The following is a 72,089-nucleotide window of genomic DNA, read 5'->3' on the forward strand; positions in this document are numbered from 1 at the left end:
TTCACATGTTGTTTACTATGCTTATATATCGATGTTGATCATGCTTTACATACTCAGTACATTCTTCGTACTGACGTCCTTTTGTTTGTGGACGCTGCGTCATGCCCGCAGGTGCACAGGGAGATAGACTTGATCCATAGCTGCTTATTCAGAGATTGCATAGCAGAGCTCCTTTTCTTCCGGAGCCATAGCTTTTGGGTACTTATTCTTTTATGTATATAATTATGGGCATAGCGGGGTCCTGTCCCGCTCATATGTTCTGTTATACTCTTAGAGGCTCGTAGTCACGTGTATACGGTTAGATATGTCTGGCCTTGTCGGCCTATATTTTGTACACCTTATGGTAGCCTTGTCGGCTTATGTACATCTGATGTGGCATAAATGCCAATGATGATTTAAAGATGTGATTGTCCGATGGGACTAGTTTGATGAATGAAAGAAAATGCATGTCTAATTATGTGACTCACCTAGATGTAAGCATAAGTATGAGTCAAGGGGTGCCCGGGTGGGCTAGCACCGGGTGCTTGTCGCGGCCCCCTAGGCGGGTCGTGACAAGTCTTAAATAACATGAAAATACTAAGCTAAAATGGCTATACGACTCTGAATATCTGACATAACATAACTGACTAGTCTATAAAACCTCTAACATGAGTCTGACTGCTAAACTGATTATCGGGACAAGGCCCCTGGCATATCTTAACTGCATTACTGAAATAAATATAATAAGGATAACACCCCGAATAGAATGGGGCTCACCACAAGCTGATACGAGCGAGTCCTAACGTGCTGATCCGTCGTCCTGTAAATCTGCATCGTGAAATGCAGGCCCCTAGGCAAATAAAGGGGACATCAGTGCACTTGAATTGTACTGGTATGTAAAGCAACTGAATGAAGTAAAGCATGGCACATGAACTAATGGAACTGAAACTGAAATTGTAAACTGAACATGAATATCATTTGACATGAATATGTATAACATGAATAAAATATTTTAAGTGTCATATATATATGTGTGTGTGTGTGTGTGTGTGTGTGTGTGTGTGTGTATGGGAGAGCATTAGTATAACCGACATGTAACCACCTCGTAAACACGTGGCGTCTGATCTCTGCCCGATCAGCTAAGCCATCCTGTACCTTGCCGGGGTACAAGACATGAACATGAACATGAATGGATCCAATAACCACAATGGGTAAACATGAAGGTATCGTCCTAATTGGGCGGAGCGATCCTTATCCTACGCTGGCATACATAGTTTCAGGCTGTCTGAGCCTTCTCGGTAATCTATGCAACTCCCAAAATATGAACATGGATATAGTTGGCTTAGTAGCCCATGAATTATATAACTTGCTTGTAAACATGATTCGTGCTTATATTACAACGTGAAGATAATATATAATACAGCTTGTATGAAAACATGGGGAGATGTAGGATTTTCATGAAAATAAGCATAATGGTTCATATCTTGCATGTAAGAACCCATGGGATGCAAAGTATGGGTATTCATGGATTACGGACAGATTCTTAATAACAAAAAATGAATATTAAGAATACAATAACGAAATAATACTACAACATGATATAACATAGTACTTGTAACTTAGGGTTTTTTTCATGAACATGTCTAGAACCCTAGCTTTGGTAAACTTTTGTATAACTCCAAACTCGTAGTAAAGGTATGAACTTGAATAATTCCAAAAGCTTTAGTCTTAAATCCTTTAGATGGGTTTTCTTGCAAACCCTAGGCTAGGAAAAATGAATTCTCATTTAATATTCATGGATATTCGTTGGAATTCACTTGGAATGATTAGAATAGACTTACCTTGATGTATTCTAATGATAGGGAGAAAAGAACTTCATGCTAGGACTTTGGGATATGAAAAGTTTGAAATAAAAATGAAATCCTGTATTTATACATTTCACTGAGGCGGAAGAAGTACGGGCACAATGTACGACCCTTACATTATTGTACATCTCGTACATTGTGGACGTACATCATAAGTCAATTTCTAGAAAGTATGATTTTTGGTCTGTGAGGTACGTGATGAGAAGTACGTCCCGTATAAATTGTATGGCCAAGAAGTACGGCCCGTACATTCAAGCCGTACCTAGAATGTCAAATTCCAGTGGTTCTGTTTTCTCCCTTACAATGTACACCCTGAAAGTATGGCCCGTACATTTGTACAATTGACGTAACACGTACAATTACCGTTCCAAGGTAAATTTCCAACTCCAATGCTCCCCGTCTTGGTTTCTAAGTCTTGACTCATGAGCATAACTTAGTTAGGAGGTACGAGGTGTTACACTTGAACCTGACCATGCGTACCTTGGACCATCCCCTTCGTCTCCTGTTACACCTCAGAAATTTCTCCGTACTTGTATGATGAGTGGAATGATGAAAAGTTTGAGTGTATGGTGTTTTGTTAAGTCAGGAATGGCTAATTAAGAATTTTTGGAAATAAGAAAGTCGCGGAAAATTTTCTGTCCAGTGGTCGTATATGGCACTATACGGCCCGTAAAGTGATTTACGGACCGTATAGTGCAATCGTCCTCCAGCTTGTCAAAAATCTCAACTTTCTGTAAATTGTGAAAATGGTTAAATACGACTTGGAGGACGGCCCGTAAACTGATTTACGGACCGTAAACCTCAGTCGTAAATTGCCACGTTCCTCAGCCAAAACTTTCTATCTTTGAAATGATTAAATACGGCCACGGAGGATGGACCGTAAATCAAAATACGGTCCGTATATGGTGGTTTACGACCACTGTTCATCCCGACAAGAATTCATTAACGATCAGATTTTGTGATTTATTAAGAGGGACTTAAGCCAATTCACGTCATTTTCTTCCACACAACTCAAGAAACTTCTAGACCTCTCCACATACTTCATCTATAAAAATCCCAAAGAATCAAAATAACATCAAGACCAACAACACCAAATTCATGAAATCAAGTGTAAGAACACATCAAAGGATCTTCTAAGTCAAGAAATCCCACAAAGGGTGGAACTAGGGTTTTGGCTAATTGAAGTATTTCAACTTAAGGATTGTTCAACCATCATCCAAGGTAGGTTTCATGATTATTCCATGTTGTTTGAAGTATTGGAAAGCTTAGACACTTGAAATGTAGAAGAACATAAAAATGGGTCATTATTGAGTGAATCGTGACATAAATGAATGATAGTGGAATTGAACTATGAATATTGAAGTGTTGTGAGTACTAATACGTTATAAATGATGTTTATATCATGAAACAAGCATTAAATGCATGAAAACGCAAGGATGAGCTAGAAGTAGAAATAAGGGAAAATTGGAGGAAAATGGTGGATTTTGCCAAATGTACGTAAATGACGATTTTCGATTATGATATTGCGAATAATACTATGAATATTGGGAGTTGATATAGAACGTGGGAAAAGTGGTATGAGCGAAGGAAGCGTTGTCCGACTTTTCCTAGAATTAGCGACGCGTTCTTATAGTTAGTTTACTAATGTTGATACGAATTCTCTTATGAAGGTAACGACGTGATATCGACGGAGAACAAGTGAGCGATATCTTAGCTAAACGACCAAGGTATGTGAGGCTAGTCCTTCTTTCTAATGGCATGAATCTTTTAGCTTGAATCCCTATTCTTTCCATGAGTTCTTACATTCTAAGAAGTTAAAAGCTTATACCTATGAATGTCTATATGAGATAAGTTATACGATATGATGACACTAGAATGATGATGATGTTATTCCTTGCCTACACTCACCTTATGTACTAGTCCTTTCAAGGTGGGGCAGAATGTCCATGATGGTTCCATAATGTAATCGGGGGATCACAACCTTACGTCACCCCGATAGAGTAAAGTTGATCATGAGTCATATATATGCATTATGATAAGATAAGTATTTTATGATAAGAATATTACTATGAGTGTTTACGTTAAGCATGTCATGATTGCATTCACACCGGGCCTAGTTGGCCGGGCAGACACCGCTTCGGCGGGCGGCGATACGGATACACCACGACCTACGGGCGTGGGCAGACACCACTAGTGGGCGGCATGAGGCAAATGTATATAAAGTATTTATGTTTTAATTAAATATGATTTTCCTACAATTGGTATGTAAAATTGATAAAAGAGTATCAAATGAGCAAGACAAGCAGTAGAGTAAGCGGTGCTCGGTAATTGCTTCGGGTACCCGTCGCGGCCCCTAGCTGGGTCGTGACATCTCCGGAAGCTACGAACCCAACAACAGAGAAAATTACATAAATAGTCCCTTAACTATGAGGGTAGGTTACAAATACTTCTTAAGTATCCACTTAATATGTCACGACGCAACCAGAGGGCCATGACGGGCACCCGGAGCTAACACACCGAGTACCTCTAAACATACATCGCATAATCACTTCTGGGTGGACCATACAGATAGCTCACGGATATCATAATCTGTAAAGGTTCATACATCACAAAATAACGGCACAACTCTACACAATCGTCAACAATTATGCCTATCGTCACAAGCCGATAAGGCTACCATAATATTACACAACAACATGCACTGATAAGGCTATGAAACGTCTAACTCTACACATATGTCTACGAGCCTCTACATAGAATACAAGTGACCATAAGGACCAACACCAATAGACTGCAGCTCCGAAGCAAATGGAGCGCTTCTGAGATTCCGCTGATGAAGCTTCTATGGGTCAGATCCGTCTATATGTCTACCTGCGGGCATGAACGCAGCGTTCACAAGAAAGGACATCAGTACGAATAGTGTACTGAGTATGTAAGGCATGAATAGTAACATGATAAAAGCAGGAAGAACAGCGTAAGATACAAGAACCGTTTATATCTCATAATACTTTTCAAGACGTTCGTCATACTTACTTACCCTTTCTCTAGAAGAACATTTCATACATCCACGTGTCTACCTATACAATACCATACAATACAATACAACACAGTACCTGGCCATATAGGCTCGGTATTATCCGTACCCGATCATAGTAAGGTTCGGTAATTTCCGTACCCAGCCATAGTAAGGATCGGTAGTATCCATACCCGGCCCTTTCGGGACTCGGTGTATCGTTACCCGGCCCTTTCGGGACTGGGTATATCCGTACCTGGCCCTTTAGAGACTCGGTATATCCGTACCCGGCCCTTTCGGGACTCGGTATATCCGAACCCGACCCTTTCGGGACTCGGTATATCCTTACCCGACCCTTTCGGGACTCGGTATTACACATGACTACATATATACATATACAAGAGTACATAAATAAAAGCACATCATCATCTTCGTTATCATTATCACCACATCTTTCCTTAGAGGATCAACTATCGTAAGATGAGATCAATAGTGTCATGAGAGTATCAAGAACGATGAACTTAGATAGTATTGGAAATGGAATTATCATCATCGCTATATCTCACCTCGAAGGAACAAGTATTATGAGGTGAGATCAACAACAATGAATAAAATCAAGAAACACATGAAATAAGCTCAATATTCTCATAATAACATCAATTCCATAAGCTTTGGAATCTCTAGAAATAGGATCATCTTTATCCTTATTATCATCATAGAAAACATCTATCTTTAGCATCATAAGAACTTTGAGAATCATGGACTCCTAGCTTTTTGGGAATAAGGACGTTATGGAAAGCATATGTGGATTCATAAGAAAAGAATCATGCCTAAGAAAAGAATCATGCCTTTAGAAAGAAAGGGTTCAGCCTTAACATACCTTTTTGGTCTCCTACTACTTAACGCTTATTCTCCCGAGCTCGTAAATCTACATTCAAGAGAAATCATACTACTGTTAGGCTTATCATCATATGCCTCTCTTAAGCCTTCAAACTAAACTCTTGTAGAATCTGCCAAAATTCGGACAACATTTCCCCTGTTTATATCTCTAGCCCGAAATCACAATACCAAAACAACAACAACAATAGCAATTCTAATATCAACAAAATCATCATCAACACCAATATACTCCATAAAACATCCCGCACGATGTTTTTCCCAATTTCTGAACCAACCATAACAATATCCACAATACCGTAATCAAAGAATTATATTCAATTTAATCTCAAATTAATCCAAAATCTCTTTTAAATTCATTCCATAGTCATCATCTTCACTTTAATACTTTGCAACTTCTCTACTATGATTCTCTTCTTTTATAGGACTTGCTAAACCTTCAAATCAACTTAATCATGAGAAATAGGATGAAGAACATACCTTACACTAGAAGAACTTCACCCCACTCAACTTCTTCCAAGACCAAATTCATCACAACATTAAGTAAAGACAAGAACAATCCTTCTCCATGAATTAGCTTGAGGTTTTAGTGTTTAACCTCTTTTGTGATGGTATAGAATATTTTGGAATGGTGGAGAACCTTCAGGAACACTCTTATAATGGAGAAAAAAGTGTGGGAGATTCTAGAGAGGTGTAGAGAGGTTAGGAGATTTCTAGAGGGTTGTGGAGTTGTTAAGAGATTTCTAGAGGGTTGTGGAGTTGAAGAAAAATGAATAAAATGAAGTGTAGAGGCCGTTTTATAGGTGCCAAATTCGGATTGGGCTGGGTCACCTCATAAGTGGGCTTTTAAGTGAGCTTCCTGGATTTTCCGCCCAGGTTCGGATTCCTCTAACTGTTCGTTTTAAAACGCCCATAACTCCTTACTCTGATGTCGTATTGACGAACGGTTTGTTGCTTTGGAAACTAGACTCGACGAACTTCATTTTAGACTTTTGAAACACCTTAAAGCTCCTGATATACCCAGAGATATAGCCCTCCAAAGTTGACCCAAAATTTTGTCAACTTTGTTCCAAATTTTCGACAAACTTATTTTCTTCAATTTGCTTGGTCCCGGAATCTTCCGAAACTCTCCATACATGATATTTATCATTAATCCTACTTGATAATGGTCATGTACTTTTGGTTCCAAGGTTGTCCTTCCCGGTTACGACTTATGAGATCGTAATTCATCCTTTACTTCATTGTTACGTACTTCCCATGACTTGTACCTTCCAAAACATCATGGGACGTCTCTGACACTCCATTAATACGGTGAATTTCGTAGCATGCTTATGCTCTGAAAGTGCGAGGTGTAACATAACAACATTGGTCCTTTAAGTTCACCAAAAGTTAGTACTTTTAGTCTCCGGCAAAATATTCATCAAACTCTATTTGTTAGATTTGACGAGAGCTATGAAAAGAAATGGGAAATTAGCGAGAACTCACATTTAGAGGTACACATTACTAAAGAAAAGACTAAATACCTCGGGACAAAACCGACGCGATTATAGGGAAAAATCGAGGAAAAAACAATAGACTTGATATTGTCAGAAAATAGTGTCTCGGAACACAAAAACAGACGGACTCTGTCTGTTAAAATCAAGCGAGTCTGTCAGCTAAGTAAAATGCAATAGACTCGATTTTTATTGAAAACCCAGTATAAAAATAAATACTTCCATTGTAGAGATTTAAAAAAAATAATATATTTTCATTTTTACCCGAAAATAACTGACGGATGTCCGTCAATTTTCGTATCAAGTTTTCACTTGTTTTTAGTAGAGACAACTTTTGTAATTTCTGCTATTTCTAATTTATTTCTAAAGCCTCCTGTATTTTGTTCTGTTGCTACCGTCACGTGTCCCATTTGTCTTTTCAGAATTTTACCCAATACAACAACATTTTTTTGTGCGGATTGCCCTTTAAAGGCACTGGTTTTTAATTTTTGTCCTTCGCCTAAACCCCGAAGTTCTGGATTTGAACCCAACTCAGTAAAAAAAAAGAAGGAATTTCGCAAGACAGAGGTTTGGATTCGCAAGGCAAAACTCTGTAGGTAGAGTTTGAAGCTCTGCCTGAGGCCTAACTTTGCTACGATTTTTTTTAACTGAGCTGAGATTCAAACTCCAAATCTCATGGTATTAGATGAAGGGCAAAAGATACCACTAATTTGAGCGGCAAAAATTAAAGACCAAAGCCTTTCAAGGTAATCGTGCAAATGACCCATACAACAACTATGAGCCCGTTTGGATTGACTTATAAGTTGCTTATAAGCTGTTTTCAGCTCTTTTGAGTGTTTGACTAATCAGCTTAAAATCATTTTATGTTTAAAATAAGCCTAAAAAATTAATTGAGCCCGTTTAGCTTAGCTTATGTAAATCAGCTTATAACTTACTTCTTTTAAGCCAATGCAAACCGGCTCTATATGTCGAAGAGTTCCCCTCGCGACCCAAGCTGTAATGACTCAAAACTTAGTCCACTACTTCTGCAACTTGATCAATATCATGCGATTTTTGTTGACCAAAAATAGAAAAGGTTAGACTGTAGTCTCACCTACCTAATTACAGTACAAGACAAAAATTCAACAAATAATAGACGAGCCTCTGGTAAGGCCAAAGGACTCAATTCCTAGTTCCTTCCAAAATTGAAATGAAAGACTTGAGCTTTTTCTGCAATTCGTAAAAGTATGGCAGAATCAGGTAAGAATTGATTCTACTTTTCGATTAACAGTTAATTGCTTATGCTTTCGACTTTTCACATTTGTGGACTTGTTTACGCTTCTACTTGTTGCCTTTTAATCACTGATTTGATGGTTTAATTTGGTTTTCCTATTTCAGTGTTTATTTCTTGGGCTACTGTTTTCTGGTCAATTTGACTAATCTTGAAGCTAAATTAGATTAGATCAGTTCAATAATTTAAAGTTAAAACTTAGATATTAAAAAACTATACGAAAAGTATTATAAGTTGCCACTCTTCTCATGTCAACACGATTAAAAAAATTATTCTAAAATTTGGTCAAAGTTTACATAGTTTGAACCTGTCACATAAATTGGGACGAAGGGAGTAGTAGTTGCAAGATACAGATAGAGAGTTAGAGTCAGTGAGTCTAAATTGTGCTATTATATTTATAAACATTTGTTGATCGTTTTACATACATGGTTTGTGTGTGTGGAAGTGTGCAGGGGGTGAGGTGGGGGTGGGGCAAGGTCGAGCCGATAGCGGTTGAACATGTTACAAAGGGCTAGATCCGCCTTTGGTACTAGAGGCATTCCATGATTAGAAGAAGACCAATTACTATGTGTGAAATGACTGGACCGTGTGGCTGTTTTTTCATTCATACCATCACCTAGTCACTTGTATAGCTTACATTGTATCTTGTACTGGTTGAAAGACCAGTTAACCTCAACAATAACTTGTATGTGCTTGAGTTTTCTGAACAAAATTTGATCGAGATGCAGTTTTTTGATAATATATAGACAAAAAGAAAAACCTCACCTGAATCAGTTGATAAACCTACGCCGAAGCAGGGGCAGAAAAATAAAGAATGCCTTTCCAGACTTCTTTAATCCCAGTTGAGAGCTTTGTACTCCTTTCCCCTTGCTAACTTGGTCATGTGAAGATAGAAATAAATGAGAAATTATTGCCTGGATGGGATGCTAGGCCCTCTGAGGCACTTTGTATAGTTAGATGGTATCTTTCAGCTAATCAGTCAAATTGTTGAAGTAATCGTAGTTGTTAGTAGTTAAAAAGAGATAATTAATCCTATGGCCTAGGAATTTGAGATCATCCTCTTCTAATGGGTATCTATATGATAATGTCATGGTTGAGACGATCGTTATTGGCATTTTGTACTTGCAATCCAGTTGGATGTGTCGGATGCTTTTTAAAACCATACCCCTTGGTGCTTGTAAACAAAAGGATTGCCCATAATGCAAATTAGGCATGCTGAATTGGAGCGTCTAGGAAAGATGTTTGCTTGAATCCATCTTCTCGACTGAACCAACATAGTTCTTCCATTCCCATCTACCTTCTCTAAGTGAGCTGTTGCTATCACTCCTTTTCCCTATAACTTTCTCTTCTTTCTCTTCTCTATCAATCCATCATGCATTAGAATTGACCAGTTAACCGACCAACAAACTGACAAAGTGTGACAGAAATCATGAAAAGTCATTTCAGTTACCAGTTTCAAAAAAGAAAATCATGAAAAGTCATTTCACTTGACCATTTGTCACTTGCACATAAATTAAGCCGTTACTCAATAGGTATGCTAATGCCAGAACATGGATTTTTAAGCTGCCTTAAGAGGAAATACCTCTTGGCTAAGTAAGAATATGTAAATCATCGGTTCAAAACTTACATGCTGGCTTCTTGACCGGCTGGTTGTTCTCCTTGTAGGGAATTGGGCGCTCTAAGGACTATGTAGTAGCAGCATTAGTAGTAGTAGTAGTTGTTGTTGTTGTTTCCCCCCAATTTACTTACGGTGCAAATAAGGTTTCACTTTTGAGATCAGTCAATTAGGCTTGTTATTTTTCTGCTTTCAGGTGCCAGTGTTGGCCGAGAAAAAGACAAAAGCTTAGGTGCTCGCTAAAGAATCAATGCATATTGTAGTTAGCCCCATGGGTAGTACCATCTTGGATCAAATCTCCTTATCCAGTTGACACAGTACAACCAGAGGAGAGTCGCTCATTCCTACTAAAGTATATGGAGTAAGTGATGAATACTGAGAAAATTAGTTCGATTTGGCCTTAGCCTAGGAGCTTTAGTTCTCACCTTCACAAATTCGTCAGTGACTGAAACAAAATGTGGTTGTTGTGGAAGCATTATCTAGTAAATAACTTCTTACTACGGCTGCCCAAAGAGCAGTTGCATCCAAAGAGCTTTGTTTTGTTTGGAAAACTAAGGCATATGAGTGGCTTCAGTTGAAGCCCATTGATGACATAAGGGAGCACAATAGCACAAACTGGATGCAGTTTGTCCTAAGCTATTAATGGGCATCTAGTCCCACTTGCAAGAGAGTGAAACTATAGGGTTTGGAGGATAAATGAAGTGAGAGGAAGGAGCCTGGGTTATCACCATAAAAAACAGATCTTTTTCTCTTCAAATGGTCTGAAACAGTGCTGGAGAGCAATCCTCGAAGCTCTGTTTATCATTCCACTCTTTTGTCTGAATTTTCAACTGAGAAGAATGTCTTTAACACCTTGTGGCTCCAGCCATTTTAATCCAAATATGTCCAATTTGCTCTCCACAATTTGGAGGTGACTGGAGAAGGGAGTAATAAGTGTTAAGGACTAACTAATTTGTTCCTTGTTATCATAATTTGGCAGTTAATAGCTTTGCAAGCAGTATCTCAGTCTGTACAAAAAAATGCCACCTTCCTTGAGGCCTTGGGGATCCAAATGAGGGAGAGCCATGTTTTCCCTTTTCCATTATCCTTTATAAAAAGATTTAGCAGTGAATATCCGTGAACTATTGGCATCATGTATCAGGAGGAATAGGAGAGATACTGACACCTGAGAAACATGTAACTGTGAAAATTAAGCAGATAGATAACTAGATCTAATGGTAAGAACTAACTGCAATTTGACCAACTAATTACTTAGTAATATTTCTACCTCTAGCAGCTTATGTTTGACTCTTGAAGCATATCATTTGGAGCTAGGTATCGTTGGATAGTGAGGAATTACTTGAAAATGGCTTCTTTCGCTATGCTTCCATCTCTCTTCGGTTGAGCATATCTTCTTTTGGATCTTGTTAGAAGATAAGGGATGAAGAAAAAGGGAGATAAAAAAATAAAATACAGTACCATCACTCTTTTTTATACTTTCCGGAAAGGAAGCTAAAGGTGGAATGTGTTTCTTAACTTACTTACAGTTCATAAAATTTCCTAAATTTCTTACCATAATACATCAAAAAAGATTTCTTCTAACAAAATTTTGTAAGTTTGCCAACTAAGGATGTTTAATTATCAGTGAGAAACAATCTTCTTTTCCTCCGCAAGAACATGATACAAGTTCTTGGTTTTTCGCTTATAAGGTTTTACTTCGCAACACACAGAAAGCCCATATCCTGTTGCCGTTACTGTCATCCACACCCATTTTGTGAAAGTATGTCATAACATTTTAAACAGTTTCTTCCTGAAATAGTTGTTTATCCTGGGAAACAATTGATGAGTGCTTTTATGTTCTGCGCCGTTCGAAAATTGATTGTGAGGAGCCGTATTTGCTGCACTAGAAGATTTTTTAGCAACTGTTGCTATTTCATGTTTCAGGATACAACGTAAATGATTTGGTTCGAGAAGGCCGTTTTAGGTGGTTAAGACCTGCAGAAGTGCTCTTCATACTACAGAATCATGAGGACCGTCAACTTGCGCATCAACCACCTCAAAAGCCAGCTAGTAGTCTCCTCCCTCTTTATTTTTTTGCTCCCATTTCAGCAAGATGAATAATATCTATTCATAACAATGATCAATTTTTAATAATACATATCTAGTGGTAACCAGTGTTTTAAAAGGCGTTTTCGGGGCGAGCCCTGGGGCGGGGCGTACCAAAAATGCCCCGGGGCGATGGGTCGGGGCGAAAGTCTCCAAAGGCGTACGCCCGGGCGTTTGGGGCGAGTTTTTTTTGTTGAGGCGTGTTGGGGCGTAAGCCCAGAAAACTTCTTCAAACTAAAATGAAATTTGTTAAATAAGTCCTTAATATAATGCCCAAATTCTCAAAAGTCAACATGTAATTACTCAAATGTTTTAAAAAGGAACTGGAACATTAAATTTAAAAGTCAAGACCTTTTTTTATTGTTAGAATGCCTAATATATATTCTTTTCCAATTATTTATCTTGTCTTCTACTATCTCAAAAAAGTAACGAGTAGTCACTTGTACTTGTAAGTAGCATATAATAGATTGTTCTAATTAGTTTTTTTGTGGGGGTGGAGCATATATATATATATATATATATATATATATATAGTTTTCTTCAAATTTTTACGCTATTTCACCTATTTAAAAGTATTTATTATAATTATATCATTTTATAAAATACTAAAAATTAAAACCCCACGGGGCTTACGCCTCACTGAGGCAGACGTAAAACGCCCCGCCTTACGCCCTCGCCTTTTAAAACACTGGTGGTAACCCTCTTACATCAGAATCAGGCTATGTTATCCTCTTTTCCCACTGCCATCTTACAAAAGTGGTTGGAATCAACAGGTGGATCTATGTTTCTCTTTAACAAGAGGGTCCTCAGGTACTTCCGTAAAGATGGTCATAATTGGCGTAAAAAGAAGGATGGAAGAGCTGTAGGAGAGGCACATGAGCGGCTTAAGGTAACAATTGATGGGAAATGTCATGTTTATTGAACAATGCAAATGACAATCTTGTCTAAACATTTGTTGTATAGTTTACGTGGAGGGAGGTGTGTTCACCTGAGCTATGGACTTTTTTGTTGGTTGATTCTCTAAACGACCTCTTGAAAAACAAGAAAAGAAAAAGAAAATGCCTATGATGTTCATGTGTTAGTTTTCATGACACTTGTCATTAGGTGAGAAGTTTTCTATTTCTCTCTTCTGCTGCTAGGTTGGAAATGCTGAAGCGCTAAATTGTTATTATGCACATGGAGAGAAGAACCCTAACTTCCAGAGGCGAAGCTATTGGATGTTGGACCCGTGAGTTTACTTGCTATTGATCTGTAATCTAGTCCTTTGCTTCTAGATCTGGAGCAGTTTAAGAAAGAAGTTTTAAACTTCTTGGGAGTTTGGGACAGCTGAATGGATAAGGAGCACACATGAGCAAGTTAACTAAAATTTAAGGGCTCCCTTTCCTTTCATCTGTCTCTCTTTCTCTCTCTTTGATAAAGGTGGGACCTGAAACTGATTGTTTTTTCCTTTATTTGCTCTCAAATTTGCATGTTTGGCAGTGCGTATGAGCACATTGTTTTGGTACACTACAGAGATATAACTGAGGTCAGTCTTCAGGAACCCAATTGTACAAATATCCCATGTCATAGCATGACTCTTGCTACTAAGTTAACTCTATTTCATCAAGACATCAATGAAAGGCTTCCTTCTTTGTTAAGTTTTAGTATCTTAGTTTCAATCCTTGCTTCTTTTTTATTGTTTTTGTAATTTTCATGTAAAAGCTGCTAACAATTTGACACTAGACTGGAGAAGTTTTTGTAATTGCTTTCGGCATTGAAATTCTATATTAGGAAACTTATACTTGTTTGGTGAGCTAATACGTTTAGATCTAGTATGTTAATTAATTAAAGCAGTCTTTACAGTACTAGTTTCACTTATGACCCTAGGGGAAGCAGATTGCAGCATTCATGTCACAGTCATCTCCAGTTTCCTCTACTTTCTCTCTGAGTCCCAGCTTATCTTCTACTCAACATCCAGGCTTCACTGTTGTTGGTAGTGAATCTTGTCAACAATACCAGAATGAATCTAGCCCTGGATATGGGGAAATTTGTTCTGATGCAGTCATCAATAGTAATGGGATGAACGTCTCAGACATTACTGGGAGAACAGAGGGGGTGAGCAGCTTACCAAGGGTTGAGATAAGTCAAGCATTGCGAAGACTTGAGGAGCAGTTAAGTTTAAATGATGACAGCTCGGGAGAAATTTATCCCCTCTATAGTGAGATTGAGAACTCGAATGATGCTGAAAATCTTGTACATGACAAAAATTCACTTTTCCAGATCCAGGACAATTCAAATAATCTTCTGTTGCAGCCTCATTCAGGTTTTGTCATTTTTCATACCAGAAGATTATTATTAGATGCAGATATACATCCTTATTATATGTCACTGCATTGAATTCTTTTAAGCACGCAAACTCGAGATTCAGAGATTTCTTCTTTCCTTGTGCTTTGTTGCGAACAAGGTGGATATTTCGTCAATTTGGTTAGTCCACTAAGTTTTTGTTATTCTTAGACTTCATACTGTTATGACTCAATACCTGGTTGAGAGTCTTTTTGTTTGAATGCTAGTCCTTTTAATAGCTATTTGAGAAGAAGTACTCAAAAAGAATTCCCCCATTTTTTATTTTCCCTAGTTATCATACTTCTGATGAATGTCGATTGATAACATGACTTCTGCCAGCTCAGTCATGAGTTAGATAAACTGAGGCCGTTTTGGCGTTCCATAGCTTGTTCCCCCCTGGTTGCGAAAATGTTATGTTGAACACATAACTAGTTATACTTTTTATAAGATTGCAGATCAAGGAAGAGTACCTCATTTTTCTAAGTTTTGATTTGTGTAAGTTATCTACAAATAATTCTTTAAGTGAAGCCTTTTTGGTTTCTGATAGTATCCGCAGCGGTGACATGATGCTGGTGCTGGACATTGGCAATTACTGCCATGTCATAGACTTTCTATCTGCGTTTTCTTGAGCACTCATGCATTCTAATTTAATTACATGCCTCATTTCAGAGGGAACCTCAAAGTGGCTCTATTTCATTATATTCCATCCATATCCCAATTCCATTCATTTAATTTCCCTTTGGTGCCATTGACATAACAGATGTCGTTTCTAGCAGCAAGTACGAAGAACACATGCATTTCTAATTTAGGAGCAGAAAATACTAAGGAATACTGATAATAGTGTCATTTGTAGGTGAGAGCAGTGAATCTCAGGATCAACTTTTGAACCTGGATGATAACATGTGGAAAGAGATGCTGGATCACTGCAGGAGCTCTCCGGCTGCTGAGTCACAAGCCAAATGTTTTGGAAAGTGGGATGAGAATGTGAGGAAGTGTCTTTGAAATTAACTTTTATTTCATATGCCTGTTCTTTTATTGGCATGGTTATTTGCACCCGTGTCATTACGACTATGACTCCTTGTCACTGCGGCCGATGCTGTGTATAATTAGTAGAAAGTTCATGTGCTCAAAGTGGCACTCATTAAATATAAACCATATTTGATGTTATTTCTGGGCCTTTCCAAATAATTCTTCTGCCTCTGATAACCACTTATTTCATCTATTATTTCAATATTCGCTTCATTCTCTTTCTTCCAGCTAACATGTCTGCACTTGATCAGGGAATGTTACAAACTTCATCAGGAAGTGTACCAATAGAAGCAACCGAAAGCGATAGGTGGCCTAAATTTGGTGGAAAGGAAGCTCTGGAATGTAAGCTTTTTTTGGAAAATCCAGATGATAATTTTTATCTTCTACATCTAGTATCTTGCATAATATCTTAATCTAAAAAAAAATAAAAATACCCTGTTGCTTTGTAGCTTCTTTGACAAATCTAAAGCAAGTCGATGATTTCAAGTATCCTGCACGTGCACAAATAAGTACTTTTGGATCCTACCCTGACCAGTATACGACAATATTTGACCAAGATCAGATTGGAACTTCATTTGAAGCTGATATGAGCTTAACCATTGTCCAGAAGCAGAAATTTACTATTCATGATATATCTCCTGATTGGGGTTATTCATCTGAGACAACAAAGGTATATCTCATGATTTAGTGATTCTTTCTTTTTGTGGTGTTTGTGGATATTTCTTTTCAGCTTGTGCAAATAATGCCAACATCACAATTGCCTGCTTATGTACATTTTAAGCCATTTTTTAAAACTTAGTTCAGTTTTTATGCTCTAACAAAGCAACTCTTGAAGTCGTGAGTTGTTGTCCGGCAAGCTAATACCATTATCACTGCCAACAACCTTCTTTCTATGTATTGCTTACAAAAGCTTGAAATATTCTTGTGAACAAAACCAGTTATGTTGTGACTTGGGTTTTTCACAGTCATGGCTGATAAAACATAGTACCCCCTCCCCCTGTAACACCCCACCCACTAGTGATATTGTCTGCTTTGGCCTAGGCCCGCACGACTTTAAAACATCTGAGGCTTGCTTCCTAATACCCAGTATCTCTCCCGTGTGTTGTCAATGTGGGATTTGCTTAGGGTGTTACATACAATCCCCCCCCCCCCCCCCCCACACACACACACACACCCCCCCCTCCCTTAGGGACTCGGCGTTATCGTTCAAGGTTGCACGCGGAGTGGCTCTGATACCATATGTAACAGCCTAGCCCACTAGTGATATTGTCCGCTTTGGGCCTAGGCCGACACGGCTTTAAAACATGTCACTAGGATCTAAGGCTTGCTTCCTTATATACCCAACATCTCTCCCGTGTTTTGTTGATGTGGGATTTGCCTCGGGTGTGACCCCCCGCCCCCTAACCCAACCACAAAAAAAAAAAAAAAAAAAAAGGGAAAAGAGAAAAAGATTTAACCAGATTTAGTAACTAATTCACGATGACTAAGTCAAGTATCATTTCTCAACCTTAGAGATGTGCAATCTCAAGCTCTGTGGTCTTTGACTTCATATATAGAGTTGAAACTTGTAAATGAATTGTCTCCATTGTCAAATAGTCTGGCACGTTTGAAGTTTGCTTTTTGATGAAGGCTCTTTAAAGTCAACTTCTGGGTACCTTATTCTTCTGAATATCCTGAAAATCCTGGGAAATCAGATGTTCCATGTAGGATGTCGTGAAAGTTTATTTCGTCAAGATGTTTCATTATCCAGTTATTTGAACTTCAAGCTATTTGGTGCAGGTAGTTATAGTTGGATCGTATCTCTGCAATCCATCAGATTACACATGGACTTGTATGTTCGGTGATATTGAAGTTCCTGTTCAGATCATCAAGGAAGGTGCCATCCGCTGCCAGGCGCCTCCTCACTTGCCAGGTAAAGTTGCACTCTGTATCACTACTGGCAATAGGGTGTCATGCAGTGAAGTGAGAGAGTTTGAATACCGTGTTAAGCTTGATGATCGTGGTCAAAGTATTCTACCTGAAGTAGGAGGAGCTTCTAAGAGTTCAGAGGAACTGTTGCTACTTGTCAGATTTGTGCAGATGCTTTTATCTGACTCATCAGTGCAGAAAGGAGATGGTTCTGAGTCAAACAATGATATCTTGGAGAAATCCAAAGCCAGCGAAGATTCATGGAGCCAAGTTATTGAATCTCTTTTCTTTGGTACTTCAGCATCAATGATAACTGTTGATTGGCTTCTTCAAGAGCTTTTAAAAGACAAGTTGCAACAGTGGCTTTCATCCAAATTGCAAGAAAAAGATAACCAAATTGGCTATTCCTTGTCCAGGAAAGAACAAGGGATAATACACATGATTGCTGGCCTGGGGTTTGAGTGGGCATTGCACCCAATTCTAAATGCTGGAGTTAGTGTTAACTTCCGTGACATAAGTGGCTGGACTGCCCTGCACTGGGCTGCACGCTTTGGGAGGTAACTAAGTAGTATCTGTTGTTTGACGAACTGTCACTGTCCTTGACTCGTTCGGTACTCAATTAACAACATAAACTACATTAAGAATATTTAGGAAGTCAAATATGTGAGTTAAATATAAATAGAATAATTGTTTATAACTTTAAATGAGAACCAATCCCCCGGAAAAAGCCAGTATAATTGGATTTGGAAGTAAGACCTCTGCTATACACCCAAATATAAGGGCTAATCCTAGAAAGGCTAGGTGAAAAACATGTAATTGGTTCACGTAAATCCGTTAACGTTGCAAATTAAGAATTTCATGACTTTATTGACCCAGAGAAAAAGCTATGTGTTTTCGTATGATACTTCTTACAATATTTATTGATGAAATTAGTTTTTTCGACAACTTTTAGTACGTAGGTGTCACACTTCGAACCATGGCTTGGGCGTAACACGACACTCGGTGCCTGACTGCATGTGACCGAGCGAACCACATGGTTTGCTGAATCAACATGGGGCATGAACTGAATGCGGAGTATAACTTTAAAACATGGATAGTCTGATAATAACATGAGTTATCATAATACTAATGAAAATACTGTTTAAACATGATGCGGAAATAATCTGAAAATATAATAAATGTTGAGCCATTACTGGCTATACGACTCTGAACATCTGACATGACATAACTGACTAGTTTATGAAACCTTTGACATGAGTCCGACTGCTAAACTGTTTACGGGGACAAGGCCCCTGGCATACCTTAACTGCAAAACTAACATGAAATATAAATACTAACTAAACCTTGAATGAGATAGGGCTCACCAAAAAGCTGCTACGAGCAGTGTCCTAACCAGCTGATCCGTCGTCCTGCAAATCTGCATCGTGAAATGTAGGCCCTCAAGAAAATAAAAGGAGACGTCAGTACATTCGAATTGTACTGGTATGTGAAGCAACTGAATGAAATAAGCATGGCACATGGAAATAACTGAAACTGAAACTGTATCTGTATCTGTAAGCTGAACATGAACATGAGTATCATCTGACATGAGTATATATATATATATATATATATATAACATGAGTTAAAAGCATTTTTAGTTGGGAGAACATTAATATAACCGACAACATGAATCACCACGTGGGTATGTGGAGTCTGGTACCTGGCCCGACCAGCAGAGCAATCTCATACCTTGCCAGGGGTATGAGACATAAACATGACATGAAAGGATCCAATCAATAAAACATGAAGGAATCGTCCTAACTGGGCGGAGTGATCCTTATCCTACGGTGGCAAGCGTAGTTTCAGGCTATCTGAGCCTTCTCGGTAATCTGTGCAACTCCCAGAAACATGAACATGAAAATAGGTGGCATCTGAGCCCATGGTTTTCTTAAACACGATATGTAGACATGAATTGTAAGTATAATATAACATGAATATATAATTACACAATATACTTGTATGAAAACATGGAGACATGTAAGATTTTCATGAAAATAAGCACAATAGTTCATATCTTGCATGTAAGAACCCATGGAATGCAAAGTATGGGTTTTCATGGATTACGGACAGATTCTCAATAACCAAAATGGAATATCAAGAATACAATAACGAATTATCAATACAAATTGATGTAGATTAAACTAATTAAACAAGAAATTAATAGAATTAAGCTAAGAGAAGGAAATACTGATTCTCATTTCATAACCTTCCATGGAAGAACCTCCATTCTTACATATACTCAGCTGACTTAGCTGAGGGACTAAAGTGCAAAATAACCGAGGACTAATGTGTAATATACGTAAGCTCTTATTTAATAACATAAAGGACTTAAGTGTAAATGGATAAACATAGTAACTAACTCATAACTAACAGCTTGGTATCACTCTGCAAGCACAGTGTACACCTCGCAACAGCCGCAATCTTCCCAGGTATGCAGGGGCATATCAATACCACCCCCTCAAAAACATCCTTGTCCTCAAGGATGAAATGTAGGAAAATGAACTCGAACAGCATTCGCATCCTCCCAAGAAGCTTGATCTTCAGGCAACTGATCCCACTGAATAAGAAGCTGTGCTACAGCTTTACTGCCCTTTTGAATTAGCCTCCTATCCAACACCTTAACTGGTTTGAGGACAAAAAGGACTTGACAAGCTGACCACAGGAGGATGAGAAATGACCTCAGGAATAGCATGACAAGGTTTAAGCAGTGACACATGAAAGGTAGGATAAATAAGCAATTCTTGTGGTAAAGCCAATCTATAAGCAACAGACCCAATCTTCTGTAGAATCATATAAGGACCATAGTACTTGAAGGATAGTTTGCTGAATTGTTGATGGGACATGGTAACTTGCCTATGAGGTTGCAGCTTTAAAAATACCCAATCCCCTATCTGAAAATGTCTATCAGACCTCTTCTTATTAGCCTGAGACTCCATTCTCTGCTGGGCTCTCGTTAAGTGAAACTGAAGATTTTTAGCAAGAAGAAAGGACTTCTTGTATTTCTGAATGAATATACAATCCATAAGAATGGGTACTTATACATGAGTTCTAAGACTAAATAAGGAAAGACAATATTACACAATCAATTCCTAATCATTCACATCAATACAATATATTCCTAAAATTAAGCTATCAATCTTAATCATCAATATCAAATCAACATCTCAATCTTAGTCATTAATACCAAATCAACACTCCCCCTCAAGTTGGTGCAAAGATGTCGCACATGCCCAACTTGCAAACCAGTGTATGAAAAGTCCGTTTGTTGAGGCCTTTAGTAAACACATCAGCTAGTTGTTTTTCTGATGACACGTGGAATAAACTCAAGACACCACCTGTGACTTTTTCTTCGATGAAGTGTCGATCAATTTCAACGTGCTTTGTTCGGTCATGCTGGACTGAATTTTGAGCTATACTGATTGCAGCCTTGTTGTCACAATACAAGGTAAGTTTCCTTTTTTCAGACAATCTCAATTCTTCTAGTAACTTTTGTAACCACCAAAGTTCGCAAACACCCTGGGCCATAGCTCTATATTCTGCCTCCGCACTTGATCTAGCAACTACACTTTGCTTCTTGCTTCTCCAAGTGACCAAGTTTCCTCCTACGAGTGTACAGTAACCGGATGTAGACCTTCTGTCATCTAAAGACCCAGCCCAATCTGCATCGGTAAAGGCTTCTATTTGGAGGTGACCATGTCTGGAGTAAAGTAGACCTTTTCCTGGAGCAGACTTCAGATACCGCAAGATGTGAAAGACAGTTTGCATATGAGGATCTCGAGGATCATGCATAAATTGACTCACTAGGCTGACTGAATAGGCTATGTCTGGTCTAGTGTGAGAGAGATAAATGAGTCTTCCAACTAGCCTCTGATATCTCTCTTTATCAACTGACTTTCCAACTCCGCTTTGTAGTTTGTGATTGCTTTCAATGGGTGATTCTGCTGGTTTGCAACCTGTCATACCTGTTTCTTTCAAGAGATCCAGAATATACTTTCTTTGAGAAATAAAGATTCCTCTTTTTGATCTAGCAACTTCAATTCCCAAGAAGTACTACAATTTTCCTAGATCCTTGATCTCAAATTCCTGTGCCAACAACTTCTTCAATCGGGTCATCTCCTCTTTGTCATCTCCTGTCATTACTATGTCATCAACATAAACTATGAGAAGAGTGAGTTTACCCTTTAAATGTCGTATAAAAAGGGTGTAATCCGCATTGCTTTGTTGGTAACCAAAGGAGATCATTGCTTTATAGAATCTGTCAAACCAAGCTCTAGGAGATTGCTTCAATCCATACAAGGCTTTCTTCAGTCTGCATACCTTTTCTTGACTTTGTTTAGTACCAAAACCAGGAGGAATCTCCATGTACACCTCTTCTTCTAAGTCTCCATGAAGAAATGCATTCTTCACATCAAACTGTTGCAAGTCCCAGTCAAGATTAGCTGCACAAGATAGAAGAATTCTAATAGTATTCATTTTTGCAACAGGAGCAAATGTCTCTTGATAATCCACTCCAAAAGTCTGAGTGAATCCTTTAGCCACCAATCTTGCTTTGAACCTTTCAATGGAACCATCAACTTTATGTTTTACAGTGAAGACCCATTTGCAACCAACCAACTTCTTGTCTGGTGGTGATGCGACAAGTTCCCAAGTCTCATTCTTTGATAAGGCCTTCATTTCTTCCATCATAGCTTGCTTCCACTTAGAATCTGCAAAAGCTTCCCTCCAATTCTGGGGAATAGACACAGAAGAAATAGACAAGGAAAAGGCTCTATAGGAAGGCGATAAAGAATTATAGGAAACAAAGTTAGATAAAGGGTGTTGAGTGCAAGATCTGACTCCTTTCCTGTGAGCAATAGGCAAATCTAACTCATTAGGAAGTATAGATAATTCACCAGAAGAAGAAGGTTCGGCTTCGGCAGGTTGCATGATGGCTTCTTCTGCTCTATTTCTCCTTGAGTAAGTAATCAAATCAGGCCTATCCAAACGCCCAACAGTCTCCCCCTGAATTCTTTCACTTTCTCTTATGGCAGTAGTTTCAATAGTCTCCCCCTGAATTCTTTCTCCAATTTCACTTTCCCTTGTGGCAGTAGTTTCAACAATAGAACTAGGAAAAACCATCTCTTCTTCCTTATAATTCTCCCCCTGAAGAGGTGATGGTGTAATACTAAAATAGGGCTCAGATTCCCGAAAGGTAACATCCATACTGACAAAGAATCTCCTAGAAGGAGGGTGATAACATTTGTACCCTTTCTGTGTTGGAGAATACCCAATAAAAACACATTTAAGAGCTCTAGGTTCAAGTTTCCCAGAGTTCCTAGCGTGAACAAAGCAAACACACCCAAATATCTTTGGAGGAACAGTATAGTCATTTTTACCCTTTAAAGCTTCTAAAGGACTCCGGAAATTAAGAGTTTTAAGTGGCATTCTATTGATAAGGTAGGCAGCTACTAGAATGGCATCCCCCCAGTAAGGCTTCGGCAGATTCATAGTAAACAAAAGGGATCTTGCTACTTCTAACAAATGCCTATTTTTTCTTTCAGCAACCCCATTTTGTGCACTAGTATAAGGACAACTAGTTTGATGCATTATCCCAAAAGACTCCAAGTAAGCTCCAAAAGTTTTATCCATGTATTCTGTGCCATTGTCAGTTCAAAATATCTTTATCTTAGCCTCAAACTGAGTACAAATCATCTTATGAAATGACTTAAAACAGGAGAAAACTTCACTTTTGGCTTTTAACAGATATACCCATGTCATTCTAGTGCAACAATCGATAAAAGTAACAAACCATCGACTACCAGACAAAGAAAGTGTTTGAGTAGGACCCCAGACATCAGAATGAATAGTCGAAAAGGGAATTGTGCTTTTATTGTCACTCAGAGGATAAGAGTTTTTAGTGTGCTTGGCATATTCACATGCATCACAAGACAAAGATTCAAACTCAGTTCTAGAAAATAAACCAGGGTATAACTTTTTTAAAGCAAAAAAAGATGGGTGTCCCAACCGTCTATGCCACTGTATTATTTCTCGGTTGACATCCTTATTTCCTACAAAAAAGGCCTAACCAGAGTCTCGAGTTCCATCGATCAAATATAAGCCATCATGCAATCTACCACTGCCAATCTTCTTCCCTGTATGAAGGTCTTCAAAAACACAATAATCAGGAAAGAATCTGACACTACAGTTTAGTTCTTTGGTGATAGCGCTAACAGATAATAGGTTAATAGGAAAATCAGGCACATGAAGAATGGATGATAAGGTAATATCAGGAGTACAAAAGATTGAACCTGTTCCAGAGACAGGGGTTAGGGAGCCATTGGCTATTCTGACATAATTTCCTTTGGGACTAGGAGAGTAATTTTGAAGGCCTTTAGAAGAGCCCGTCATGTGTCTATTCGCACGAGAATCAATAATCCAACAATTAAGCTGAGCATTAAAAGCAATACCTGACTGCACATAATTGGGGCTAGCAACATTAGAAGAGCCAAGTTTGTTCAGAAGACGGCGAAGATATTGAACTTCATCTTGAGACAAAGTCTCTCCAGAAGTAGTGTCACCCATATTATCTGGATGGGAAGGGTTAGAATAGGCCTATGACCCGAGAACTGAAAAAAAAAAATCCAGAAAAAAATCGCCGGAAAGTTGGCTGCCATGCCGGAATCCTAATTCCGGTGATCGGAAAAAAAATCAAAACTGATAGGGATAGGCTCAGAATGTTCCAGCGACCCAACAGAGAAAAATAATCCAGAAACGAACTGAACGGGAGGAGTTTTTTGTGCGGACAGCCACAAAGAGAGAGAAAAACTCGACCTCTTTGATAAAACACGGAACCCTAGTGCTGCGAGGGAGAAAACTCACCTCAAAAAGGCAGCAATGGCTCTGATACCATGAAGATTTTTAGCAAGAAGAAAGGGCTTCTTGTATTTCTGAATGAATATACAATCCATAAGAATGGGTACTTATACATGAGTTCTAAGACTAAATAAGGAAAGACAATATTACACAATCAATTCTTAATCATTCACATCAATACAATATATTCCTAAAATTAAGCTATCAATCTTAATCATCAATATCAAATCAACATCTCAATCTTAGTCATTAATACCAAATCAACAGAAACTTTAAGAGTTGAAGTTTAAATTCCCTAGTGATCATACTCCTGTCCACCTCAGGTAAATCAGAGTCACCAGCTAGATAAGGCAAATGCAGTGGAGGTGGCTATCAACTATTACCCAGATAACAGACTTGCCCTTGGACTTAGGTAAGCCCTCAATGAAGTCCATGCTGATGCTACTCCAAGCAAGAGGAGGTATAGCCAAAGGTTGCAGCAACCCCGGGTAGGCTGCAGAATCAGCCTTGCTCTTTTGACAAATGGCACACTTTTTAACATAATCTTCAACTTCCTTTTTCAGGCCTCTCCAATAAAATAAAGCGGCAACCCTCCTATATGTGTGATCCATACCAGAATGCCCTCCCATCATAGAATCATGCCATAATTTAAGTATTTCAGTTCTTCAAGGAAAAATCTGGACCTACTACCAGCTTCCCTTTCCTCCTCAACTGTTGGTTAAGATAAGTGTATCCTTTGATTTCCTCTTTAGAGTGTTCCATCTGTTGTATCAAGGCGAACAGGTGTTCATCTAACTTCCAACTATCCATGATGGATTGAAGCAAATCAGTTCTTACAGAAGAGAGTGAGATTGCGGCCAAAAGGACAGCTGGCAGCCTAGATAAGGCATCAGCTGCCTTATTTTCCTTACCCTTTTTGTACTCAATGTCAAAGTTAAATTGCATCAATTTAGTGATCCATTTGAGTTGGGACCCTGTATGCAACTTCTGCTCCAATAGGAACTTTAGTGCTTTCTGATCAGACCTCACAGTAAAATGAGTGCCCATCAAGTACTGTTCCCATTTTGTAACTGCCATCACCAATGCAAGTAGTTCCTTGTCATACACAGACAGAGCCAAATGTTGTCCTGATAAACCCTTACTTAGATAAGCTATTGGTCTTCCCTGCTGCATCAAAACTGCACCAAGCCCCAAGTCACAGTCATCAGTTTCTACAATGAAGGGTATAGAAAAATCTGGTAAGGCAAGAACTGGTGCAGTAGTCAAGGCTTCTTGTAATGCTATGAAGGCTGCAATAGCTTGGTCTGACCATTTAAATCCTTCCTTCTTCAATAAATCAGTCAAGGGCTTGCTAATCTTCCCATAGCCCTTAATAAACCTTCTATAATATCCTGATAATCCTAAGAAACCTCTCAAGTGTTTGAGATTTCTTGGCATTGGCCAAGATTTAACAGCAACAATCTTTTTGGGGTCTGTTTCCACCCCATGAGCAGAAATCAGGTGTCCCAAATACTCTATCTTAGATGCAGCAAAAACACACTTAGATCTTCTAGCATAAAGATGGTTTTGTCTAAGCAATGCAAAGATTGTCCTCAAATGCTCAACATGAGCTTGCAAACTCTGACTGAATACTAGAATATCATCAAAGAAGACCATGATGAACTTCCTCAAGTGATTCTTAAAAATGTGGTTCATCAAACCTTGGAAACTAGATGGAGCATTGGTCAGCCCAAAAGGCATAACCAAATACTCAAAATGGCTAGAATGAGTCCTAAAAGCTGTTTTATGGATATCAGCAGGTGTCATTCTAATTTGGTGGTAACCGGACCTTAAGTCAATCTTAGAATAAATTTGTGAGCCCCCCAACTCCCCTAACAACTCTTCAATCAGGGGTAAGGGGTATAGGGAATTTATCTTTGATTGTAATTTGGTTAAGTGTTCTGTAGTCTACACACATCCTCCAGCTCCCATCTTTTTTACCTATTAGTATTACTGGAGAGGCAAAAGGACTGCAACTATGTTGAATCAACCCCTGAGTTAATAATTCAGACACTTATCTTTTCAATTATGTCTGTCACGACCCAACCGGAGGGCCATGACGGGCACCCGGTGCTAACCCACCCGGGTACCTCTTATCATACTCTCATATTCACATCTAGGTGAGCCACATGGCTTACTCATAATTTATATGCATCAATAGTGCTAATCTCGTTGGGCAACAACACATTCATAACATCATTAACAACTATGCCCATATCAATGTACATAAGCCGACGAGGCTATCAAAATGATATACAAAATATAAGCCGACAAGGCTAAGGACATCTAATCATACACAACTGTCTACGAGCCTCTAAGAAGAGTATGTCACATCATATAGGCGGGACAGGACCCGACCATGCCCATAGGTATGTACACAAAAAAATAATACCAAAAGCTGTAGCTCCGGATGAAATGGAGCTCCTCTATGTAGTCCCTGAATAAGAAATCTACGGATCAAGCTTGTCTCCCTGTCCACCTGCAGGCATGACGCAGCGTCCACAAACAAAAGGACGTCAGTACGAATAATGTACTAAGTATGTAAAGCATAATCAACATCATAATAGGAGCATAAGAGACAATATAAGAAATAGCATAAGATGGGAAAATCAGGAGATAGTAGCCATCATCGTAATTACTTGTCTTTCATAGGGGCCTTCCATTTCTAATGCGTGCTCGTGTACATACATATATACATATACCTATGTCCATATCCGTATTCATATACATATTCATAACCATAACATACCCGAATAAAGGTTCGGTGGTTTCACATACCCGGCCATGACAAGGCTCGGTGTCATACATACCTGGCCCTACCAAGGCTCAGTGTTATCTGTACCCAACTGCAGTGGTGTGCGCGCAATAGGTATCATACCCGGCCATATAAGCTCGGTGTTACTTAATAGTCATACATACTTAAACCTGTATATGTAGGAGCAAGGTTTTGGAGAGCGAGAAGCAGAAAAAAGCGACGAGGCCTCGCTTCACCGAAGCGAGAAGCGTGAAGCGAAGCACGCGCTTTTTTCATGTGAAGCACAGTTTAATACAAAAATAAAAAATATTAAATAGGCATAGATAAATAACTTAAATTAAGAAGTAAATAATAGATAGATACTAGAACTAGATATTCAATAATCCTCATAAGTCATAACATATTAAGCAAATGCAAAACCAAATCACAAAGTGAGCAACATCCTATTGAAGAACAGAGACAAAAACAGGGCAGAACAGTGAAAGAAATTACAAAACAGAGATAAAAAATTGCAGCCCAGTTGAAGAACTGAAAAATAATAGAAAAGAAGAAGAGAAAAAAGAGCAACCCAATGAAGAATTGAAAAAATAAAAAAATAAAAAAGAAACTGGCAGTCGTAGCAGCATAGCAGCAGGTAAAAGAGAGAAAATAAGAAGAGGAAGAGAAGAGAAGAGAAGGAAGAGAAGAAGAGAAGAAGAGAAGAGAAAACTAACCTTGAGACTTGAAAGAGGCGTAAAGAGTTGAGGAGCAGCACCCGTAAGAGTCCCAATAAAAGCGGGAAGGGTGTTTTAAGTTAAAACACTTAAAAAAATTTATTTAAAAAACCCTAGGGGCTGAAGCGCACGCTTCTGCGCTTTTCTCGCTTTCCTCGCTTCACGCTTCTGGGGCTAAAGCGCGCGCTTATTTACCAATGCCTCGCTTCAGAGCAGAAAAGCGCAAGGGTTGCGCTGCGCCTCGCTTCTCGCTTTAAGCGCAGAAGCGCTCGCTTTTCACAACCCTGTGTAGGAGTTCATTAGTATCATCGTCATCATTGACATCATCATTTTCGTTGTGTCTATCCTTAGAGGATCAACTATCATATAAAAGAGGCAATAAAATAGTGAACGTATCGAGAATCGTAAGCTTGGTAATCTTAGAGATAGAGTCATTTGGAAGACATTATGGAACTCATGAAAGAATACATATAGCAAGGGAACCATGCCTTAATGAAAGAAGGGTTAGCCTTACATACCTCTTTGTCTCCTTAAATATTTAACGTTCCCCGTTGAAGCTTGAATAATCTACATTTGGAAGGATTCATAACATGGTTAAGCCTTAATGATACTCCTAAATTCAAACTAGAATAATTCATGATCTAATGAAAATTGGGCAGCATTTCCCCTATTTCGTCAACTTCCACCATATCAGAAAACAACTCCCAACAACCACAATAACATCCACAATATCATAATCAAGTATTCACATTCGATTTAGCCTTCAAAATTCATCCTTATGTTCAACTTATGCTAGCAACTTCATACCCATTTTAGCACATTTTCATATAATGCTTCTTCATCACCATTATTACTTTCCGTAGCAATATTATACCCATATTATACTAAGAATCATAACTCAAGTTAGCTTACTACTCAAAAACCTCATAAAAACTACATTTAGAACTCATCTTCCACTTTTTCCTTCTACCCAAGTTGTTCAACAAATAAACATTCTTGATAATATGTAATAAGTATGAAAACTAACCTTTTTATCACATAAGAATGAGCTTTGGAGCAAGCTATCAACTTATATGAAAACCCTAGCTTTAATATCCAAAGAATTCTTGGAATCTACTAACCCTAGCAAGACTTGTAACACATGGGTTTCTTGATTCTTGCCTCTTGATATTTAATCTCTCTTGAATTTTGGCTTGGATTAGATTATGGAGTGGAAGAGAGGTTTTTTTTTAGAGAGCTTTTGGATCTGATTTGGTAAGATGAAATGTCCAAATGAAGTGGAGTAAATTATATAAAGCGGAACTTAAAATCCCGTCGGGCAATTCGACGCCAATTTTGACGGGCCGTCAAAATTCCTACGGACCGTCAAAATGGTCCGTAGAACTGCCTAGCCAAATATGGTTCACTATGACCATTTGACGCTGGGCTGGTGCAATTTGACGGACCGCAGAATTTTCTGCGGGGCGTCAAAATTCCTGCGGGCCGTCAAATGGTCCGCAGAAATTTTCTGCTCAGACAGTCTATTGCATAACTTTTTACTCAGACGTCACATTGACGAACGGTTTGTTGCGTTGGAAACTAGACTCAATGAACTTCAATTTGGACAAAAGAAACACACCAAAACTCCTCATATTCTAGGAGATATGCCTCCCCCAATTTGGACCAAAATCCTGTCCGAAAATTTTGTCAACTTTTACCAAAGTTCCCACAAACTCCATTCCTTTATTTGCTTGTTCTTAAATCCTTCCATAGCTCATTTCATGGGCTTAAACCCCCATAACCATAATAAGGAACATGTAATCTCATATATCCTAAGGTAACTCCCGTTTTCACGATTAGGACAACTAACGCCTAACGAATCTCAACGGACGAAACTACGAGGTGTAACAATATCCTTCTGCCTGGGGGAATACCTATAGGGTCTGTTGTTTACTGGTTTATGTCCATCCTGAAGTGGGATATGATGGTCAAAAGAACCACTGAAAGGAGGAAGAGTTTTTGGCTCTTCAAACAATTCCACATTTTCTTCCAATACAGCTTGGATCTCAGAGGGGTTTTGAGTCAATTCTGATCCTTCCCTCAACTGCCCCTTCTGCTCTTCCTTGTGAACCACTCGGATCATAAACACCTGAGCCTGTTCACCTTGAAGCTTATGCAAGGAATCAGAGTTTAGTAACTGCAACTTCTGTTGCATACCTTGCAAAAATACCTTCTGCCCTTGGTATTCAAATTGCATAGTCAACTTGCTAAGTTAAACAAGATATCCCCTAGCTCACTAAGCCATTGACAACCCAGTACCACATCACAAGTTCCCAAGGGCAATATCAAGAAACCAGCCTTGAAAACTGTACTCTTCAACAACCACTCTAGCCCCTTACACATGCCAGTAATGGGAACTGAGTTTCCATCAGCCAAACTGGCATCCAACAACCTGCAAGGTTCTACCCTCCACCCCATTTTGGCAGCTAGAGTGCTATCAATGAAATTATGAGTAGACCCTGTGTCCACAAGAATATTTAAAGCCTTCTTGTGACTGTATCCAGTGAGCCTAAGTGTTCTAAATCCCTTAGTACCACTCAAAGCATGGATAGATATCTCACAAGTCTCTGCTATGTCTTCCACATTCATCACCTCATCCTCCATAATGTTCTCCACCTCTCCCTCCTCTAATTCAAGTAAATACAACTGTGCTCTAGACTTGCACACATGACCAGGCAAGTACTTCTCATCACACAAATAACAAAGTCCTTTAGCTCTCTTCTCACTTAGCTCAGCAGGACTAAGCCTTCTCCTTCTAGATTTGTCATTAAATCCTGCTGTGGTCGGTTTAGGGAGGTGAGTAGCTGGTGTTGTTGTTGGTTTAAGGGCAGTGTAAGCTGAAGTAGGAAGACCAGATTTAGTGAAAGAGTGTTGAGGGTGAGAAGATTGTTTCATAGCTTTGAGTTGTTTTAAGAAGTTGGGACTCTTGGATTCTGGCTATTTGATATGCTTGGGGTAGTGAATAAGGTCTGTGCAACTTAACTGCATCCCCTAATTCCGGTTTCAATCCATTCAAAAATAAACTAATTGCATAACCAGTATCCAAGTTTAATTTAGTCATAGCTTTATCAAACACATCCTGAAATTCTGTTACAGTTCCAGTCTGACTAAGCTTTAGTAACTCACTCATTGGGTCATCATACTCAGCTCCAAACCGATCCGATAGGGGAAGGATATATTCCTCCCAACTAGGAAGGGGAAGATGTTGTCTACTCCTCATATATGCTTGGTGCCACTGAATTGCCATATCATCAAAGTGGAGTGTTGCCACTGATACTCTCTGATGGGGTTGAACTTCATCCAAGGAGGAGAACTGCTCCACCTTATACCACCAATCCTGAAAATTCTGCCCATTGAATCTAGGAAATTCGATTTTGGAATACTTCAAAAGTGACATGAGACAGGGGATGGTTCTGAGGTGGGTAAGTTTGTTGATAATGTTAAGGATTCTGAGAATTCATCCATGGGGAAGGTGGAATTTGGGTGGTAAGGTAGGGTTGATGAGGAAATGGATTTGTAGGAGTGGGATAAGGAAGGTATGGAATTGATGGTGCAGGATTAGGGATATGCATCAAGGGTGAATTAGGAATTTGGGAGTTTATATTGGGCCTAGAATAATTGGGATTTTGAATTTGGGGTGAAGTGAAATGAGGTGAGATGTTAGGTGGGGAAGACACCATCATCTGAGACCCAAAACCTCGAAACTACGATGGGTTAGCTGACTAAGAGTAATTTTGATCGTGCGGTGGTTTACTAGAGGAAGAAGATACTAGAATTCGAGTTCCCATACCACTGCTAGATGGAGAAGATGTTAAAGTGTGAATTCCGATACCTTTAAATTGATCTGGACCTCCAGTCGGAGAGTACAATTCAACCTCTCGTTCCTCCATAATCGCCGACAATTTGTCCTTGTCGTCTAGCATCGATCGACTCCTTGAGTTCCTTATACGATTTCTCGTGGATGGATTCTAGGTGATTTTGTCGTGCCGCGAACTGCACCATTTCTACTGCTAATTTGTCCAACCGATCAATCACCGCCTTGATATCGGATGCCATTATCGTTCACCCACAGTGCGAGGACGAAGCTCTGATACCACTGATGTAGATTAAACTAATTAAACAAGAAATTAACAGAATTAAGCTAAGGGAAGGAAATACTGATTCTCATTTCATAACCTTCCATAGAAGAGCCTCCATTCTTACATATACTCAGCTGACTTAGCTGAGGGACTAAAGTGCAAAATAATCGAGGACTAATGTGTAATATATGTAAGCTCTTATTTAATAACATAAAGGACTTAAGTGTAAATGGATAAACATAGTAACTAACTCATAGCTAACAGCTTGGTATCATTCTGCAAGCACAGTGTACACCTCACAACAGCCGCAATCTTCCCCGGTATGCAGGGGCATATCACAAACATGGTATATCATGGTACATGAGCTTAGGGTTATCATAAACATGTCTAGAACCCTAGTTTTGGGTGAACTTTGTATAATCATGGAAGAATGCGGTGTGGGAAAGAACAATGATATTTCACACGTAGAAAGAAACCCTACATAGGTGTAAATGCTCCAAAACTCGTAATAGAATTCCAAAAGCTTAAACCTTGAGCCTTGAGATGGGTTTTCTTGAAAACCCTAGGTTAGGAACAATGATTTCCTAATTAGATTACATGAATACATGTTAAAATTGACTTGGAAGGGCTTGGAATGGCTTACCTTAATGTCTTGGATTGATGGGAGAAGAGGAACTTCGTTCTAGGGCTTGAAGGAATGAAAAATAGAATTAGAAGACTGAACTGGTGTATTTATACTTAACAGCGTCGGGAGAAATACGGTTCGTATTTTGAGGTATGGTCAGTTTTTATGGACCGCATTTTATCATGGCACAAAACAGAATGTCGAGGCTGAATTTTTCACAAAATACAGACCGTATCTCAAAATACGGACCGTATTTCATTAGACAGTTCTGCGACCCTTTAGTAAAATGGCCATAACTTTTTGTAAGGATGTGCGTTTGACCTCCATAATATATCATTGGAAAGGTATTTCAAAGGGCTACAACTTTCATCAAGGAAGTTTTCCCAAATTCTCAATTAATAAAGGGGTTATAGTCGCTTGAAGTAAGACCTTCCGCAAACTCACTTGAAAACATGCTCCGTAGAGTGGCTTCCAACTTTTCTTTGTCCAAAGACTCTTCGTATGACTTGATTAGTTTTCAAAACACTTCCTATACTCCTCATATTGGTTCCATTATACCCCTGTCTTACGAGTCGAACTCTAGCCCGAATGCACGAGGTGTTACATCAAGAAATAAACATGAATTGTGAGTTATGATACTTCTTGAAGTGTCAACAAAGAAAATTGGTCAATTCTGCAAATTTTATTTTATAGGAAAAATAAACATGAAGGTTGTTGATCAATCTCACAGTTATAGCATTTTATGTGAAGAATGATTACTATATTTATCTCTGGATGTCCAGAAAATGTATGCAGTCATGAAGAATTTGCACTTTCCAAATTCGTTGTGATATATTGATAACCTGAAAAGATTAGATTTGAAGTACTTTATTACACTGACTCTGAGGAGAAACACTGGTCTGGCAAAACAGTTGTTAGTGTCTACCATGTTCTGCTTGGGGTTTCTCTCTTTACTGCTTTCAGAGACAGCGGTGAACTCTTCTGAATGGTCTGGGGGCAGAATTAGGTTATTGTGCATATGAATTGCTGAACCGTGTAGCTTTCTTGCAATGATTCGGAGAAGGGCAAAGAGAAGCCTGCCTGATGGGATTACTTGTTCTTATATTCCTTTTGTTCTTCACTGCCGTAGCTTAGAAATTAGAATATTTGTTGGTCTATTAGAACAGTCTCTGTTAGATCTCTATCTTCTTGTCTCTGTGTGTGTCTGTTCGCACGTGCAGTGCAGTTGCTACGATTATTCCTTACAGTGTCTCATGCATTAATACATAAGCCGGTTCCTTTTTTTTTTTTTTTCCCTATTCTAACAGCTTACTTGTGTTAGGGAAAAAATGGTTGCATCACTCATAGCATCTGGTGCATTTGCTGGAGCTGTTACTGATCCCTCTTCGAAAGATCCATTTGGTAAAACTGCTGCATCAATTGCTTCTAGCTGCGGTCACAAGGGAGTTGCAGGTTATCTCTCAGAGGTGGCTCTCACCAGTCATCTTAAGTCCCTCACATTAGAAGAAAGTGAGCTCTCAAAGGGGACTGCTGACGTCGAAGCAGAAAAAACGATTAGTAGTGTATCAACCACGAGTCCTGTCACACACGAAGATCAGCTTTCTCTTAAGGACACTTTAGATGCAGTCCGCAATGCAGCTCAGGCTGCTGCTCGTATACAATCTGCATTCCGAGCACATTCATTCCGGAAGAGACGACTTAGAGAAGCTGCATGTGCTGCTACTACTTGCGGAGATGAATATTGGATCCTCTCAAACGATGCTCTTGGGCTTTCAGCTGCCTCAAAGTTGGCATTCCGTAACACTCGGGACTATAACTCAGCAGCTTTATCTATTCAGAAGAAATATCGGGGATGGAAATGCAGGAAAGACTTCCTTGCATTTCGCCAGAAAGTAGTGAAGATACAGGTGCTTTATTTGTTTGAAAGTAGAATAGACATTTCAAACCTCATAAATAACAACCTATCTTTGAGAAACTAAGAAGACGAGACTTTTAAAGAAAATATGTCACCACTCTAGATGTTACATCTTTAGCTGCTCTCATTCTTATTGAGTGGGGTTGGGGAGGGGAGAGGTGATATTGCAGGTTAGATAATAATTTGTTAAGCAGAAAGAGGTTGTGACCTTTGTAATTGCCATGGCAGGCTCATGTACGAGGATATCAGGTTAGAAAGGAATACAAGGTATGCTGGGCTGTGGGTATTTTAGAGAAGGTGGTGCTAAGGTGGCGTCGACGGGGTGTTGGTCTTCGGGGATTCCGACTGGAAGAAGAACCCATCGAGGACGGCGAGGACGAAGACATTCTCAAGTTGTTCCGCAAAAAGAAAGTGGATGCTGCTATAAATGAGGCTGTCTCTAGAGTGCTATCGATGGTTGACTCTCCAGAAGCACGCCGGCAATATCATCGCATTCTTGAAAAGTATCGACAAGCTAAGGTTACTGAAGCATCCATCTAGTATCATAGTAATGAAATAGTTAAATCTACTTGATCCGCTGATTTCAACAACTTGAACGTAAACAACAAGCTCACTTGGTATATTTTACATGTGGAAACGCTCACCTACACTGTTTGGAAATCCTTCCTCTATCCACATGTGAAATTCGGGAGAGAGGGAGCATGTAGTGAAGTTTATCTACCATTCTGTATCTTTTTTTTTTTGAAACTGGTAACTATCATTCTGTATCTTATTTTTCCTTTTAACTTTTTAAAGTTCCCTATTTTCTAGTCGAATGATTAAAAAAAAATTAGCGTGAAAAGGTTATGTTTTGCATTGGCTAGCATAAAATAAAATGTATAACATATCATTGCATCGGTTTTCTGTCCCAGTAAAAACTGTCGTAAATGGATTTGATGAAGCATGACTTCAATAAATAGAAAAAGTACAGCTTCAAATCTTAATGTGGCCAATACATTGGATATGGGATTAACTTAATTTATTTCGTGTTGTTAAACTGAATCCATCTATGTTCTTGTATATCCGACTTTTACTTTCTCCCCCTTTGTGAGACATCTGATCTTATGCTTCATGATCCATCCATTTTGTACATATCAAATCCATTCTCTACTGATGATAACTGTGATACATTGCATTAGCTCCTGTTAGATTGGCTGGTTTTGCATTACCCGAGCAGAGCAGAAATTTATTTTCAATTAGAATTGACTAAGGCTTAAACCGCAGACATGGTAAAGCAGTTTAATTCCTCGAAAACCTGTTCTTTAAAGAAAAAAAAAAAAACAGATTCAGTTAGCTTCTTGGTTCCTTTCGAAATCAGGAAATCATGTCAAGTAATCTTCTTAGGCAGGTTGAGCTTGGAGGAGTGAAGAGTGATACAATATCTACTGCACATAGTGACATCTCCAATGCAGAAAACAATGATGTGTATACCGTTCGCAGAGATGCTAATAAAACAACTCTGCGATCCCCTCCGCTTGTGGATGAATTTCTCAATGTCTTCAACGCTTCAGTTTGGTTTTGAACGTTATCTGTTGTTACGAGTGAAGTATTTTGTAGGTAATATGTATTAAGGTTGAAAGTTGAAACAACCTTTTTCTTCATTTAGTGCCTGCAGGCAGATCAGTTTGAAATTTCTTTTGCTATTGTACATATTCTTGCGTCTTTTCTTAATATATCATCATGGAAGCTCAGATATATTATGAGTGTTGTATCGAACCTTTAACTTTTGTTTTACCTTGTCACCTCAATCCATGTTGTAGACGTTTCCATTGAAATCTTCGAGAATTTGTTACATCGTGTAAAATACAACTAGTAATGACCACCTCTGTAAAAAAATTCCTTTTCCACACATAACAGTTGTTCGGACTAGTTTAGTACTACAAGAAATTTATCAGATGGCAGAAGTTTGATTATTCCATTTGCAGATCTCGAGTTCACGAAGATGGTTTATCAACTGCTTTATCAAACAGTTCAATTTAGTTTTCCAAGAAGTTGCACCGGAGATTCTAGCTAAACATTACGATCGACATGTAATTGATTATCAATTTAATTAATTAAACTTCTTAATTTAATGGAGTAAAATATTCATCAATTAATGTTAAAGGAAAATTAAGTATTTATTTTGGATTTTAATTTTTAGGTAGGTCGGTTCGGCCGGACGGGTTAAAAGAGTTTAAATGAGTGAGTAGCTTTAGTTGGAAAAAAAAAAGTGTCATGTAGGCGCTACTTAGGAAAATTTAGGTGGAAACACTGGATTTAACCATTTAGGGGTAAATATGGCCCTCTCGCTTTAACCATTACAGGTACTCCCAATTAATATTGTTGGCCAGTGATCCCCCCTTCTCGAATTGCTGATGTGATTTGAGCAATAGAGGCTCCACACTCACAACAAGATAAAAGAGGAAAAGAATCAACAAACAAGCAAAGGGAGGTAAACAAAACAAAAAGCAAGTTTTATGCACTGTCAGTGTACAAAAAAAATTATACCAACAGTTAATTTTGAAGGTAATGCAGTAACTTTCTTAAGTAAATATTTTTACCTTTTTTTTAATGTTTATTGTCTCGATAGCTTAAGTAAAATCATGGGATTCGTTTTTTTATATAGTTCAAATCATGACAATGTACAATTGACACAAGCTCAATTAACTTGGAAATGTATCTTCTTACAAATATTGAAGATCCGTTTATCATTAATTCAAATCAAATAGTATACATTCGACAGACATTCATTATAAATTATTTTCTTTTTTAACGGACTCAAAAAAGTATGTGAACAAAAAGTTCGAAGGAAAAACTTCATGACACGATCACCCTATTTAGTTCGGCTATGATACGATATGTATTTTACTCAAAGTTTTATCCCTTATAGTTTAATCCTAATTTTCCGTTCTATTTCTTTGGCACCCTAATTGTAGAGGATACTATTGTCATTTCCATAGGAATAGGGTTCTTGATTTTGAAGTGTATAAATGTCTTGCTTTGTATTCATTTGAGGACTATGAATGAAAAACCTATATTATTTTCTTTAGTTTCTTCTCTTCTTAGTTTTAGTTAGCTTCTTCTTCCTCTAAAATTCAGTATTTGTATCGGTGGTATTAGAGCATCCATCCTCGGACCTCTATTTCAATGGATATCGGTAGATTTCTATCACTATACGGTGTTTATAATGATCCACGAGCAAGGCATCCATGGATGAACACTATATCAAACGTTCTAGCTAGTGCACCAGATTTCGGACCTGCAAATATTCCACAGAGTTTCGGTAATACACCATATTAAGGTACTAATCCTTATAGTTATTATAATACCGGATATGGGGCCTACTATGTTGGGCATCAGCAACAATTCCATCAAAACCCTTTATACACCTCTAATTTCAGTCCACACTACTCACAAGCCACCAATTTTCGGCCTTCTCATCATCTCTATCACTCATTGGAGTTCACCCATTGTTAGACCGCTAGGGAACTTCCAGATAGAGGCTATGCGATGGGTTCCCAATCAGGTAATTGATAGTCATCTTCGCCGTTTCCAACTAAACAACTTCCCAAAAACACTACTGTTGCTGGTTCTATTCGAATCGAACTTCTGATTGTTGAGAGTATTCCAACTGTTATCGACAATAGCTCCTATAATTCCACCAATGCTACCATATATGAGTTTTCTCTAGAGCGGACAGGAATGGTCGAAGCTGACCATGGCTTGGGTCATCCAACAAAGAACCTTGAATCGTCGTTCTCCCATATCGTCGAAGCTCAGCAGCATCAAACCTTATCTTCTCTTTCCTCAGGGCTTGTAACTAATTTGGACTCTTTTCAAGAGGTTAGCGTTTCTGAAACTCTTGATTTTGGCATCAATATTGTATGCAACGAAGATAATGGTCCCACAAATTTGGAGTTGGTGATTGATGCAGATGGACTAGAGGATAACGGAGTAAACAATAATGAGATTGAGTTGTTTGTGCAACCTTCGTCCCTTACTATGTATAGCCAAATAGGTTTTGGAAGCCATGAGCAACATGTGTTTGATGAAATGCCAACTAGAGAGATAAATGACTCTTTTTAAAAATTAGTTTTTGTCTTTGAAGGATAACTAGATTGAAGACACAATTTGATAACCAAAATTCTATAATAACTAAGACCTTCAAATTGCATACAACTAAAACACCAAACTCCTAGGATGACCTCAAGGGACTTTTAATCCCAAGCAATCAATCCTCTCAATAATGTTCACCATCAAAAGCTTCACAAGCTCTCTACTCTCAATGAGTTCAACAATATCAATATTCATAAACGTTTAACTGGGAAAATGTTTAAGTCTACTACTTATACTAGGGAAATAAGGAAGAAAAGCTATCTATTATAGTTATACTTTTAATGAAGTAAGAGCCTTGTTTGGTTGGTCTTCCTTGTAAATGAAATTTGAAAAAGGCTTGCATTTAAGTATTAGCCTATTTGCAATGCATATCCACCTTCGTCACTCTTCTCCATATCGTCCTCCGATGCAATCATCAACACTTGGAATCCCCGGGAAGGCTCTAGAGTGTACTCAAGTACGTCCCTCTTCATGAACAATCCATGCAATGCTTGAAGCTCACGGGCTTGGCTCTTTGTAAAAGGCCTTGATGCAACTCGAGTTGTATCATGCTCCCCTTCTTGAAAAGAATTTTTCCTCAAATTTAAGAAGTCACCATCATCCACATCCATAGGTGAGAGATCACACACATTGAAGGTGTTATGAACTTGATATTCTGGATGAAGATCAATCTTGTATGCATTCTCATTGAGCCGCTCAAGCTCCTCAAATGGACCATCTCATCCAGGCATCAACTTGGTCTTCCTTTTGTTGGGAAACCTTTCTTTGCCAAAATCTACCCAAACCCAATCACCCGGTTCAAGTACAACTCTCTTGCAACCTTTATTTGCTTTATTGGCCGCCTCTTGATTCTTCTTCTCAAAGTGAAGCCTCACCTTCTCATGCAACTTCTTCATATTATCTGCCCTTTTGTTTCCATCTAAACTCAAAACAACATCTTGAGACAAAGGGATGAGATATAGAGGGGCTAGTGGGTTTAAACCTTAAACAATCTCAAAAGGAGACATGCCAATAGTACTATGAATGACTCTATTATATGCAAACTCAACTAAAGGCAATTGATCTTCCCAAGATGATAGTTTTCCCTTAACCATGACCTTAAGCATAGAACACAAAGTCCTATTCAGAACCTCGGTTTGGCCATCGGTTTGTGGGTGATACGAAGTAGAAACAACAATCTAGTCCCAAGTCGTCCCCACAATTCCTTCCAAAAGTGGCTAAGGAACTTAGAGTCCCTATCACTCACTATAGTTTTGGGAATACCATGCAATTTGACCACATGTTAAACAAACAATGATGCAACATGAGACGCTTCATTAATCTTATGACATACGATAAAATGAGGGATTTTTGAAAAGCGGTCAACAATAACAAAAATGCTATCTTTGCCCCTTTTAGTCCATGGCAAGCCCAGCACAATCCATATAAATTTCAAGACAAGGTCTTTGAGGGGTAGGAAGAGGGGTATACAATCCATGGGGAAGAAGCCTATACTTAGCACCACAACACTCAATGCATTGACCACAAATTTTAGCAACATCCCGACGTATATTAGGCCAATAAAATTGCTCCTGAAGAATCCCCAAGGTTTTATCAATCCCAAAATGTCCCATTAATCCCCCATCATATGCCTCCCTCACAAATAGTTCCCTCCAAGAGCTCATGGGCACACATAGTCACTCGTTCTAGAACAAGAAACCATCAAATTTCGAATAGGGAGTAGAAGAGCTATCCATCTTTCCCTTTCCCATTCTTTGCGATCTTGAAAGATTTTTCAAAAAATGGGGTCCTCGGGTACAATGTCTTCAAGCTTTCAAAACCCATCAATTTGGAAGACAAAGTTTTTATCAAAACATGTTTTCTAGAGAAGGCATCCGCCATTACATTGTCCTTCCCCTTTTTGTATTGTATTTGTATTACATAAGGGAAAGTTTCAAGAAATTCAACCCATTTGGCATGCCGTTTGTTCAACTTACCTTGGACCTTAAGATGTTTCAAGGACTCATGGTCGGTCCTAATAATAAACTCTTTAGGCCACAAGTAGTCTTGCCAATTACCCAAAGCTCTAATCAAAGCATACAATTCAAGATCATAGGTGGAGTCATTCAACGTCGCACCTTTAAGATTTTCACTAAAAAAGGCAATGGGCTTTTGGTCTTGCATCAAAACGGCACCGATACCTACTTTACTAGCATCACATTCAATTTCAAAGATTTTGTCAAAATAGGGTAATTGCAACAACAGTGCAGAGCTAAACATTTGTTTTAAGGTTGCAAAAGACCTTGCTTGCTCCTCACCCCAAGAAAAAGGCTTATCCTTTCATATTACCTCAGTCAAGGGAGCGGCTATGGTATTAAACCCTTTAACAAACCGCCTATAGAAACTAGCCAATCCATGAAAACTTCTCACATCACCAATGGATTTAGGAGTTGGCCGATTCTTAATAGCGTCTATTTTGGATTCATCAACCTCAACGCCCCTTGAACTCACAACATATCCCAAGAAAATAACTTTATCAACACAAAAAGAGCATTTAGCCATATTTCAAATGATCAACATGCTCATCCATGGTTTTATTATACACCAAGATATCATCAAAGTAAACAATCACAGATTTTCCAATAAAAGGTTTCATCACATGATTCATTAAGCGCATGAATGTACTAGGAGCGTTAGTGAGACCAAAATGCATCACCAGCCATTCATATAGACCAAATTTGGTCTTGAATGCCGTTTTCCACTCATCTCCAGGTTGCATCCAAATTTGACAGTATCCGCTCCTAAGATCAATCTTAGAGAATATGCATGAACTATTCAATTCATCAAGCATGTCATCAAGACGAGGGATAAGATGATGATACTTTACCGTTATTTTGTTGATGGCTCGGCAATCAAGACACATACGCCATGATCCATCTTTCGTTGGTACCAAGATCGCTGGCATGACACATAGACTTATACTTTCTCGCATAACTCCCTTTTCAAGGATTTCATCCACTTGTCTTTAAAGTTCCTTGGTATTCTCCGGTTTGGATCTATAAGCCAGTTTGTTTGGCAATTGTGATCCCGGGACAAAGTCAATTTGGTGCTCAGTTCCCTTAAGAGTGGAAATCCCTTTGGGAGTTCCATGGGGAACACATCATCATAGTCCTGCACAAGAGAAGAAATAGAACTAGGCAAAGAAGAGGTTAGTTCGTTAGTGTGCAAAGCATAATTCCTATGTGTGAGGAGGATCATCGATTGTCGCTCCTCCAACTTCTCCCTAATCTCCCCTAGATTTTCCAAGAGGGCCACCTTAGACTTTTCCTTTTGACTCCTTCTCCTTCAACTCCCCTCTTGTGGATTATTTCCCTCACTATTTCCTTATAGACCCTTGCCCTTCTCCTTCAACTCCCTCATTTTGTGATAAACTTCACCAACTTGCAAAGGTGTCATAGAACATAACACATGTTTTAGCCTATTATGTACAAGTGTGTACCGATTGGTTCTTCCATGCTTGGTCGACCTATCATATTGCCTAGGTCTTCCAAGTAAACGTTGAAAGGCTTCCACGGGAACAACATCACAAATGATTTCATCTTGGTGCTTTCCAACTTTGAACTTGATAGAAGCTTGTCGAGTCACCTTCAACTCTCCACATTGATTGACCCATTAGAGTTTATAAGGATGTCCATGATTAGTGTTGGGGAGTTTCAAGAAGTCAACCAACATAGTGCTTGCAACATTAGCATAACTCCCACTATTAATGATTATGACACAAACATTTGGTTGATGACACACTTGGAATGGAAAAGATTATCTCTTTGGCTAGGATCATCCATGGCTTTGCTTATCATTGTTCATCTTACCACATAGTTCGGGATGGTGACCTCCCCTTCTTGAGGCTTGGCCATACATAACTATTACACCTCGGAAAATTTTCCGTTGGTATGAAAGTGAATGAACTAGTGATGAGTATGAGTGTATGATGTCCATGAGTAAGAAACGACGTTTGATGACCTTAGGCGAGATTTCAAAGGTATCCGATGTGAGATGAGAAAGTTGGCTAAGTTAAGACGAGATACAAGGTGAGCAATGCATGCAAATGGATGTGGGTGATTAGAATGAGAAGTCTAAGAAATATGAGAAGTTGCAAATTTGCAACTGCCCATTGGTCGTAAAGTGCTAGGACGGACCGTAAAATGGTATACGGTCCGTAAACTGGCAGTCGTAAATTGCCATGCAAGACTTCAAGTTTCTGCCAGTCGAGGAAATGGTATAATACGACCTGGAATACGGACCGTAAAGTGATTTACGGCCCGTAAACCATGGTCGTAAATCACCATACAAGCAGTCCAAGTTTCTGGTTTCGGAAATCGTTAAATACGCCCATGATGGACGGTCCGTAAACTGAAGGACGGGTCGTAAACTCAGTTTACGACCACTGTTCACTTCAACACAGATTTGTAATTCATTAGATAAAGGGACCAACACTTGTTTCATTTCATTACAACATTACACCCTCTCTCTCTACAACTTCTCTCTACTATTATTATACAAGTTTTCAAGGATATTTGAGGATCAACAACATAAAGCAAGTGAATCAAGAGTAAGAACATCATCAAAGATCATCCAAGTCAAGAAATTCAAATGGAGAAAAACTAGGGTTTTGCTCAAAGTGGAGTATTATCAACCAAAGCTTGTTCCTACAACTTCTAAGGTAAGATTCATGATTTTTACATGATGTTTAAGGTATTGGAGAGTTAAAATACATGGATTGTAGAAAAATATGGTCAAGTAGGTCATGAATGATGAATAGTGACATTTTGAGAAATAGTTTGAATTGAATTATGAATGTTGTGTGTTGAGATATGAATGTTATATAAATGATGTTAAGATCATGAACTAGACACTTTAGACGAATTGACGAAGTTGGGTGTTATGACCATGAATATGGGTGAATTAGGAGTAAATTGAGGAATGTGGATAATGTGAATGACTAATGGCCATTGTTATGATATTGATGAAGGTAGAAACGCTAACATTGGAAGGGAACGCGCAAGGGTAGAATAATCCGACGAAAAGGTATGTAAGGCTAACCCTTCTTTCATAAGGCATGGTTCTTGGCCAATTTCCTAAAATCCTCTATATGAGTACGTTGTCTTCAAATGATTGATATTCCGAGCTCATAAGCTCACGATCCTTGATATGTACTACGATTGTACTACGCACTTCATATGACGAGTAAGCCTAGGACATAGATGTAGCGATAATGATGATAATAGTGATGACGATGATAATAATAATGATGCTAAAGGTGCCTACGGGACATTATACTTATATGTGCCTATGAAGGGCTATAATGAAACCCCGAGCTTATAACGCCAGGTAGAATATATGTATATGAATATGTATAAAGTATGTATACGATTACGAAACGCGCGCACACCTCTGCAGATGGTACGGATAACCCTGAAGCCTTGGTAGGGCCAGGTATGAGCAACCTTGAGCCTTGGTTGGCCAAGTATGTATATGAAACACCGATCCTACGAGGTCGGGTATGTTATGTAAATACTATGTATATGAAATGACTATGTATATAATATGAATATGAATGTGATAAAACTATGTATATGAATACGAATAAGGACATGTATACGAATATGAGCACAAGTATGGTACGAGTACTATTATGAAATACGGATGACGATGTATGTGTATAAGTGCGTATGAGAAATGGAAAGTCCTATGAAATGCAAGTAAGTGCTATGACGATGATATTATTATCTCCCCTCCTATGCTACTTCACATGTTGTTTACTATGCTTATACATATATCGATGTTGATCATGTTTTGCATACTCAGTACATTCTTCGTACTGACGTCTTTTTGTTTGTGGACGCTGCGCCATGCCCGCAGGTGCACAGGGAGATAGACTTGATCCATAGTTGCTTATTCAGAGACTGCATAGCAGAGCTTCTTTTCTTCCGGAGCCATAGCTTTTGGGTACTTATTCTTTTGTGTATATGATTATGGGCATAGCGGGGTCCTGTCCCGCTCATATGTTTTGTCATACTCTCCTTAGAGGCTCGTAGTCACGTGTTGTGGTTAGATATGTCTGGCCTTGTTTGCCCATGTTTTGTATATCATTTTGTCGGCCATGTTGGCCCACGTACATCGATGTGGCATAAATGCCTATGATGATATGAAGAGGTGTTTGTCCAATGGGACTAGTTCGATAAACGAAAGGAATGTATGTCTAATTATGTGGCTCACCTAGATGTAAGTAATAAAGTAAGCTAAGGGGTGCCCGGGTGGGCTAGCACCGGGTGCTCGTCGCGGCCCCCTAGTCGGGTCGTGATAATAACCCTCCTTGCCAAACTAATTGGAACGGTAATTGTTACACCTCGGATGTTTCGTGTCGTTGTGTTGTGAATAGAATAACTCAAGCTTAAGGTAAACATAAAGTCCATATGACGTTAAAGGGAGTATTTGGTGGCTTTAAAGTGAATACGATAAGATTTTGAAGTTATATGAATCGGTGAAACTAAGTCCGTCGAAGGAAGTGAAGTATAAGTTGTGCTTGGGAAGATTTAGCAATTATCGAGTTAACGATTATTTAGAAATGTCTTGGGAAGGAGTTATAGGAATCCTTAGATGGTTAATAAAGTGTTAAACAAGTTCCAAGAAGACTCCATAAGGATTTGAGATCAAACGAATCGACGAAAATAATTTTGGAAAAAGGTGAGTTATACGACCACTTATACGGTTCGTATAATGGTCCATATAACAGTCACAGAGAAGGGAAATCTCTAATGGAATTATACGGTAACTTATACGGACCGTATAAAATTATACGAACCGTATAAGTGTCCATATAACTCAATAGGGTCAGATTTTTCCCTACTTATAAATAGATGACCCAAGTTCTTAATTCTCATTTCCCATAATCTCCACACTTCTTGAGAGCTCTAGAAAGTTCCTCACACCATAGCAACACAAACCCAAGGGAAAGCGAAGATTATTTACCAAGAATCAAGAGAATCAAGTGAAGAGAGGCCCTCTAGGGTTTGTAGAATTCAAGAAATCATTTGGTATTGAAGTTGGGGTTTCTCTCAAGTGAAGCATATGCATCCAAAGTTCATCCTTATGTGATCAAAGGTGAGTTTCACGTCTATTTCATGTTATTAGGAGTATTTGAGTGGTTGAATGACTTGGATGAGAGAAGAAAGTAGAATATGAAGCTCAAATATGGATTTAATGACATTCTTGAGTAGTAAATTAGCTTGAGTTATGATTCTTAGTATATCATGAGTATAAATTTGTTGTGGATGATACTACTGACGTTGAGGGGGTATTATGTGAAAATGAATATGGTATTATGTTGTAATTATGGTGATGAATGACTTTGAAAAGGAGTTTTGAGGATTGAACAATGTTTAACTTGAAAAGTCTATTGATTATGATATTATGGGTGTTGCTATTGATGTTTTGGAGTTGTTTAATTTATGGAGAAAGTTGTTGAAACAAAGGAAGTGCTGCCCAATTTTTGTTATCCCTTAGTCATTTTAGTTTGGACTTAAGCATGTTTTAAATGATCTAATTTAGTACGAATTCTCTTGAACGTAGAGTTGCGAGCTTGGAAGGAGAACGTTTAATGGTCAAGAAGACGTAAAGGTATGTTAAGGCTAGTCCCTTTCTTTCAAAGGCATAACTCTTATATTACGATTTCCTCTCTACATTTCCATGACCTTCTTACATCCCAAAAGTTGAAAGTTAAAGATTCTTAAGAGCTTCTTATGAGAAAGAGACAAGATGTGTTCTATGATAATGATAACGATGATGATTCTATTTCGAGAGATTCCAAAGCTTATGAATTGGTGCTATTACAAAAATAATGATCTTATTTTGATGATTTCCTTGATGTTGTCCATTGTTGATGATCTCACCTCATGATACTAGTTCCTTCAAGGTGAGACATAGTGATGATGAATGTTCCATAATATAATTGGAGGCCACCAACCTTACATCACTCCAATATGATTGTAGCTTTGATTGGGCTCACATGCATGCTTATTTTTATATATGATTATACCGGGCCTAGTTGGCCAGGCAGACACCACTACGCTGGGCGTAAGTGGGCGGCTTATGGATGATAGTTACATCGGGCCTAATTGGCCGAGCAGTCACCACTAGTGGGCGGCGTGAGATGACTATCCCAGACGCGGGTTACCTGGACGCGGGCTAGTGATGTTATATGACTCAGACAGTTTACTTATATATGTGTGTGTTATGATATGGTTTTAAAAGTAAAAGTTAGCAAGCATGGTATCCGCCTTAAGAGGCAATCATATGTGCAGGTTATCTCTTTATCTCATGTTCCTTATCTCTTTATTAAGTCATTATTCATGCCTTACATACTCAGTACATTATTCGTACTGACGTCCTTTTTTTGTGGACGCTGCGTTCATGCCCGCAGGCAGACAGGGAGACGGCCCAGATTCCTAAGAGCTTATTTAGCAGATTTGCAGGAGCACTTCACTTCTCCGGAATTGTCGTTTATTGGTATATTCTTTTGTGTTTATATTTGGGGCATGGCGGGGTCCTATCCCGTCCTTATGATTTCAGTACTCCAGTTAGAGGCTCGTAGATACATAGGTGGGTAGTAGATATCTCATGATCTTTTTAGTGCATGTCTTGTATATCATTTTATAGCCTCGTGGGCTTATACATTGTACATATATGTATATTTTGAGGAGTAATTGAGGACCATTTCACGGTAAGCTTTGTTTGAGAATTGTGTTAATCTAAGTTGAATATGATAATGAGTATGATGAGTGGTGCTCAGTAGGCTAGCTCCGGGTACCCGTCATGGCCCTCTAGATGGGTCGTGACAGTAATAACTCCATCCCCCTCTATATCATCATCACTCCCAAGTTCATTATTCCCATGATTACCCACATCATCCTCTTCCTCACACTCCCTCACATCATCATCGCTACAATCTTCTTAATACTTCAGAACAAAGGCTCTCCGATTGGGACACTCACTCACCCTATGGTCATAGCCTTGACACTTAAAGCATTGGATTAGTTTCGATTTCATACCTCCGTCTTTTGGAGCAAATTTTGGAGGTTGTTTCTCAACTTGAATTTCTTCATAAAGGGCTTCTTGGTTTGTTGCATGGTGCCCTTATTGTTTTGCCAATCTGAGGAAGAAGTTCCTCCTTATTTGTTGTTGCTGGACGAACTTATGTAACCCCTCGACTTATTAGTATTATAACACCTCATACCTTTAACTTAAGCTTTGACCATGATTCCAGACTTAGAAAATTAGATAAAGAATGTAGGAATTGGAAATTCCTTTTCAGTTGTCAGATAGGGATTTACGCCCCAGAATACGGACCGTAAATCAGTATACGACCCGTATTTCAAGTCGTAAAGTGACACCCAAAACCACTATGCATTTTGGAATTTGGCATGTGGAATTTTATATTGTTAAATACGGACTGTATTTTGAAATACGACGCGTAAAGTGTGATCGTACTTAAGAAGGAAACATAAATCAGTGATTCTGTTTGAAATCTGTTGAATTACGATCCAGGTTTACGGACCGTAAAACAATATACGGACAGTATTTTGGTCCGCATTTCCCAACCCGCACCAGAACCTATAAATACCAGCCTGCAGTTAGTTATTTCGTTTTTTTTTTCATAATTCCACGCCCTAGAAACGAAGTGTTCTTCTCCCAACAATCCAAAATAGCAAGGTAAGTCATTCCAAGCTCTTCCAAATCAATTCTATCATATCTGCCCTTAATCTAATCATGAAACCATGTTCTTAAAATAGGGTTTTCAAGAAAACCCAATTAAAGAGCATAAAGAGCAAAACCTTGGAACTCTTTTTTCAAAGCCAGATTATTATTCAAGTTTGGGAGCAATTCCAGGTATGTTAAGCATACTATCTACACGAGGAACATTGTTTAATCATCCTCATACCTCAATAATCATAATTCCCAGTAATCCGGCATGTTCATGATTTTGCCCTAGTTCTTGATTTTCATAACTTAGGGTTAGAGTTCAGTTTTCTGATTATGTTCATATTTGTTTATGCATGCTATGGACCCTAGATTAATCTAAAAGACCTGTAATTCAATCTACGAGTCTCAGGATGCAGTCTAAGTTTTCAGTCATGATAAAGAGTCAGTAGTCAGTTTTACCCCTGTTGCTTCATGTTTGATTGGGTCCAAGGCCATAGTTATGATTCATATGGATATGAAATTATTTTGGGCCTGAGGCCATAGCTTTGAGATCTCATTATTTATTGGGCCTGAGGCCATAGTTACATGATATTTGCACAGGTGGTTTCTATACAGATCCGCTCATGATATGAGCATTCAGTTTGATGATGCTTTACTGTTCATATATCCCGTATGATTGCTTCAGTTGTTTATCATACTTGTACAATTCAAATGTACTAACGTCCTTATGTATGGGCCTTCACTTCACGGTGCAGAGTCTGACTTTCAGGAGGATACAACAACCGCTTAGCTTCCAGCACCTTAGGTACATCAGCTAGTTGGTGAGCCCCCCTCATTCAGGGCTTCCTGTCTATTTCCATCTTTCGAGGATTAGTTAGTTCATTAGCATTTGAGGCATGTCAGGGTCTTGTCCTGACCTAGTTATTCTTACAGGATTTTGATCATAGAGGTTTCATAGACACAATCTTTAGTCAGTTATGTTGGTTTTGCCTCACAACATTTATTTCCGCACCCTCCATTATATTTGAGTTAGAGTACTCTCTTGGTTCGTTTTATATCTTGCATGCTTTCATGATACAACTTTTAGACTCAATAGCCATGGGTTCGCTCGGTCACAAATAGTCAGGCACCGAGTGCCGTGTCGCGCCCAGGCCATGGTTCGGGGCGTGATAGGTATTGTCTTCCTTAACCTCCTTGTTACACCTCAAAAATTTCCCCGTGAACGTACCGTGAATAGACTAACGAAGAATACGAGTATACGATGTTTTAATTAGAAGGGAATGACATTTGACGACCCTAAGTAAGATTTCAAAGGCAATTGCAATAAGAGATAGGTTATGCTCCACAATGACTATTTATAGGCTCTAAAAATATGAAAGCTGCAGATTTGCACTTTGGTCTCGTCGATGAAATACGGACCGTAAAGTGGTTTACGGCCCATAAACTGCCCTGTCATCTTTCGACTTCCAAAACTTCAACTTTCTGCCAAATGCTCGAATGGTTAAATACGACTTGAAATGCGGACCGTAAACTGAAATACGGCCCGTAAACTGAGTTCGTAAATCACCATGTCCTCAGACTGCCTTTCTGGTTCTGCTATGCTTTAATACGCCCATGAAATACAACCCGTATTTTAGAATACAGACTGTAAACTGAGTTTACGACCACTGTGCACTTTCAACTACTGTTCATTTCGAATAAGATTTTAAGTCATTAAAAAGGAGACCCACGCTCATTAATTCATTTCATTTCCACACCACTTCTCTCTAGAAACCTCTAGAGTATTCTCCACTCTTCATCTATAAGAAAACAAAGGAAATCAAAGATCAATATCAAGAATTCAAGTGAATCAAGTGTATGAAACTCATCAAAGTTCATCCAAGTTAAGAAATTTCAAGAGAAGTGAACTAGGGTTTTGGTGCAAGAAGAGTAATACCACTCAAGGCTTGTTCCTACAACATCTATGGTAAGTTTTATGGTATTTACATGTTACTTAGGGTATGGAAGAGTTGGAACACTTGGATGATAGGAAGATATAACAAAGGGGTCATGGAAGTGTGAATAGTAGCATTGTTGAGTAAAGGTTTGAATTGAGCCATGATCATTGATAACTTGTGATTATGAATATGTTATAAATGACGTTTAGACCATGAAATAAGTATATGAGAAAACGCGATAATGAGCCATAACCATAATTGTGGAGAAATTGAAGAAAATTGGTGGATTGTGGTAAATGTATACATATGATGATTGTTATTTGCAATATTGTGAATGTTGTTGTAAACGAATGGGAGCTAATATAGAACATGGGAAAAGTAGTATAAACAAAGGAAATGCTGCCCAATTTTCTCTAGCGTTAGTAAGTCTGTTCTTATAATTGTTAGCTAATGTCGATGCGAATTCTCTCTTGAAGGTAGACACGTGATATTGAAGGAGAACAAGCGAACGATAGCTTAGTTAAACGTCAAAGGTATGTGAGACTAGTCCTTTCTTTCTAATGACATGAATCCTATATCATGACTCTTCTTTCCTCTTCATGAATTTCTACCTTCCGAAAAGCTAGAAGCCTATGTCTATGAATAGCTACATAAGGTGAGAGATATGTTATGAGTCCCATAATGATGGTGATGAGCTAAAGTATAGAGATTCTAAAATGTATGACATGATGATCCTATGACGTTAATGATGCTATCTATTGCTTACACTCACCTTATATGCTAATTCCTTCAAGGTGAGGCAGAATGTCAATGAATGTTCCATAATGAAATCGGGGGATCACGACCTTACGTCACCTCGGTAAAGTACAATTGTTCTTGAGCCTTATGTTTGTACTATGATAAGCATATTATGATGAGTATACCATGATGAGCATATTATGATGAGCATATTATAATGATGATGATATACACCGCGCCTATATAGCCGGGCAGTCATCGCTAAGGCGGGCAGCATATACACCATGGCCAGATGGCATGGGCAGACACCACTAGTGGGCGGCATGAGATGATACCCCGGACGCGGGAGGGCTGGACGCAGGCTAATGTTATGATTATCACACCGATCCGACATGGACGGGTAGCTTATACATTATTACACCGTACCTATATGGACGGGCAGCTTATACATTTATGCATATATGACATGAGGATGAGTATGAGTAAGACAGTATGATTTATTTCCTTTATAATTGACAATCAGATACAGATGTTCCTTGTTGGTATTTACTTTATCTCATTGGTATATTTTATTGTTTATGCCTCTCATACTCAGTACAATGTTCGTACTGACGTCCGTTTTCTTTGGACGCTGTGTTCATGCCCACAGGTAGACAAGGAGGTGAGCTTGACCCAGATTCGTAGTAGCTGTCAGCTGATTCGAGAGCACTCCTTTGTTCGGGAGGTGCTTATGATGATTCATTTGTGTACATTCATGTATATGTATTTTGGGAATGACAGGGTCTTGTCCCGTCCTTATGTCTAGCATTCCAGTAGAGGCTCGTAGATACGCAGTGAGGGTTATATGGTCTCACGAGATGCTATTATGTATATATATTATTTTGATGGCCGAGAGGCATATGTATATGGAAGTATTTACGTTTTCAAATGAAAGATGATTTTCTTATGATCTGAATATAAAATTGATAAAAGAGCATTAAATAAGTAAGATGAGTAATAGAACGAGCGGTGCTCGGTGGTTAGCCCCGGGTACCCGTCGCGGCCCCTAGTCGGGTCGTGACACCCCTCTTCTATCTTAATAGTCGCTTCAAGAGTTTCATCAATGTCATGATAGTTGTAGAGTCTCATTTGGGAAGAAATCTCTCCATTCAACCTGGCTCATAACCTAGTCATAGCATTCAAAGCGTCCTCTTCAAAGTCAATTCTCATTTTCACAAGTTGGAACTCCTCATAGTATTCTTCCACACTCTTCTTGTTTTGCCTCAAAGTGTATACCTTCTTGAGTTTCTCTTGTTTGTAACGTTCTGTGACGTACTTGCACCTCAAGATATTCTTTAGCTCTTCTCAAGTGGGTGTGGGAGCAAGTCAATGCAACCTTCTCTCTTTCGCTTGAGTCTCCCACCATGTAGAGGTGAATCCTTCGAATTGAGCAATGGCATAAGATGCCTTTTTCACCTCAGATATTTCATTAGTCAAAAGGATTGTATTACAATGCATCACCCAATCAAGAAACACATTGGGATCACTACCCTCTTTGAAGGTTACGAGAGTGACCATGATGGAATTGAAACTCATGTCCCACCCTCCATAATTCCCATGGTTCCCATAAGGTTCTTAATTATAGTCATAAACTTGGTAGTCACGACCTTGGTAACCATCACATGCTTGGTATCGTTCTTGCCTACCCATTTGAGGGATAGGGCCATGCCTTTAACATCTACCTCATTGCGGGCCTCGCATTTGTCCTCTTTGTCCCCAAGCTTGGTTAGCATATCAATTACATCCCTTCTACCTCATCTTGGTAGTCATCATCAAGTGGTGGATCATTCTGAATTGGTGGACCGTTTTAGGGGTATTAAAGCATCATTTGGTGGTGGTTCATATAGGATTTGGTCTTGTGGAGGTGGTGTGTTTCGTTGGGGTATTGGAATGTTGTGGTGGGGGTGGTGTTTTGAGGAGTGGGGTTATATCACTGATGGATGGTTCCGGGTGAAAATGTAGGTGAGTTGTCTTGACATTCCCCACTCGTAGTTCCTTGGAAACGGAGTTGAGAAGAGTATGACAATTCCCTCATACTTCCCTTTAGGTCCCTATCTCTCCCTCCACATTTCCCATCTGATTAGCCAAATCGGCTATCATGTTAGCCAAATAATCAAATGTTACTCCTTGGGTGGGAGTTGGAGTTTCATCCCCAATCGCCATGGTACCTATTAAAACAGACACTCAACAAAACAAGCAAGCACGTTAGGTTAGTGAAAATAACTCACAAACTCTCAAGTATTTGCACCTTTGGTTGCCTCACAAATTGCTTCGGCCAATGATTGTGTCATTGTTAATGCCGATTATTCACAAGGGATTTAAGTTCTACTCTTAGCTGAAATAGATTCTTTTTTAACTTAGAAGAACGGACGACACAATTCAAACTAGTGACGGACGACTCAATTCAAACTAGCGGACTTGAATCAAGAAGTTTCAACGAAGTTAAAAAGAGGAAAGAATGCAGAGAATTGGTACAAAAAGAAATGGGACTCAAGAACTAATTAACAATCAAGTAAGAACAATTAATAGTTGTTAATTAGCTTAGAGAATCAAAGAAAGTAGACAAACCTTGGCCAAACACTTAGAAAAAAATTGGAGAAGCTTTGGACACTTAGAAATTTTTTGGGGTGGTTTTTGTTCCAACACTTAAAAAGATTTTCTAAGTATTGGAAATGCTCACTCTCTGAAACTGTAGTACATACGTGTGCAGGCGCGACTGGGCGTTGTTGCTTATGCGGCAGCTGACGTGGCTTCTAATGTGGTTTTTTTTTTTTTTTTTTTTAAAAAAAAACTTGAAACGTGGACTGCATTTTCTAATTTTCCCCTTTTTTTCCTGTTGGGCCCACGAACACTTTCCAACCTTTAACTTGAAGATTTTAGGATCAAACACCCCCTTTTGCCTTCTTCTTCAAGATGAAGGTATGAAGATGCTCAAAAACATGAAGAACATTAAAAAATCTAACCACCTTCAATTCATCACCAAATCACTCCAAAATTTACATCTAGGGTCTCCTTGATGTAGGGAACAAACCCCAATAACTATTATCCTTCAATTTCCACCCAATCTTCAAGACCCACCAACTTGTTCTACAAGTTTTTCAAAGCTGCAAATTCCAAAAATGGTGGATCCTTCAAAACTACTCTAAATACCTTCAAATTTTGGATTCTTACCTTTCTTCACTAGGAGAACACAACCCAATAATTCTGAAGCTCCAATTTTGAGTTCTACTACAAAACCCACTTTGAGTTCTTCACTTTTCAAGCTTCTTTGATGGTGGTTAACCCAAAAATGACCCAAATGACTCGAAACTTATGATTTGGACTCTACAAACACTAGGAAACTCAAATCTAACACTAGAAACAACAAAATCAACAAGAAATTTGAGGGTTTTGAATTTTTTAATTTTTTTTTGTAGAATCAAATCCCAAGGCTAAATTTGTTGGAACAAACCTAATTTAGGCTCTGATACCAATTGATACAATAACGGAAATGAAAAGACAAGAAAATGAGAAGGAAAACAAAGGATAACTAGATTGACACAAGAGAAGACACAATTTGACAACCAAAGTTATATATTAACTAAGATCTTCAAATTGCATAAAACTAAAACACCTAACTCCTAGGATGACCTCAAGGGACTTTCAATCCCAAGAAACCAATCCCCTCAACAATGTTCACAATCAAAGGCTTCACAAGCTGTCTACTCTTAATTAGTTCAACAATATCAATATTCATAAAAGTCTAACTAGGGAAATGTTTAAGTCTACTACTTATACTAACGAAATAAGGAAGAAAACCTATCTATTACAATTATACCTTTAATGCAGTGAGGGCCTTGTTTGGTTGGTCTTCCTTGTAAATGAAATTTGAAAAAGGCTTGCATTTAAGTATTAGCCTATTTGCATGCATAGCCATCTTCGTCACTCTTCTCCGTACCATTCTCTCATTCAAACATCAACACTTTAAATCCCCGGAAAGGCTCTATAGTGTACTCAAGTACGTCCCTCTTCATGAACAACCCTTGCAATGCTTGAAGCTCACGAGCTTGGCTCTTTGTAAAAGACCTTGATGCAACTCAGGTTGTATCAAGATCTGATAGTAGTTGGACCATTGGAGATGATGAGAATTGTACATGCTGAGCCAAAATCAAGGGTTGTTGGTATACCAGAAGTCTTTTCGAAGGGAAAGAGTTGTGAAAAAGTGGAATCTATGAAAGGGGAGGACTGTACTACTCTAGAGACACGGTTTGAGCCATGAATCCACCTAATAGTGAAGACTTTGATTCGCAGAGTGAGAGTGTTAACAGTGCTTACAACCACAATGTTAATGAAGTAGTGATGCCTTTTCGAAAATCATCTCTTATCTCTGAATATTTGGTTGAAATTGAGAAGCAGTGGGGTGAAAACACTTGTTTCGTTGCGAAGAAGATTAAGGAAAATATTGTTAAGCTATGGAGGGAATATTTGATGTTGGATCTTAAATATCAAGGCTTCTTTGTCCTTATATTAGATCTCTGCTATAACAAGTATCTATGAGGAAATATTGCACAACTTATCTTATGGCAATCTTAGTTTCTAAGTTCTAATGGGAAGATGAATTCTTTTATAGTTGATGCCTGCTCACCTATATTGATGAAGGTAGATGCTACGAATTGCAGTCGTAAAGTTGATGAGCATTCTCTTCTCACAAATCCTTCAAGGATCTTTGGTAAGGACCATATTGTCTTTCAATCCAAAATTCTCTCTGCTCATATGGAAGTCTTATTGGGACAGTTTTAGGCTCATTTTCTAATCTTAATAATGGTCTTTTTGTTCTCTGTAGGGCTGTGCTCTTTTTTGCTGGTGTTATGAGAATGACAATACTACCGTGTGTCATATTACTGGAGCTCATCAATGATCTGATAATATTTCCAATGGTTAATGCTTGTTCTATCAGTGTTACAGAGAAGAGTGCAAGATCCAGAACCTTGAGGACAAGGTTCTTAAAGGGTAGAATAAATACCAAAATTGCTTGCCATTCTGCAACCAAATATATTAGTGGTCACAATGATGTCATTACTAATTTTGTCCGTGCATATAATAAGGTTTCCCATGATGAGGTAGTGGGACTTTTCAGTCATGAAGTTGTCAAGAGTGTTTTATTACTCGCTATGGGAATACAAAATTTCTTAATGTCTGAAAATGGACTGAGTAACACTTATAGCAACACCTGTTGGGATCACTCAATCCATAAAGAAGAAACTATCAGTAGGAGAAGGCGGGAAAGACAGTGAGATCCATATCTACTTAAGTCTAGCATCCGGGGAATCAATGGTATGAGAAGAGGGATAGAACAGAGAAAGGTATCAACATGGTCAGGCAATGAGCTTTCAAGCGAGAAATTGAATTGCATAATATGATGAAGAATTTCATAGAAATTTCTCGCATGCTACTGGCAGAGAAGAATATTCTGCTACCACCTGTTATTTTTCAAGTTACAAGAAATCTTATAATTGGGGATTTCTCCGTTGTCCCATTAGATTCGAGTGTGGTTATTTCTTCATTTCAACATAATACCCTTAAGGAAAAATATGGCGTGATTTGGAAGTGGTTTGCAAACTTTCCTTCTGTTTATGTGTAAGACCAAACAATCTATGAATATTCATCAGTTGGAGTTTCAAAGGCAATGAGTCTCTTTGTACATGTCTCTATTGCTATTAGCTTACTGTTTTAGTAGTTATTGATGCTAAGAAATGAGAAAGATATTTTTTCACCATGAATCCAAGAATGGCATGTCGTGAGTTCAGTTGCACTCACACCATTTTCTCTTTGGGAAGAGATAGTATGTAGATAGCAGCTGTTCACTCAGTTAATGGAGAGCGACCAGCTAATGTTTATAGGGAAATTGGTTTGAGAGTTCATCATGTTATCAAAGAAGATAGTACTTTTCCAAGGATTCCGCAGCTAATCCTAATAGTTTACTAGCCAAACTCCTAACTGGTCAGGTTGATAGGAATATTAGTAAAGTGGACAGTAATAATCTCTGTGTGTGGGGTTACTTGTGTCAAGCTGCGTGAGAAAATCCAAAGAAGATTAGAGAATATGTCACTGTCACGACCCAGCCCCGTGGGCCATGACTGGCACCCTACTTGGGCACCCAGACAGACTTACATATCCAATTATCATATCCAAACTTAGCTCAGAGTTCACAATAGTTATTTTAAACATAATTTAAAACAAAACTTGTCTTAGGCGGTCGCATACCAAAAGATCATATCGGAACAAATAGAAGCGGCGGAATGCACATCGCCGATCATATGTACAAATATAAACATAAGGGTCATTTCGGCCACCATAACAGACGGACCGCATTAAGACACAGATCGTAATCGAACAGACACATATAGGACCCTCGACCCACAAACATGACTACAGGCCTCTACAAATACAAAACGAAAACATATGACGGGACAGGGCCCCGTCGTACCCCAAATAGTCAAATATACAGATACATGTACATCACAAAAGATTTATACCGACATATGGGCTCCGAATCAAAAGGAGCACTCTGTAATAGCAGGACGGGGAGCCTACAGTAGTGGATCCCCGGCGTCTGTACCTGCGGGCATGAAACGCAGCCCCCGAAGAAAGGGGGTCAGTACGAAAGATGTACTGAGTATGTAAAGCATAGAGTGCAGAAGTATAAACCATAACTGAAACCAAACAGGATACAAAAAAAAGGAATACTGACCAGTATATCAAAATCTGTACCAAAACGTATGTACATAATGCAGATAAAAATCATGCAAAGCTCAGGAACGTGGTCACCCCTCCGACGCAGGTGCCACACACAGCATAACACCAGATGGTTCAAATCTCCGTACATCCCCGAACACACACATATCATCATAACATATCACCAGCCATATCACAGCATAACTCCAAACGGAACCCGGCCCTATGGCGAGGTCTCGGGAACCGTAACACAGCATACGACCGAATTAATCATAGGGCGCACGAATCATAACCGGCCCGGGAACCGGTGAACGAAATCATAATAAGGGCACGAGCGAAGTCGTGAGCAAACAATGCAATTTACATATCAAAATACTTTTGCAAACTTGACAAAATCATATGTTGACTCATTAGTCAAAAATAGTTCGAACAATTAATCAAAACGAGGTTCATTTCACAAAAGTATTTCCAAAACGGTAATTATGGTTCAAAATATAATTTAGGACATCGTGGCAATCAAAACATTATTTTACAATAGCCAAGTTCATAAACAAAAGTCTTTTGCCGACGTTATACAAAAATGAGCCTTATAGGGCAAACAAAAGAGTTTCGGAGTTAGCGGGCCCACCTCGGGTCAAGTCGAGGTGGCGGACATGAGTTACGGACATTTGGGGTCTATGGGATCATACGTGGAAGTTTCGAAGCGATTCGAATACATTTACAAACGTTTCGGACATTAGATCACTTTTTAACACAATTGAGAGTTTTATGCTTCAATTGAATTGAATGAATAGTACCCAATTTCTAGTTCGGATTTCCAAGAACAGAATGGCCTCCAAGGCTCCGATATCGACCTAGTATACCTAGGACATGCCAAAAGAAGGAATGGGGTAGCCTTACATACCTTATATGCGTCTTACGCTCGTCCAAAACTCAAATCCCGCTTCGCTCAGAATCTACAAATGGTCAAAGTTACCAATTAGGGATTGCAAGACTTTAAGAATTCAAACTTAAATTCATATTGTCTACCAAAATTTCGGCAGCACTTCCCCTATAAATTCAACATCCCCGAGAAGCATCTCGGCTCAAAATATCAACAACAACAACAACACAACCATACCAACAACATCAACAATCATCACAAAGTACATTATAACATAAATAGTCTTCTTTTCTACATAGTCAAACAACTTCCATTCCAACTTCACAATTCCAAACTAATATCAATATTATCACCATTATTTACTACTTCAAGATTTTTCAACATAATTCAACAACATTCCAAATAATATTCATGGATTCAAGTATTCCCGCCAATTCCATATTTCCTCCGAAACTTCCACAAATGCGACAAAACTACTAAATCGCATGATCTTCTTCCAATTCAATAACAATAACAATGATTCACATTCTAGAATTCTACTTTCATAATTATATAAAAACTATATAAAAATCATATAATTCCCCATAACTACCCACAACCATTTTCGATACCAACTCGAATCGTTAAACCTTTATTTACGTCATAAACGCCACAACGACACCACTAACAAGCTAAACAAAATATAATTCACCATCCCCATACCATTGTGGCTCACGGCCATACATGCTTCACACACACACACACACACACACACCATGCACACACACACCACGATTCCATGATTCTCATCCAATTCCCATCATCATAACATATATAATTGTTCCATAACACAAAAGAATAAGTTCTTACCTTTTTCTTCAATTTTTTTTTCCACTTGCCACAAACTTCGTCCTCTCGCTTAACCAATTATACCACGTTGTAGAGCGTCTTGAACTTGTTAAGAATTCAAGAAGGAAGGGATTTTTTTTTTTGGATCAAGATTAATAGTCTTGGAATTTTTTTTTCTCTTTGAAGGGGGGCCGAACCCCCTTTCTTTTTTTGCTCTTCACTTCTTGTTTTCTTGAAGGTTCTTGTGTAAGAATGAAAAATGGTCCTCTTTATCCTATTTATCACATGGATTAAATTTCCATGGGCCTTGTGCCATTTGTTTTCCTATGGCTGGCCATGTGATGGGCCTTTTCCCCCTTTTTTTTTTTTTTTTTTTTTTTTTTTTTTTTTTTTTTTTTTTTGGTTTTCAAGCCCAACTCACTTATAGACAATATTTGTAATTCACGAAACTAGTTTCCGAAATTCCAATTTTGCCCTTAGCCTTCTCCGATGTCTCCGCATCAATATTTTCCATGAATATCACACATATGTTAAATAAAATAAAAACATAGCCTTATTTCCTACAAGGCAAGATTATTCCAAATTTTTCCGAATGCGCAAACACGGGATATAACAGTCACGACCCAACTAGGGGCCATGATGGGTACCCGGAGCTAACCACCGAGCACCACTCATACTATTACTCATCCTGCATTCATTCATTATTTTCATACTCATAATCATAGGAAAACCATTTCTATTTTGAAACATATTTACCTTTATATACATAAGCCCTTCGGCTATCAAAATAATATACATACCATAAGGACATCGTGAGACCATACGACCCACACATACGTATCTACGAGCCTCTACTAGAGTACTAGACATATGGACGGGATAGGACCCCGTCGTGCCCAAAATATATGTACACAAAATAATGAAAAATGGCACCTCCGGAATAATGGAGTGCTCTCAGAGTCTGCTCACAACTCCTATGAATCTGGATTACCTCCCTGTCTACCTGTGGGCATGAACACAGTGTCCAAAGAAAAAGACGTCAATACGAATATTGTACTGAGTATGTAAGACATAAACAATAATAATACATCAATGAAAAAGGAGGATATCAAATGAAGAACAATCTGTAACTGACTGTCAATTTTAATAGAAATAATACATGCTGACTTACTTCATAAACATCATCATTATATCATTTATGCATACATACATACATACATATATATATATATATATCTATATATATATATATATATATATATATATATATATATATATATATATATATATATATGTATAAGCTGCCCGACAATATAGGTACGGTGTGATCATCATTAGCCCGCGTCCAGGCCTCCCGAGTCCGGGGTAACCATCTCATGCCGCCCACTAGTGGTGTTTGCCCATGCCATCTAGACATGATGTATACGCTGCCTGCCTTAACGGTGTCTGCCCGACCATATAGGTGCGGCGTAATGTCATCATCATGTACTCATCATAATGCATGCATAGAAACTCAAAGACAACTATACTTTATCGGGGTAACATAAGGTCGTGAGCCCCCGATCTCATTATGGAGCATTCATAAGCGTTCTGCCTCACCTTGAAGGGATTAGCATATAAGGTGAGTGTATAAAATAAATAACATCAATGAATCATAATTAAGATCATTAGCTTGAGGATCTTTAGACTTAACTCATTATCATCACTATCATGCTCATAACATATCTCGTTTCTCTATCTCATGTGAAGCTCTTTATAATGACAGGCTCATGATTGCCGGAATGTAAGAAAGTCATGGGAAAATAGGTGAATTCATGCCGTTGGAGTCATTCCTTAGAAGAAAGGGACTAGCCTCACATACCTTTTCGTTTAGCTATTCTGTCACTTGATCGTTCTCCTTCAACGCTCACGTTTCTACCTTCAAGAGAGTTCGCATTATCGTTAGCTAATCAATTACATGAACATGCTCAATTAAAGCTAGAGAAAATTGGGAAGCATTTCATTTGTTTATACAACTTTCCCCATATTAAATATCAACTCCCAAACATCTATAATTAAATTCACAACACCATACACAACAATCTTCATACATCTACGTTATCCACATTTCACTATTTCACTTCAATTCATCCATAATCATGGTCATAGTACACTAGTACATTTTCTCACATATAATGCTTATCCCATGTCCTTAATGTCATTTATAACATGCTTATAATCACAACATATCAAGAATCATGACTCATTTCAAACTACTACTCAAAAATGCCACTATTCTCATATTCATGACCCATTTCCTATCTCCTTCTGCAATCCAAGTCTTTCAACCCCTTAATACCTTAAACAACATAGAATGATTATAAAACTTACCTTAGATAGTGTGAGAATGAGCCTTGAGTGGAAATACTTCACTTGAGCCAAAACCCCAGTTCACTTCCAATGGGATTTCTTGACTTGGATGAACTCTAATGAGTTTCTTACACTTGATTTCCTTGGTTTGATGAAGTTGATCACAAATCTCTCTTGAGTTCTTGTGGAAGAATGATGGAGAGATTTCTAGAGTGTTCTTGAAGTGTGAAGTGAGAGAATGAAATAAATTTAATGAGGTTGGTCCCTTATATTAATTTTAGAAGCTATCCCGACTCAATTTTACGGACCAACATACGGTCTGTATCTTTTATATGGACCGTATTTCTGGCCGTATCTTTGGTCCAGTGGAAGTCCCATTCTAGGCAAAACATACGGCCAATATGTTTTGTACGGTTATGTTGGACAGTATATTGCCCAGCTTTCCGAAATTCATTCTCGTCGACTCGTTTGATCTCCAATCCTTACAGAACCTTCTTAACACTTGTTTACCACCTCATTAACAATCTAAGAGATGGTATAACTCTTCTCCAAGACGTCATTAAGTCACCATTAACTTGTTACCCATAAATATCTTCCGATACACAACGTATACCTTGCCTTTCTTGGCAAACTTTCTTCTCTTGCCTCGAATATCTTTGAAATCTCAATTAGGATCCCCAAATGTTGTTTCTTATTTATTGATACATCGTTATACTTCATGCCCTTCGTTAGTCTATTCACTGTGCATCAACGAAAATTTTCCAAGGTGTAACATTGTCACGCCCCAAAACCCACCCTAGACGTGACCGGCATCCGACATCATGAACAACATCGGAAGAACCTAAAAGATGCAATACCAATATTTGAACCCGCCAGGTTTGATATTCGCCTCCAACAGTTTATAAAATAAATGTAACATCAAGTTCCTTTTTAATAATATTTCCTTATTGAATTAAACAAAGTTATAAGTAATTGCATATATCAGGATCACAATTATGAAATAGATTAGCGGAAGTCTAATGTAAGTAAACAGTCATAAACGTGGCAAACACCCATTAAGTAGTACGAGACTTTGACAATCTACCCACAATTCTGATAACTATCTATGGAGCTTCTAAGAGACACAACAATCATCTAACTTCGGGACGCAGCCCGAAAATCTAAAATAATAAATGAAACAGGAAGTGTCCCACGAACAAAGATGTGGGCTCACCAAATCAACAGCAGCAGCAAGTTCTCCTAAGCGTTGAGAGTATCACGAACCTGCTCTTCTCCGTTACCTAACATACCATAAAAAACAACAATGGTATGCCTGAGTACTTTCGTACTCAGTGAATGCCTCGAGGACAACAAGTAATATAAAAATAAAATATAATAATACATAACACAAAATTTTGGGTCTTCTTTTTCATCTCCGATTACTCGAGAATTTCCACAAGCACAAATTCCGCTTTTTATAGGACCAAAAATTCTTTCACAAAATAATAATCAGTTCTGAAAAGATAGTATAAAAGCAGTCACTCCACTTTATGATTCTTAATATCATTTGTTAAACAGTTTACAAAGCCATTAATCAATATTAAAACAACTATTCAGCTTGTGTATCTCAACAAGAATTATCAAAATCGATTATAAAGCCTTTTGTCAAGTTACAACTTTCAATTATGCCTTTCAAATTGATAATGATTGTCAACAACAGTTCCATGAGAGAATAAGAATATCACACATGCCAATACAGGCCCAAGAATCAATCACATCGAAGGGATGACCGTAGAGGTTCCCTAAACGCAGCGCACCACACTGGAATATGTAATTCTAGGTGGCTATCCTTCCTCCCGAATAGCTAAGCATAAATCACACTCCAGGTAGCAAACCCAGTAGCGGCCACTCTTCCTCCCGAATGGCTAGGCAATTACCACACTAGGATCCATAGTGGCTACCCTTCCTCCCGAGTAGCTAGGCCAAACACAACAACAAAGTTCATAGCATAGAAGCCGATTCACAATTTGTCTCAAAGTAATCACACCATCAAATAGCATTAAAGTTCATTATGCCATTACGAAAATCCATAACTTCATAGATAATCTTGAAAACGTTTCCACTTCTTTAAACAAGATTCCTTTCTCATAGTTCCTTTGTAAAAATCATCAATACCAACAATTAACCATCATCACTGATCATCTCTTATAGAAGAAAACGATTATGATTTCATATTTGTGTATAGAGGATAATACAATCAAGGTTTAATGTGGGCTTGTCCCCTCACGCACATTAACCATTAATCAAAACATGTAATTGATTTCAAGAGTGTAAAACCAATTCATCATATCATTCAAAACATACTTTTATGAAGAATCAATCTTTCAAGAGAGTTTGCAAAAGAGACATATAATTTTACCTTTGTATTCAAAAGGATTTTATTTTTAAAGAGACATACCTTAAATCCCGTTAAAATATCCCAAACGTAAGCTCCATGCTTCAAAAAATCATTCTACATCTAATTGAGGTTTGTAGGACCAATAAACTATAGATATTCACCAAATTCGCAGCTACTGTTCATAGCTTGAAACGCACAGTTACAGATCTCAAAATCCGATCTTCACCCTTCACATTTAAGGCCTATATGTTGGGACAACTTAGTTAAAATTTGGGCTCGATCCAACGATTATATTAGTGGGAAACGTCAATTTAATAAGGCTAGTCGGAGGAAATTCTACAACAAAATACTAGGGTTTGTTACAAACAAGGTTTAATGTGGGTTTGTCCCCTCACACACATTAACCACTATTTAGACATGAATTAGAGTTCAAGGAACATGAAAAGATTACTTTTCCTTTCATTCATTAAAGAATCTTGAATAAAATTTATACTTCCAACAATAGGTTCAAAAGTGATTTTCATTCAAAATAAGTTTTCAAAAGAGATACATACAAATCATCTTTATAGTCAAAAATGATTTTTAAAAGAGACATATAAATTATCTTCATAGTCAAAATGATTTTTAAAAGAGACATACAAATCATCATTATAGTCAAAAATGATTTTTAAAAGAGACATACAAATCATCTTTATAGTCAAAAATGATTTTTAAAGGAGACATACCTTAATACGTTAAACAAAGTTTAACAATTCACTTTTGTAATGAACAATACCCAAACCCTAGCTTGAATCACTTTGGGAGGAATTATGCTGCAAACCCTAGGTTTTGGTCACAAGAATCATGTTAAGAATCATGGGTTTGATGTTAGAATAGATTAGTAATGTCAAGGGTGTTCTTACCTTTGATTTGAAGACTTGGAGGGATGATTTTCGTCCTTAGGGTTTGGAAGGATGAAAAAAAAAATGGGAACAAAATAAGACCATACCCATTTTAAACCACATTTTCTGCCAGAAACGGAAGAAGTACGTCCTAAAAGGACGTCCCGTACTTTAAAGGACGTCCCGTACTTTCCGGGCGTACTTTGGCGAAATCTCCAGCTTTTGCGCCTTCCAGTAAAACAGACATAACTTTTTGTACATAACTTTTCTCGGTCTGGGCGACCTACCATTGGAAAGCTATTTCAAAGATCTACAACATTTATCAAGGAAGGTTTTCCAAATTCACAACACATTTTCATGAAAATCGCCCAGAAGACAGACCTACCAAACATAGGCAAATTTAAGAGCCCTTAAGAACTTCAATTGTTGGTTTGACTTCAAAAGGACCATCTTCCACCCGAATTCATCAAGAATGGATTCATATAGATATAATATCTTCTTAACACTAGATTTTTACATATTCACACCTAACCCCAATTTACGGAGTGTTACAAACATTCTTCCCCCCTTTTAGAACATTCATCCTCGAATGTTAAGTGCTTGGGAATTCTACGAAAATTTCGCCAGAGTTTCCCTTGTAATATGGCACTACCATCTTGTCACAACAACCCATAATAACAATGCCTCACAGGGCCACAACACAATAGCAATAAAGTTTGGCCACACACGACCATATGCATAACAAGAGAACATACATATCTCATAATCTTGATGTTTCATCGTGGACCTCTTCCGGGGGCTGAAATAAGTGCGGGTACTTGGATTTCATTTTATATTCTGCTTCCCAAGTCATTTCTTCTCGGTTGTTGTTTCTCTATAAGACCTTAACTGAGGCTACTTCTTTATTTCTAAGTCTCCATACTTGCTTATCTAGTAAAGCAACGGGTACCTGATACGCTCAAATTACACCTATTGATGGTATAACGCGGACGTTGTCAAATATAGTAACCCAACAAGGCTGGGGTTGAATCCCACGGGGAATATGGTGTGAAAAGGTTATTAAAGTCGTAGGATGCTAAGCTTAGGTCTAATGTCTTAATCCGATGATTTTGGTAATAGTTGGTTTTTTTATACTAATTGCTATCTACTTGCTTTGGTGGAAATTTATGGTAAACGAAACTAAGGTTGTGTCCCCGTTAGATAGAGTGTATGATCATGGGTATTGTTCTTGATATACTTCTAATGGATCATTATATGAATGCACTTAATCTCTATATGAATCTCTACTATTTCCCAATAAATAAAGATTATGTCTTTCTATGATTTTCCCAAATATAAGAAAGTAACTATGAAGAACGATTAATCATGCCAAGTAAATTCTTCTTATTCCTAAGTGAATTTATTAAACAAAGTTTAAAGCTTTGAGTCCTTGTTATTTATTCTTACCAACCCTAATTATTTTCCCAAATAAATCAAGGTTTATGGCTTTAATCAATGTTTGCAACCATTAATTATGAATGAAGAATGAAGAATAAATAAACCCTAATAATCCATTATGTGTATATCATTCACAAACCCAATCACAAAACACCCATCATTGGGTTCACAACCCTAGTAAGGGAATTTAGCTACTCATGACAAAGAACAAGAAATAAGAAATTGAAGAATTCATAATTGCTTACTTTGGAAGAAAATAGGAATTGATAATACTTGAATTGATGTTTGAACCTTCAAAAACTAGAGAGTATTTAATATTCTAAGTCAAGAGACAAAGATATAATAACTGACTACTATTAAAACCCTACAATGACTATTTATAGGTTCTGAAAACGTGAAAGTTGCTGATTTGCACTTTGGTCCCGTCGATACGAAATACAGTCCGTAAAGTGAAATACGGACCGTAAACCAGTTTACGACCAAGTCGTCCTTCCAGTTGTGAGCAACTTCAATCTTTTGAAATACGGACCGTAAACTGGTTTACGGCCCGTAAACTTCCCAGTCGTCTTTCAACTTCCAAAACTCCGACTTTCTGCCAAATGCTCAAATGGTTAAATACTCTTTGAAATACGGACCGTAAACTAAAATACGATCCGTAAACTGAGTTCGTAAATCACCATGTCCTCAGCCTGCCTTTCTGGTTCTGTTTTTCTTTAATACGCCCATGGAATGCGGCCCGTATTTTAGAATACAGACCATAAACTGAGTTTATGACCACTTCTGCACTTTCAACTGTTTTCATTCCAAATCTGTTCCGTTTCCTGAAAAATACTAAAAACCACGTAAAATCACATAGATGCTTAAAAACAAGTAAAACTTGTAGCAGAAAAGCATCGATTGTGGCGTAAAATCATGCCACATCAACACCCCCAACTTAAAGTATTTGCTTGTCCTCAAGCAAGCTATACAAAACAACGACTCAATCTAACACCTAGATATCATAGAATAACAATGTCTACATTGGTTTTGACTCTGAACTACCGGCATGCATGTTTTTCTTCAAAGGACCACCCCAACTTTCTATTTTAAAGCAATATACACAACTCAAGAACGCTATGACTAACAATGAAGCTTCAATGCATGACATTACATTGTCGAACATATTATGATGCACACAAACGCTACTTTAGGCGGTCACTTTATTTTGCTCAATTCTCATCCTTATGCCCTCACATAGACCGAAGAATGTCCCAACACACATATATACAACAAGAATGGGACAAAGATGAAAGAGAAGAGAAAACCACTCACACTCTCAAAGAAATTCATATCGACACATGCAAATACCATAGGCTTGCCCTTATTTTCTATGTTTTCATCCTAGGCTCGTTCGGTTGTGATCACGTTAGGACTTGTTTTGGCTTGTAATGTAGGCTTAGGGACGAGTAGGATACTTTTTGGATATTAGTGACTCACCCTCCTTGAACACTACAACATCTCTTCACCTTGATTCGCCTCTTTTCTTTCCAACCCCTTTATTTTCTTTCAAGTTTTTGATCTCGATGTGGTTTTATTCCTATCAAACTTGCAAATCTTTTTGTGTTAAATTTTTCTGATTTTTATATATATATATGCAACTACCACATCGACTCTCTACTAGCAAACTCCACCACCCCCAACTTATGTTTTTAACATCTACTTCACATTTAATTCACCCCCAACTTAGGCGCTTTGCCTCATCTATCTAATAGCATCAAGGAGGGAACGGGTGCGAAGCTGGATAAATTGCACAACGGGTGAGGTTTCATTCGGCTAGCCAAGAAAAAGGTCAAAAGGCTCAAAAAGGGAAACTAGTGATATTTTCAACTTTTGGTAAGACTTATTTAGGCAAAGTGACTATTTACACAAAGAAAGCCTAAGATCATTTCACAACCAAACTAACTTTCGGATTTCAAACAAGACCAATCAGGCAAGTTCTAGATTATACATGCTTAAATAAAATTAAACTAACAACTCACACACACATTGGCATAAGGACAATTATTTTTACACTTGTGACCTCCTAAGGAGTCATTTTCCACACACAATACCCCAATAATCATAATGTCATATAAAGAATCAATCATTTCAACCAATAACTGTTCTAATTATGCATTTTTCAAATTTTCGAGGGGTCCAAAATTTCCAACAAACCATAACACATGCCATCAGTTACAAAGTAACACCAAATAAGTCAAAATTACTCTACTCAACCTAAGCAACATCCTAAACATGCCAGTTTCAACAAAATAAAACCCCCCTCAGGAAAAGAACTCTGGCAAAGAAAAGCCGAGGGTGTTCCTAAACACATATTTACACTACACTACTATCAAATAGTCCCACCCCCAACTAAAGAATCAAGCACTGTCTCAGTGCTTAACTTATAAGAACGACGGAAAGAAGTGGTACCTTGGTGCCCTTGGTGTTGTGCGAAACTCATGAATGGCCCGCTGCATCCAGCGGTTGACTTATGGACTCTCCTGGTTGGCGCTGCGGCTCAACTAATGACTGAAAAATCGCCTGCTGCATTTCCTTCTTTTCTGTCTTCTTTAATCTCTTGGCCAACTCCTCTGGGTCCTCAGATGGCTCACAGACCCTCTTTCTCGTATCGCGAACAAAGGGTTCGGCATCCTCCGCCTCCTCCTCAGAATCCAGCACCTTAAACGTATTAGGCAAAATGGCACGTGGTGCGGCTACCATACCTTCCACTTTGAGTGCCTCAAGCTCCTTCTTCAGCTTATCCAACTCACTCCTCAATGAGACAGACTCCCCACTGGGTGTGGTCTGCTCTCGAGTCAATAATTTTGACTAAAAACTATCCAGTCTAGCCTGATACACTTCGTGCTTTTTCTCAAACTCCACACAGATTTCTGTGGTCGCCTCTGTAACTAACTGCTGCACTATTTTCACCGCTTTCGGCTTAAATTGTTGCAAGATTTTTCCTACTTGCCTTTCAGTCCTCACTGCTTTGACTGCAATCTGGCTGTAATTAGCATGGCTAAAGTGCAGCAACTCCAGCTCTGGATCAGCAGTCTCGGCTGTCACAGCGGCAGTGGCAGACCCCGAAGGAGGGCCCTGTGTGGCCGGAGGTGGTGGTGGAGGTCTTTCCTCAGAAACACCCAGCGTGGATGCAAAAGCCGGTGTATCGACAGTATCTGGGACACTTGTAGTGGGAGCATCAGTCTCAGTAGTAGCAGCACCAATCTCAGACTCTACTGGGTCAGTCCCATAAGCATGGCTCGGACTTAAATCTAGCTGAGTGTCGGCGTCATCACCAGACTGATCTGCCTCTTGGTCCTTCATGTTCTTTACCTTATTATTCCTCCAATCCCCCATACGAGCAGCTGTGATGGTGCCGTCCCATTCTGGAAGCTGAAATATCCTTGCCCGTCTACACAATTCCGTGATAAGACACGGAAATGCCATGTTCTGGTTGGGCTTGTGTGCCCGCACATGCAGCTCCTCAGCTATTAGCTCCCCAATATTCATCGGATACCTTAACATCAACGAGGCAATAGTGACTGCCTGACTGGTGGAGAGGGTATTATCTGCCTGGGTTGGAGTCATCCTGTATCGAAGCAACGTCCACCAAAACTTAGCTTCCGTGGACAAACAACTTTTAGCAATCTTGATTCTCCCATAATTAGTCCATTTTTTCTTATGTGGCTCAGATGTGATAGTCGCAGCAGTCCATTCCCTCATAGATTTCTTGTCCTTCCGGTCTCGTTTGTCTTGGAACAGGCTCAGATCAGTGGGCACCACAAAATCATTACCAAACAGGACTCTGTTGATGGCTTTGGAGGAAATATCAACATGTGAGTTTCGGACTGTCAGATTCTCCAGAATGGGTATCTCATGCCAAGCACGACTCGGCTTCTTCATCGACATCAACACAGCCCCATATGATGCATAGAATTCCCGCACAATGTACAGAGCATAATCTCCCGGCTCATGAGTGAACACATCCAGCTTGTACATTTTGATGGTATCATCCAGCTGTGGATGAGCCGAGATACCATCGAAAATCAATCGCCGCTCCTTAAATATTTTCCGCTGCGGCTGTCCCCCAGCTTCTGTCCCAGCCATCCATTGGTCATACAATTTCTTTGACCCTTTGACCGAGAACCGAAGTTTTTCTTCCTCCAGCCGTTTGGTCCTGACGGCCAGTTTACGATCCTCTAGCGGCCTACCATCATCCGGATCATTACCATCACTTGGCCCTGCTGAGTCACTCTCTTGATTCGTTTGGTGGGCTGCCCCTTGCATGATACTTCCGCGTCAGAATCCCCCTCTTCAGACTTGGACGGGGTCATAGGTGGGGGCTGTGATGGCCTTGCCGATGTGTCTTGCGTGGGGCCCCCCCTGACCTTTGGTGGTGGTATAACCTCTGCGCACTCGGATCCTGATTGTTCCCCTTCCGAATTGGAGGGTTCATCTATCATTCTCGAATCCGAGAGCGCTTTCTTTCTTGTGCCAGTGCTTTTGGCCCCCGCTTTCTTTGCACTCCTTTTCTGACCCATTCCTGCAAAAGGCTCATCATATTAGCTACCATGGAACATCCGATCAAAAATAAGACAAACTGACTGTGCACAAAAACTGTGTTCTGTCTGTGACCGTAAACTCAAAAGACGGACCGTAAATTGAAATACGGTCCGTAAAGTACGGTCGTAAACTGCTCACTTTTTGGAGACATTTCTGTCCCTTCGTGACATGCTTAAAGACGGACCGTAAACTGAAATACGGTCCGTAAAGTGAGATCGTTTTTCGCATCACAGATCTAGAACATGTTTTGATTTCTGGATTTCGTTACACATCTCGGTATCACATTGTTTTGGGGATTAGGTTACTCAGACTACACCTAATTTTCTACCAATTTTTCATAATTCCCTCACGAGTCAAGCTATTGGTGGGCAGATCAAAACTTCAAATTTTGAATTTTAAAGTATGGAATGCCCTCCAACCCATTTGGGTTTTATTAACAACTTCCAAAGAGAATTAGAAGAATTTAGCATATCTATCCCCTCAAAAGATCATTAACCAAGGTAAGCAAGCACTTAATTTCATAAAACCTAGCCTAATCAATACTTACCATCAAGGTCAAACTCACTGCTGGAAAATAAGAGTAGAGAGTGTCAATCATACCTTTTTATGATGAACCAACAGATCACACTAAACAAAGACTTTGAGAGCACAACTTCAATCACAACCAAATTAAAACCTAGGGCAGAGCAACTTCGAAGTTTGTGAGATTTCAAATTTTGAGTGTGAGGTGTGTATTTATAGAAGTTAGAAAATGGAAGATGATGGATTTTTGTTGGGAAATCGTGGGGGTTGACAAGAAGGAGGAAAGTTAAAGAGGGAACGTTACTGGAGGGAAGTTAATGGGGTGAAACGGTTCTCTGCCCTTTATTTAAATCGCTGCCCTCTGTTATATTTAAATCGTGTTTTTTTTATTCTAAA

At 38.6% G+C, this 72,089-nt stretch overlaps 1 protein-coding gene and 1 long non-coding RNA gene across 8 annotated transcripts; both read left to right on the forward strand.

Annotated features, from left to right (window-relative positions):
• The first annotated feature begins 8,214 nt into the window (after positions 1–8,214).
• Positions 8,215–36,267, forward strand: LOC132620418 (calmodulin-binding transcription activator 4-like). 7 transcript variants are annotated; one of them, XM_060335090.1, is made up of 14 exons: positions 8,216–8,486; positions 10,329–10,493; positions 12,056–12,181; positions 12,991–13,106; positions 13,357–13,445; positions 13,697–13,742; positions 14,084–14,519; positions 15,393–15,523; positions 15,820–15,910; positions 16,018–16,238; positions 17,348–18,033; positions 33,942–34,527; positions 34,764–35,054; positions 35,893–36,267. In XM_060335090.1, exons 4-14 carry the CDS (start codon positions 12,999–13,001, stop codon positions 36,094–36,096), a joined length of 2,889 nt encoding a protein of 962 aa, XP_060191073.1. In that variant the 5' UTR covers positions 8,216–8,486; positions 10,329–10,493; positions 12,056–12,181; positions 12,991–12,998; the 3' UTR covers positions 36,097–36,267. The 7 variants fall into 7 exon arrangements, with proteins under 7 accessions (XP_060191070.1, XP_060191073.1, XP_060191069.1 ...); XM_060335087.1 differs by lacking the exon at positions 10,329–10,493 and having other exon boundaries at positions 8,215–8,486; positions 14,093–14,519; XM_060335086.1 differs by lacking the exon at positions 10,329–10,493.
• A 1,241-nt stretch (positions 36,268–37,508) lies between these two features.
• On the forward strand, positions 37,509–52,066 carry LOC132618584 (uncharacterized). Its single transcript, XR_009574197.1, has 4 exons — positions 37,509–38,396; positions 44,568–47,008; positions 47,128–47,213; positions 51,732–52,066. It is a non-coding gene; the product is annotated as an uncharacterized LOC132618584 (long non-coding RNA).
• The last annotated feature ends 20,023 nt before the right edge of the window (positions 52,067–72,089 follow it).

Source organism: Lycium barbarum, chromosome 11 (assembly GCF_019175385.1).
Source record: "Lycium barbarum isolate Lr01 chromosome 11, ASM1917538v2, whole genome shotgun sequence".
NCBI lineage: Eukaryota > Viridiplantae > Streptophyta > Magnoliopsida > Solanales > Solanaceae > Lycium > Lycium barbarum.

Excerpts from the sequence above, each read along its gene's own strand:
- LOC132620418 (XM_060335086.1), top strand. Across the intron at positions 13,107-13,356 it reads AGGCACATGAGCGGCTTAAG|GTTGGAAATGCTGAAGCGCT; the intron begins GTAACAATTGAT and ends TTCTGCTGCTAG. Across the intron at positions 16,239-17,347 it reads ATTCATCTGAGACAACAAAG|GTAGTTATAGTTGGATCGTA; the intron begins GTATATCTCATG and ends TATTTGGTGCAG.